Source organism: Podarcis erhardii (genome assembly GCF_964252035.2).
Source record: "Podarcis erhardii genome assembly, chromosome: 6".
In the NCBI taxonomy this organism is placed as follows: Eukaryota; Metazoa; Chordata; class Lepidosauria; order Squamata; family Lacertidae; genus Podarcis; species Podarcis erhardii.
The window spans coordinates 91,637,087-91,709,175 of NC_138510.1; the positions used below are offsets into that span (position 1 = coordinate 91,637,087).

Genomic DNA, 72,089 nt, shown 5'->3' on the forward strand with positions numbered 1-72,089 from the left:
GAATCCCTGTGACAGGGTGAGCTCCCATTGCTCTGTCCCAGCTCCTGCCAACCTAGCAGTTCAAAAGCACATCAGTGCAAGTAGATAAATAGGTACCGCTCTCGCGGGAAGGCAGATGGCGTTTCTGGGCGCGGTTCTGGTTTCTCCAGAAGCAGTTTAGTCATGCTGGCCACATGACCCGGAAAACTGTGGACAAACGTTGGTTCCCTCGGCCAGTAAAATGAGATGAGCGCCGCAACTGCAGAGTCATTTGCGACTGGAATTAACTGTCAGTGGTCCTTTATCTTTTTATGCTGATCCCTAATTTCATAGCAGTTGCTGTTGTGGCTGTTCTCATGAGTGATTTGAAAGAGCATCGTCAAAGTGTCTCAGTAGCCTTCAGTCAAAGCTTTGTGACCAGGCGGTTTGGCTGCCTGATGAACCAGATCCCAGTCTGGTGCCTCAGTAAGAGCTGTTTCCTGGTATGCGGTTAGAGGTGTTTTGAATGGCAATATCTACGGAATGTACAAAGAGTATATACAGGGCGCACAACTTTTTCATTTCTTAAAAGACTATGTTGGCCCAAACCATCATTCCTCATTCTACAATGTGGTTTTCTCCATGTGCAACCTCTGAGCACATTTTAAAATCAATTCAGTTTTATAAGTCTTTAAAAAATATAAGAAGCTCCTCCCGAGAGGCTGTATTCAAACCCCAAGTTGGAAAATCTTCACTTTGGGATGAATTTAATTCCCGCCCCATCTCTAAGAATCATAAACTGCCACAGTACTAGAAATAGTAGCTGTTGTTTATTAAAAATTCATCTGCCATGTCTTTGCTGATGATTGATGCACAAGACTGAGGGTGTTAAGGAAAGAGAATGTGTCTTCTTACCTGTTTCTTAAAACAATGTTAGTGTTGGAAGGAATAATAAATAATAATAATTTTAAGGTTAAAGAAGGTGCTATGCTAGGTGTCACCTTTTTCTTTTTGTATCTTCACGTCCTAGACATGTGCACTTAAAATAACAGAGGACTGTAGGCAGAAACCAATTTATACGAAGCGTTTAATGACCTGTTGAAGGAAACCAGTTGCCAGTTGAGTAATACTATTTACCATTGCAGTTTTTTTTTTAAAAAATGCTCCCATTAAGTGGCATGTGGAACATATCGTGGTTTTGGTAAAGTCAATCAATCAATTAATTGTATTTAGTAGCTACCTCATAATTTAGATTCTCTAGTTGATGTGCAATAAGTTTAATGACGACAACTTTTAAGATATGACGGGAATACAAATTCACACTAAAAGCCAAACCAGCATGAAAAAATAAAACTGTGAAAGAAAGCGTTGAGTCCTAGTTGCAGGTACCTGGATCCCTGGATGTTTGTGTGGGATGCCTGATTATCGACTTCAAAAGCAACTACTCTATTCCGAACTTAAAAATGGAAAACGTAATGCTGGTGGTCAGCAAAAGAGGTTTAAGGACTCTCTCAAGGCAAATCTTAAAAAATGAAGTATAAACACTGACAACTGGGAAACACTGGTCTGCGAGTGCCCCAATTGGAGAACAGCCTTTACCAAAGGTGTCATGGGCTCTGAAGACGCTTGAACTTAGGACAAAAGGGAGAAACGTGCTAGGAGGAAGGCACGCTTGGCAAACCCCCACCGTGATCAACTCCCACCTGGAAACCAATGTCCCCACTGTGGAAAGATGTGTGGATCCAGAATTGGCCTCCACAGTCACTTACAGACTCATTGTTAAAACTGTGTTTTTGGAAGACAACCTTACTTGGCTATGAGTGATCACAGAAGAAGAAGAAGCAAACCCAGCTATCCTTCAAAATTTGCACTTAACTGAATTTTCCAACGCAATTTTCCAGCCAACCAATGTTTACAAAAATAAATATATTTGGGGAAAGCTTGTATAAAAATTAATACATCCATGAAAATAATGCATGCAAATGCATTATACAGTGGTACCTCGGGTTACAGACGCTTCAACTTACAGGCGCTTCAGGTTACAGACTCCACTAACCCAGAAATAGTACCTTGGGTTACGAACTTTGCTTCAGGATGAGAACAGAAATCGTGTGGTGGCGGCGCAGCGGGAGGCCCCATTAGCTAAAGTGGTACCTCAGTGTAAGCACAATTTCAGGTTAAGAACAGACTTCCAGAACAAATTAAGTTCGTAACCCGAGGTACCACTGTACCACACTTTGAATACTCGCTGACCTGAGGAACTGGCCTGTCTGCCCATGCTGGATGTGTTCCGCAGGTGCCTCAAGCCTTGTGTGATGGTTAGACTGGCAGCAGATACCATCACCTCGCCAACATCTGGAAAGGTCAGCTGTCTGGCCCTTGCTCTGCTGCTATGTCCACAAGCCAGGTAAATGTTCTCCCCCATACCTGAGGGAACCATTACTGTCTTACAATGACTAAGAAAGGAGTGTATCCAGTGGCATAGTGTGGGGGGTGCAGGGGGGCCCAGCCGCACCGGGCACAACATCTGGGGGTTAGAGTTGGGGGGCGCAAATCCACGGGTTAGGGGGCTCAAATCCATGGATTAGGGGGCGCAAATTACTTGCCTTGCCCCGGGTGCTGACAACCCACGCTACGCCACTGAGTGTATCTGCAGTTTGGGGGACTTACGCAAACTTTATTGCCCTCCTGACTGGTTCTGATTAAAATAATAAACATGCAATGAAACAATAAATAAGTGACAACCATACCAACTCCTTAATAACACCAAAGAAGGCAAAACAACAACAACCCATGTCCACCCCCAGACATTCTGCACATGAAAAAAATTCCTTCCCAGCTCTATAAAAGTACAGCCAGCAGATGCCTGTGGTAAACCTGACATTGAAGGAAGAAGGGTTGGGTGTTTGACATGCTGGCCCATATCAAGGCCAAGAAATGTGGGGAGAGGCCTTTATAGTCTTATACCCAAGGCTTGCCCGGAAATCTTGCAGTGCAAAAGGCTGCAATCATGGCCCTCCTGAGATCCCCCTCTTGTCTCGCAATGATGAGGCACTCCTGGCCACTGCAATACTAGTCTCAGAAAAGCCACAGTGTGTGGCATCAGGTCATAGAATCCGAGAATCATAGAATCATAGAGTTGGAAGAGACCACAAGGGCCATCGAGTCCAACCCCCTGCCAAGCAGGAAACACCATCAGAGCACTCCTGACATATGGTTGTCAAGCCTCTGCTTAAAGACCTCCAAAGAAGGAGACTCCACCACACTCCTTGGCAGCAAATTCCACTGTCGAACAGCCCTTACTGTCAGGAAGTTCTTCCTAATGTTTAGGTGGAATATTTTCTTGTAGTTTGGAACCATTGCTCCGTGTCCGCTTCTCTGGAGCAGCAGAAAACAACCTTTCTCCCTCCTCTATGTGACATCCTTTTATATATTTGAACAGCTATCATATCACCCCTTAACCTCCTCTTCTCCAGGCTAAACATGCCCAGCTCCCTTAGCCGTTCTTCATAAGGCATTGTTTCCAAGCCTTTGACCATTTTGGTTGCCCTCCTCTGGACATGTTCCAGTTTGTCAGTGTCCTTCTTGAACTGTGGTGCCCAGAACTGGACACAGTACTCCAGGTGAGGTCTGACCAGAGCAGAATACAGTGGCACTATTACTTCCCTTGATCTAGATGCAATACTCCTATTGATGCAGCCCAGAATTGCATTGGCTTTTTTAGCTGCCGCGTCACACTGTTGGCTCATGTCCATCTTTCTCAGCTACTGCCTGTGGGATGTAAGAATCAGGTGCAGTCAAATGCAACATAAAAAGAGTAGACATGAAGGTTGTCACAGTCCTCCCGCCAGAACTTCCTGCTTTCCGGGACTGAGACGAAACTTCCTATGTGTAACTTGAGATGGGTGTGGCCTCTCCTGAAGTAGAAAGGACCAGAACCACAGGCTGGTGACCATCTTCTCTCTCTTGTCTCTAGCAATGCCATCTTAACAACAGCACTACTAAGATGCACACTTGGCTCCAGGCCAAGAGAAGAAAAGGGGGGCTTTCTCTCATAAGGAGATAGTCACCACATTTAAACTATGTGGCATTGTGGGTTAAACCACAGAGCCTAGGACTTGCCGATCAGAAGGTCGGCGGTTCAAATCCCCGTGACAGGGTGAGCTCCTGTTGCTCAGTCTCAGCTTCTGCCAACCTAGCAGTTTGAAAGCATGTCAAAGTGCAAGTAGATAAATAGGTACCGCTCTGGCGGGAAGGTAAACAGCGTTTCCGTGAGCTGCTCTGGTTCGCCAGAAGCAGCTTAGTCATGCTGGCCACATGACCGGGAAGCTGTACGCCGGCTCCCTCGGCCAATAAAGCGAGATGAGCGCCGCAACCCCAGAGTCGGTCATGACTGGGCCTAATGGTCAGGGGTCCCTTTACCTTTACCTTATAATCTTTTAAGTCTGCCTTCTGGGAACCTTTGTGTGAACAGATGATTACTTGTGAGTAAACGTTTTATACTTTACAGAAGACTGTGTAGCGTCTTATTTAAGGAGGGATTAAACAGGAAAATACCAGGAAATATTTACAGAGACTCTAACGAGTCTGAGCAAGCTACCTGCTGTGCGTGTGTTTAAAAAGGGGAATGATAACTCTGCTGATTTTGTTGAGATAAGTTGGGATAGGATATCTTAGACAATACATCCTCCTCCGCATCCCTACACATTCCCACACTGCCTACTTTCTTCCTGATGGTAAATGGCGTGGTTTGGGGAGTCAATTTCTTGATCCTTTCCAAGTGGGACAGATACAGAGATCTCCCTGAGGCACACACCTTTCCCACCTTTCTAGACTCACAGAATTATAGAATTGGTGTGGGAGATCTGCAGTCAAAACATAACTAGCAAGCACAATGTTAGCTGATATATGAAATAGGTTAAGACTATAGAGTTGTATTTCTGAACGGCTGATTCAGACCATAGAAATGTAAATGGTAAAGTAGGCATTGTTAGGTCATCCTCCTAAGAGTTTATCTCCTTCCTCACTCTCTTCTGTTTGAACCATGTAGCTGATCACATGTGTGAGACTGGTGCTCTGAGCTCAGACTCTATGTTTGAGGATCACAGAATCACAGAATCATAGATTTGGAAGAGACCACAAGGGCCATCGAGTCCAACCCCCTGCCAAGCAGGAAACACCATCAGAGCACTCCTGACATATGGTTGTCAAGCCTCTGCTTAAAGACCTCCAAAGAAGGAGACTCCACCACACTCCTTGGCAGCAAATTCCACTGTCGAACAGCTCTTACTGTCAGGAAGTTCTTCCTAATGTTTAGGTGGAATCTTTTTTCTTGTAGTTTGGAACCATTGCTCCGTGTCCGCTTCTCTGGAGCAGCAGAAAACAACCTTTCTCCCTCCTCTATGTGACAGAAGGATACTTCTCTGTATTTTGTACTCAAGAATAAAAGCAAGCCTCATATTTCCCTGAGAGAGGGATGTCTGTCAGTCTGATGGTGATACACTTGCCAAAGCCCTTGGTGCCCATAAGCGATAATGAGCAGGAACTGTGAAGGTAAGAGGAGCTCAGATGCCAGATTCTTGAACTTGGGGGGGGGGAACACCCCATGCAATGGAAATGGAAAACCAGGAGGGTGTTGTATGTCACAGGATTGTGCCTTGACTTCAAGGGGAACGCTGGGGAGATGGGTTTTGCTGCCAACCTAGCAGTTTGAAAGCACAAAGTGCAAGTAGATAAATAGGTACCGCTCCGGCGGGAAGGTAAACGGCATTTCCGTGTGCTGCTCTGGTTCACCAGAAGTGGCTTAGTCATGCTGGCCACATAACCCGGAAGCTGTACGCTGGCTCCCTGGGTCAATAAAGCGAGATGAGCGCCGCAACCCCAGAGTCGTCCGCAGCTGGACCTAATGGTCAGGGGTCCCTTTACCTTTACCTTATGTGTTTGCCTTGTACATTTATGAACACAGGGTGTTGAGAAGTGGCTGTCTGGACAAGGAGGGCTTTAGAGAACTCAGCATAAAGAGCAATGAGGCAACTGTGACTTTGGATCCCAGCACCAAAAGGGGGAAACTGGCAAATCTGAACCCAGGTCTCTCCTAGGAAAGTGAAGGACATGAAGCAGCATGAATAATTGAAGACTACTGTAGATCCACTATCCATAAAGTTCCAATTTTGAATTTGCTTTTGTGATAAGAATTTTAAAGTCTTAGATATATAATAAATGTTCATAAATGTACCAACCAAGCACGTACATAAATCAGCACAGGAAGACCGACCTGAAACCATTTTTGATTCCCAAACTGGCCAAATGTTTTCTCTGCAAGGTCAAAGGAAAATGGAAAAGCCTCCCCATTGTCTTTTCCTTCACAAATCCTGTCTTAAGGGTATGTCTGTCTGTGTTTGAATAGGGTGAGCCTGTGACCTGGCTCAGGAACTATTTATCATTACAAAAGACTGGCCAGGCTCCCCAGGGTATCCAGTCAAGTGAGCATTAACAGGTAACCTGTCAGACGAGATAAACAACGCACTCAGATTTCTGCTGTAGACCGCCTTTTCTGTGATGTAGGTATGATGTATCTGGGGGTGGGGGTCTTGAGTTACACCCTTACTGTGATGTATGTATGATGTATGGAGGGGTGGTCTGGAGTTCCAGGGCAGGGGATTTAAAATTTCTATATAAGGGCAGGCACACCTTTGTTCTGGGTTCCTCCTCCTTTCCTTCGTGTGAGAGGAGCACCCTGTTGCAACAGATCAATAAAGATCAGGCTTACTAGATGCTTTGCTTCTCAATATTCTCTGGTTGGCCTCTGTTATTTTCTCCTACCAATAGGGAACCTACGTAAGGACTCTATATGGGCTCTTGGATACCCAATAAGGGGGGAAAGGGCAGATTTTTGTTTACAACACTTTATTCTTGCAGGACCAGGCATCTGACTTTCCTTACCCCAACCCAAATAAGAAGATACCAATGAGATTGGTTATGGGTCCAAACAGGCCACAACTTTATTGAATACAGATGAAAGAGGTTTGGCTTGGGCATGGGGCAATCAAAATACTTCTGGCCCACCGCCGGAAGTGACGTGTGGCCAATCCAGGCGGGGGTTCCTAAGACTTACACCCAATAGGGTGACTCCCGCAGAGACCACCGTCTGGGGGAGTGCCTTCGGCCCTGGCCCTCCAGGGCACGTGGACATGGCCACTCCCCTCGGATTCCTTTAATGGGATTCCCCAGAGTTTGGAGGGGCAGGTGGAGACCACAACCTCTCCTCCATCCAAAACAAAGGATTGCCCCAATGCCCAACCAGTTGTGACGATTGCTATGAGGTAGGCAAAACCACCAGGTCAGTGCCAATAAGCCCAGTGAGCTTGAAGGACGGCGACCACTGCAGCCACAGCAAAGTCATTGACTATCAGCTTAAACCAGACTCCCTCAACCTCAGCCCTCCAGATGTTTTGAGACTACAATTCCCATCATCCCTGACCACTGGTCCTACTAGCTAGGGATCATGGGAGTTGTAGGCCAAAAACATCTGGAGGGCCGAGGTTGAGGAAGCCTGGCTTAAACCGAGGGTGGGTTGCCTGGGAAACCTGGCGCAGGAACAAACAGGCCGAGCTGCTTAAATAGGCAAGGGGGGGATACGAGGGAAGCCCACCGTCTGCTCCAGACAAGAGGGGCACAGTCAGTTTGTATTCCCCTATTGGGGCCCCAGTGAAGCCTCCTCTGTCCTGCAATGCCACCACACGAAAAGGGTGAGCTGGCTTGGCCAATGAATCCTGACCTGCCTGCTCTCACTGATCCATACAATGTTGGATTAGATTCAGACTAAGTCCTTCGACACAACATCACCAAGAGAAAGCTTTGCTATGGAAATGGGAAAACGCTTCCACTACACATTTTCACATCAAAGGTGTTTTGCAATGTTTTATTCCTGTGGTATTTGAGCAACACGGCATTTCCATCCAATCTCAGAGGGAAACAAATGCCCAAATTACTGGCATTTCCTCACAGGACGAAAATATTTCCCCACCCGCTGGGATTCTGGCCTTTAGCGGAGCTATGGATCCTTTTGTCCATGAGTCACTTGGAGACTTGGTGACTCACGGCGGCTGGAGCAGCCACAGGAATGTGCACCCGGCTTTGCAGAACAAATGCCAGAGAGTCGGTCTGAAACGGAGATGTGCTCAAAATCACAGGGGTGCTCACCAAATGCAGGGCTGCAGGGGAAAGGAGAGGAAGAGGAAAGTCTTGCATGACCACTGATGTCACAAAGGAAAAGGGTCACCTTATAATCCCACGGTGTCAGCCCATTAGTCCTCATGTTTGTCTCAGAGACTTTGTCAGAGATGAGGATGGGTCATGGTGGAATGACTATGGATGGCACAGATAGCAGTCAGGGGAAGTTCCTGAAGGGATTCCTCTCCCTATATCTATGAACCTTCTTGGTATCATTGTTTGCTCAGATGCTCTGCACTGAGGGATGTCTGGTGGGCACCCTAATTGTCCTATCAAATGCTAATGTTCTGTGTAAACTGTGTCTGGAACTAAGTGAAACATGCTAAATCCTCAGGAATATCACACCTCGGCCTGCCTGAGACACGGTAACCCCACCTTATGTGTGATGTAATTTCTGGCGGTTTGTAAAGGGGATGCAAACCCTTCAAAGAGATGTTTCTTCTTGGTTCTGGGTCTCTCTTGCCTGCTTGCAAGGAGGGAAGGGAACTCTGCTGCAACAGAAAAACAAAGATCTGCCTTGCTTTCACTGCATCCTGTCTCCATCCATTCATCTCTGACCGAGTGTGGTGTAGTGGTTAAGAGCGGTGGACTCGCGATCTAGTGAACCGGGTTCGATTCCCCGCTCCTCCACCTGCAGCTGCTGGGTGACCTTGGGCCAGTCACACTTCTCTGAAGTCTCTCAGCCCCACTCACCTCACAGAGTGTTTGTTGTGGGGGAGGAAAGGAAAAGGAGATTGTTAGCCGCTTTGAGACTCCTTAGGGTAGTGATAAAGCGGGATATCAAATCCAAACTACTACTCCTCCTCCTCCTCTCCTCCTCCTCCTCCTCCTCCTCCTCCTCCTCCTCTTCTTCTTCTTCTTCTTCTTCAGGGACTCAGTCCCTTGGGGAGCTGGGAAGCAAAAGCCAAACACCCCTATTTCTCTATAGTACCCTTTATGTGGTCCATTTAAGGGGGAAAGGAACATTTAGGAGGCTTGCTCCAAGGTAAAAGGTTGCAGGTTCCCTAAACGCAGCATGTCACCCTCTCTCTCAGCATGCAGATTATTGCACCTTTTCTGTTCTGTCTAAGATGGTTCAGAAGGAGGCAGGCAAGCAAGACAGACCTGGAATCATAGAATTGTATAGCTGGAAGGCACCCTGAGGGTCATGTAGACTAACCCCCTGCAATGCATGAATCTCAACCAAAGCAGCCATCTTGCAAATACGTGGGTTCAAACTTGTGAAGTGCAAAGTACAAGTACGGCATATCAGATGCAAAGAGCGCATGCTTGTAGAACATCAGTGCTTCGTTATAAGAATTTCTAGGTCTCAAATATAGAATAAGTCTTCATAAATGCACACATATCTAAATATATGAACCATGTGTCTGAAATAGTATGGGAGAGCCATCCGGAAGCCATTTTGACTCTCCCAATGACCTCAGATATTCCTCTGCGGTAAGGGAGGAAAATGGGGAAAGCCTTCCCATTGTCTTTTCTCTTACAAATCCTGTCTTAAGGATGTATTTGTGTATGAATAGGGTGAGCCTGTGACCTGGATTCAGCAACTAAGGTATTAACCATCACCAAAGAATGGCCAGGCTGCCCAGGTAATGCAATCAGTGACCATTATCAGGTATCCTGGAAGACAGGATTTTTGCTGTAGACCGCCTCCTTCTGTGATGTATGTACGATATGTTTTTTGTGTGGGGTGGTGGTCTTGGACTACAGGGTGGGCAATTTCAAGAATCCATATCAGGGGTTGTCAACCTGGCCCCCACTAGTGGGCGTTTCAGGATTCTAGGTGGGCAGTAGGGGGTTCTACAGCACAAGCTGAATCCTCCTTCCATTGAGCACCGGTGGGCAGTAAGGAAATTTTACCATCAAGAAAGATGCATTAGTGGGCGGTAGGTATAAAAAGCTTGACTACCCCTGGTCTATATAAAGGCTTGTGCATCATTGTTTGGGGTTCTCTCCTCCCGCCTGCGTGTGGGGAGTGGGGACCCTGTTGCAACAGCTCCTTGAATAAAGATCAGGCTTACTGAGAGCCAGTGTGGTGTAGTGGTTAAGAGCGGTAGACTCGTAATCTGGTGAACCGGGTTCGCTTCCCCGCTCCTCCACATGCAGCTGCTGGGTGACCTTGGGCTAGTCACACTTCTCTGAAGTCTCTCAGCCCCACTCACCTCACAGAGTGTTTGTTGTGGGGGAGGAAGGGAAAGGAGAATGTTAGCCGTTTTGAGACTCCTTCGGGTAGTGAAAAAGTGGGATATCAAATCCAAATTCTTCTTCTTCTTCTTACTAGCCTCTTTGCTTCTCAATATACTCTGGTTAGCCTCTGTTATTTTCTCCTACCAATAGGAAACCCACTTAAGGACTCTATACAGGGTCCGGAATACCCCATAAGGGAAAGGGAACAGTTTTTCTTATAACAGTTTCTTATGATGTATTTGGTTTGTGATTGGCGCATGGAATATCTGTGGCCTGGGCAAGAGCACTCCCTTCTGACTTTGAAGAGCCAGGACTCCATCTGGGACATAATCTGCCGCTGAGATCAGACAAGCCTTTCCTGGTCTGGCACACTGAAAGTGCACATTAATACCTTATTGACTGCCTATCTTTTATGTTTCATTAACTTGCAAAGGATTACAGTGCTGTTCACTGTCCCGCCCCTCCCCTTGAAAATCTTTGTATAATGAGACAGCTGTTGTGCATTATATTCCTTTTTAGTAAATTGTGTGGTTATAATGGGAAATTAAGCTACAAACCCTTGCAAGTTTATGACCTGCAACTGAATGCAGTCCCCTTTCATATTTTATAATATGCAACTTTCTTTTGTCAGACCTCGGAGGGGACAAAAATACTTGCTTGGGTCCCCACCACATGAAGGATCCCGAAACAAGTCAAATTAATTAAAAAAAATTTCCCTTACTTTTTCTGGCCATATGTAAACACCCCAGTAACATTACAAATTTAGTCATAAATCTGAACTACAGTTATCACTGTAAACCAATAACAACTGTGCAGATACTTACTATAGTGCTCTAAGTTAACAGTGATAATAAATCTGTCATAATCCCCATGGCAACCCACTTAGCTGCGCTGTAGGAGTCGCACGATGTTATTGATAAAATCTGCCGAACTCTGCTCTAGCTGACTCACCACACAGAATACTATTTCCATTTTATTATAACAACTCTACTTAAATGGTGATTTTATGTGGCAAGCCATATTTATTTTCCACAGCAGCTTTATTTTGTTTCTGTAACTTGCATGAGGCCCCGCGTCTAATACGGACAGGCCCTGGGCCCTGTGTAAGTTAAGAGAAAGCTGCAATCCTGTGCCCATGTCCTTAGGAGCAAACCCTGTTGAACATGCAATAAACATGCGCAGGCGTGGGCTGTGAGGTGATTTTATTTTGAGCCAGGTAGAGTAACAGAGGACTCACACACGATTCCTTTCAACTGGGGAAAACCTGTGGTTTAGCGCTGAATTGGAACAAACATAGGGCTACCATATGTCCAGATTTCCCTGGACATTACTGGGATTTCAAAGGTGGAAGCGACGCCCAGGGGGGAATTTTCAGAAGGCAGCATCGCATTTGTTTGGTGTTTTTGTGGGAAAAAAGGTCAACAACTCTGGGGTTTGTCAAATTTTGGGGGTATCCTGTGTTTTTTTTAAACTTTTTGAAATATGTTAACCCTATTACAATTCTTTTTAAGCTCCTGTGAGAATTCATTGGCTGGGATTTCATCCTGCGCTGTATTCTTGTTTTGCTGTTGTTGAGAAGTTTTGCAATGTCTGTGTTTTTGCACTCTTCCATAAGCCAGCATGGGAAATTCCATTTGGCCTTTGACTGGCAGTGATAGGTTCAGGGCAGATGTAATGAAGTATTTCTATAAACTTGTTCTCAGTGGTATTTGGCCAGACGTTGCTGGAAACAGAAAGCTGGGGCTAGATGGATCTTTAGTCAAATGCAGCAAGGCAATTGGTATGTTAAAGTTTGACACACCCTCTAAATAGCTCAGATTTACCATTCAACCTGGACTAAATACGCAATCACATGGTGTGTATTGACGTGCGCCCTTTACAGACGTTCCTTCATTTCGCCTCTGTGAAAGCTTAAAAGGAAAACCTGGAAAATCTGCTTTTCAAGTTTCCCCCTGCCAGGACTGCTACTAGCACTGCTGTTAGGCTGGAGGAGGAGGAGAAACAGCAGAAAAAACAGACACAGTCCCCCTCCAGATTCAACCATTACATGTGTGGGCCAGGCTTCAGCTACGAGTCTTGAACATAGCTTTCAACTGTCCCTTATTTGGCGGGAAACTCCCTTATCCCAGCGCCGTGTCCCGCTGCTGTCCTGGATTGATGATGTCCCTTAAATTTCCCAGGTTTCATGCTCGCCCGGCTCGGGAGGGAAGCAGTAGTTTGGGGTCCTCCGCTGCGAGAGAGAGCGCGTGCACAAGCTGCCACATCTCCGTCTCTCCCTTTTCCCCCTCAGGGGACGGGTGGTGGTGGGTGGGCAGGCAGCCCCTCTCTTGCGAGACTTCCATCGCACTGCCAGGGGAAGCCGGATGTGGTGGCGGCAGCTGAGGAGGCGTCCTGAGGGAGGAGGAAGAGGAGGGAATGGGGAGGGACGCAGAAGGGCGGCGCTTCAGCGGCCACTGCGGCGCTGCAACCGCCTCATGCCGGGCTTGCGGGCCAGAGTCTCTCTTCCTCCCTTCCTCTCTCGGGCGGGAAAGGGCTGATAGAACTCCTCGCACCAGGACGACAGCAGCCCCGATGTGCATAAGCTAAGCAAAATCCCTTATTTTGGCTGCTGATCCCTTATTTTCAAATCTGTAAATTGACAGCTATGGTCTTGAATAAGAAATCAGGTGATGTACATACATACAGGAAGAGGACCAGTTCTAAGGCTGCACACCTTAAAAGCACTTTCTTATTAGTATTCATGGTTACTGGAAGATTCTAGGCTGTCTAGTTTTTTTTTTTAATTTATGATTTTCAATTTTATAGATTTCAATAATTTTATAATCATTTCAACGTTTCAAAACTTGACTTCCTTTCTCCTCTTTCTGTGGTTCCTTAAATTTATTTTTAATATTTTCTGCATATCCAAATTAACTTAATTTGCTCATTTATTCATCTACTTTATACTCTTATAAAACTGCAGGCTATTACAGTAATCCCAATAATCCTGACATGTCTCTCAGTGTATGGTGCCCTCCAGTATGATGCTTCAGGCTGCTGAGAGTAGGTGGGTTATGAGCTCCTTATAGTGTTGGACATAACATTATGATGGCTGACTGGGAAAAGTTATGGACCACAGGTATGAAGTTTACGGCATGTAATGCCTTAAGAGAGAATATAATGAAAATGATTTACAGGTGGTACTTGACACCAGTCAAGCTTGCAAAAATGTATCATTTGCCCGATAATAAATGTTGGAAATGTAAAGAGATTGAAGGTACATTCTTTCACCTTTGGTGGACATGCCCAAAGATTAAGACCTTCTGGGAGATGATCTATAATGAAATGAAAAAGGTATTTAAATATTCCTTCCAGAAGAAACCAGAGGCCTTTCTCTTGGGCATGGTCGGCCAAGTGGTGCGAAAGGAGGATAGAACTTTTTTTATGTACGCCACAACAGCAGCAAGAATACTCATTGCAAAGTATTGGAAAACACAAGATCTACCCACCCGGGAAGAATGGCAGATGAAGGTGATGGAATACATGGAACTGGCTGAGATGACTGGCAGAATCCGGGACCAAGGAGAAGAGTCGGTGGAAGAAGATTGGAGAAAATTTAAAGTTTATCTTCAAAAATATTGTAAAATTAAGGATTGTTAGAAAGATGTTGGAAAAAGAAAATTATGTGGTTTAGGCAGAAATGACATAAAGGATTAAGTAAAAATGAATTGGTGAAAGAGAGAATGTAAAATTATAGTATATTAAGACAAATTATTAAGATAAAAACAAGGTTGGAAGGATTTGCTGAAACAATAATTTGAATTAGAATACAAAAATGGGAGGTGTGAGGAGGTCAAGGAAATAAGTAAAGGAAAGAAAGCTATGTAAAGGTTCGATTTGTTCTTTTTTTTTAACTGATTGTATTTTTTCTGTCTTTTTTTCCTTTCTTTTTTCTTTTTTTTCTTTTTCTTTTTGTAACCTTTAAAATTTGAATAAAGCTGCTTATAGTGTGAGTGTGCATTATTCTCTTGGAAAATATTCAGTAGGGCCAGTTCTGAGGTGGGTTCCATTACCTGTTTGGTTATTTTGCATATTTCTTGTAAGATTTCTGTCCAGAAGGATTGGATTTGGGGGCACTCCCACCACATGTGGAGGTATGCGCCTGTGGAAGTGCAGCCTCTCCAGCATTTTGGTGAGGTTCTGGGATGTATCAGTGCCAGTTTCTGTGGTGTTAGGTACCATCTGTAGGTAAATTTCAAGGTGAGTTCCTTTCTTTTGGCTGAGATGGGTAGGGTTTATTTTGTAGCCTATGTCGTGCTCCCATTGTTCTTTGATTGCGTTGAGGGGGTTTGTGAGATTTTGGAGCAGTATTTTATATATTGTGGATATCATTCCCTTACTGTGTCCCTCTGCTGTTAGGAGGAGGTTTTCAAAGGTAATCAAGGGCCTAGTGGCTGCTACTTTTACTGCTGGATTGTTTAAGAAGGCGTGTAGTTGGTGGTGTGTTAGTCAGGGTATTTGTGTGTCCCCTAGTTTGTCTTGTATTCCTTGTGTTGATATGGGTTTGTTATTTTTGTAGAAGTCTGCTACAGTCTGCTTGGCTTTATTTGGAAGTTCTGTGCCACACAATGGAATAGTGGGTGGTGAGTCAAAGGGATGGCGTTGGGGACAGTTTATCTACTTTTTCTTGGATTGTGTGAACCTGTTTAATGTTGTGGAGATTTCCCTTTGTTTGTTTTGGAGGAATGGGTATGCTGCGGTGGGAGTATTTTCAATTGTCACTCTCTCCAAGTGTACCCATTGTGTCTTCTCATCTTCTAGAATGCATGGGATTATGTGGTGCACTTGGTTGGTGATGTACCGTATTTTTCGCCCTATAGGACACACTTTTTCCCCTCCAAAAATGAAGGGGAAATCTGTGTGCGTCCTATGGGGCGAATGCAGGCTTTCGCTGAAGCTTGGAGAGCGAGAGGGGTCGGTGCGCACCGACCCCTCTCGCTCTCCAGGCTTCAGGAAGCTATCAGCAAGCCTGGGGAGCCCGTGGGAGTTCCCACAGGGCTCCCTAGGCTGCGGATAGCAGCCTGCTGCCTGGAGCGCTGAGCGGCTGGGGGGGGGGAATAATTTTTTTTCTTTATTCCCCCCCCAAAACTAGGTGCGTCCTATGGGTCGGTGCGTCCTACAGGGCGAAAAATACGGTACTATAATTCTGTGTTGGAGATTCCCCATCTTCCTTCTGGGGCAGGGAGTTGTAGGTATTTGGGGCTTATTTTTGGCTTTTTGTGTGAGAAAATAAATGAGTGTCATTTTTCCCCTGCCATTTATGGAGCTGGGTTGAGAGAATCCAGATTGGGAGGGTTTGGAATACGTAGGTTAATTTTGGGAGGGTGATCATTTTGACCATGGTTATTTTGTTTGAGAGGGTAAAGTTGATGTCGTTCCATTTCCTCAAGTCTCTGTTGATTTGCACCCCTAGGTATCTGAATTTGGTGTGGCAGAGTTTCATATTTGGGGTGTTGGTGAATTCCTTTTGGGTGTGTGTGTGTGTGTGTGTGTGTGTGTGTGTGTGTTGAAGCACATAACCTCAGATTTAGCAAAGCTCACCTGTAGGCCTCACACCGTATCAGATATGTTGAGTTCTTTGATTAGGATGATTGCTGTGTTTATAAGATTTGGTGTCATGACAAAGAGCCCTAGTTTATAGGTTTTACCTTTCATTTCCATTCCCTTGATATCAGGGGCAGCTCGGAGTCGGATTGCTAGGGGTTCCCGGGCTAGGATGAATAGGAAGGGAGCCAGTGGGCATCCTTGTTTTGTGCCCCTTTGGATTGCTATGGTATTGGAGCCCATACGATTAAGTCTGCATTTTGCTGAGGTAAATTTGTTTCCTAATTTGGAGAAAGCTGGGGTCAAATTACATGTTGGTAAATACTGCTATTAGGTATTTCCATTCCAAAAAATAAAGGCTTTGAGGATGTCCAACAACATAATCGTCAGTGGGAGTTTGGTTGTTTTGCTGTGTTTGATCAGATTCAGTAATTTCTTAACGGGATCTGTTATATTGCGGCCAGGGATGAAGCCAATCTGGTCTGGGGCTATTAATTGGCGTAGGAAAAAATTTAGGCAGCTGGCCAAGGTTGATGTGACTATTTCGAAGTCTTGATTTATCAATGAAATTGGGTGGTATGATTCTACTTTGAAACTATCCTTGAGTGGTTTTGGGATAGAGACTATTTTAGAAGAGGTCTAAGTTTTTATGATGTCATTAAATAGGCGTGTCATGTAGGGCATCAAGATTTCTTTGAATTACATGTAGAATTCTGCTGTAAAGCCATCCGGGCTTGGAGCTTTGTGTGGTTTCAGGTTTTTGAGGACTGTTTCCATTTCCTCTGGGGTGATAGGACCGTCCATGAATTCTTGTTCCTCTGCAGTTGAGGTCAGCATAGTCAGCCCTGCTAGGAAATTTCTGATATCCTGCTCAGATGGGTTGTGGGAGGTGTGGAGTAAAATTCAGTTTTCTTCACAGCGTGGGTTTCTCACTATAAGACAAAATTATAGGGTCAGAATGCTCACAGCACAGCAACTTGATTAGCAGACACTCCCGTGGGGCTTCATAATCAAATATTTGTTCACTGAAATGGAATCAAAGCAAAGGGTTTGTGAAGTAAGTCCCACAGCGCACAATACTGAAATAACAGATGGAAATTTAACAGAATTGAAACATTCTTTCTGTGCCGAGGCCTCTTTGAAGTGTGCAATTGAGCTCAGCCAAGAATGAGGGGGAAATGGACAATGTCAGCAAAGCAGAGCATTGGCTCTTCCCAGAAGATGCGTATCCCAGCATGCACTGCTAGTGACCACTGGTTTTTCTGGTGCTTTCCCCGGGGTCCAGATCCCGGCACGCACTGTTGCTGAGCATGCCCAGAAAAGATTTCTCAGAGGGAATGCCGTGACCACACTCATGATTTAGATTGGCTGGAGTTCTATCATTCGGACGGGGTTTTCAATGCAGCATTGCAATTTTGTTTTTAGCAGAAAGGGTTTGGCACCATTTTGCCCCAAGAGATGTGAAACTGAAGAATTTAATATTTTAGCAAACCAATCTGCCGTTCTAGGAATTTGCCATTTAAAAGAGGGGGCGGGAGAGAGAGAGAGCCAGAGAACGAAGAATTCCAAAATCACCTAATTGATTCAGAGAAAGAACAGAAACTATACCAAAATATGGGGCGCCACCCATTCAGAGTTATAACACTATTTAGTTCCCATTATGTCAATGAGATAATTAAGCAAGTCCCTCTTCCCTATTTAAATCAGCTGGATTTAAAAGTGCTTAACTTTGGCAATCAGTTGGGTGTTGTCAGTTCATGGTCTTAAAGCACAAGACCAGAACGTTCTTCTGTCCAAGACAGAACAAATAGTTTTTAAGAAGTCATTTGTTCTAAGAAAGACATCTCTTCCCATGATGTACATATGTCCCCCCCCCCAATTGTTGCCAATAATCATACAAGTTTTGTAGGTTTTTGAAATAATAATAATATAACTTGCTAAGCCTTCATGTGCAATAATTCTTGGCAACTGCCTTCGGTTCCCTGAAAAAAACTCATTAGCCTAAAAAAACAAACAAAATCTTCCTCTACAAACCCAAATTTTGCAGAAGCAAGAGCCCCAAGTCTTTAAGTTTCTGCTTTGGGGGTATGCAATGAAATCTTACTATTGGCAAATAGATAGGCTATGCAGTTATGCACTTCTATGCATGTTTAAAATCCACACACACATCAATAGAGATGTGCAGTTGAAGCCTTGCTGTGGTGCTCTGTCAGTGTGAGGTCCACTCAAGTCTAAACTACAAAGTCGTGGGGTCATGGTTTCAACAAAAACCTGACGTCGTCCGATTCACTCGAAAGTGGTGCCAAACACCTGAAAATGCCCCCCTGCAACGTTTGGTGGTAGAAACCCCACATTTCATGGTAGGCCATAAAATGAGCCCTTGGTGCTCTAACCCGCACAAAATCCATTGTCTGATTCACTTAAAAGCGGTGCAAAACACTTGAAAATGGCCCCTGCAACATTTGGTGGTTCAGACCCCACGTTTCACAGTAGGCCATAAAATGAGCCCTCAGCGCTCTAACCCACGGGGTCACGATTTCGCCAATAACCCAACGTCGTCCGATTCACTTGAAAGGAACACTAAACACTAACAAACGGCCTCCTGCAATGTTTGATCCCATGATTTCCCATGATCCCAAGAATGGATCATTGGAGATCTATGACTGGATCTCTAGACATTTTTGGGGGAAGCTCCAGTTATTATTGGAGCTGTGACTGAATAACGCAGATCGAATCCAGAGGGGAAATCTGTTGGAATTCTGCCTCGGTCAGAGGAATGTGCCACTCTTCAGGCACCGGCTGAATTCCTTACTGACCTCCCTCCTGCGACTCCCGGCAGGGAAAACAGACGAGGTCTGTAATTGGCGATTTTTCCCAGACGTGAGAAAAACACACCACTGCTTCTCCCTCTCCCTGCTATCCCCAGGGAGGGGAAACAGACAGACAGAAATGTATCTACATGCTTTTATTTCTGTCTTTTGCAGTCATACAGATAAACATGTCTGCTCACTCTTTACAACAGCAGAGAGAGTAAAACTCCACCCATGTACATCCTGTACAGGTCAGATGACACACACTGAGCTAACATCCGGTGCTCAGTACGGTGAATGGACTGCCCCTTTCTTGCCATGGTAACAGTCACAAACATCAACATCCTGTCTGGCTTTCCAGCCACCTGCAGCTGACAAAGCTGCCGCTTGCTGCTGCATTGCTTCTTTATGGTAACATCCTCCCCCTAAAGAATCAATGCGTGCTGCGAGCAATGCGTGATCCAGAGAAGAAAACAAACAGTTGTTATACATATAACATTCCCCTGTTGTTTCAGTTCCACCCTTGGAACTACCCGCCACTGGTTTTACCAATGTACCTCTCTGGTTGTTTGACTTCCAAGGAATGAGTGCTTCTGCATTACCTTGGTTAGCAACTCTCTGTTGTGCCTTTGTCTCTGACTCATACACAGCTTCAATCTGACCTTGGTTGTTTACAACAGCAACACATGCAATAGCTAGGTTGGCAAACTCTTTTGAATACCTCTTGGGTGGTACACCCTTTGTTGCTCTCTCAGACCTACGTAAGAGGTGCTATTCTTCTTTGCTTTCTGGTTCAGCCTCTGAACTCTCTGGAGAACCAGTACTAAGCGTAATTAGTGATTCGTCCTCCTCCTCTGAGGGTCTAGCCATTATGTGAGATTTCCTCTCAATGACTGTGACAGCTGAGCTGTCTGAGCTATCACTGTCATCATCAGTACTACTGAAATCAATAAAATCAACATCATCATCATCATCAGAATCATCTCCTGTGGGAAATGTGTGAACAATCGCTCTCTCCTGTTCAGGAGCACTCTCTAGAAATTTTGTGAGAATCACCTGACCAGATTCAGACAAAATTACTCTGTAGAGACCCTTTTCATAACCCACAAAAATGCCTCTGGCATTCTTTACTCCCCCCGGAGCTTCTGTCCTCACATGAGACCCAAAAACCTTGAAATGGGCAACAGAAGGTTTTCTATGGAACAGTTTCTCAAAAGGAGAACTTCCTAACTCTTTTGAAAACTTTCTCAACCATGTATAAGTATACGACATTAGCGACTCAGCCCAGTACTCATTTGGCAGATGTGAACTAAGCAATTGCGCCTCCATTCCCTTTTGCAATTCTTTGTTCACCCTAACACAGACACATCTCTTCCATGCTTCTTCGGAAGCAGCAACCCTGTGTCTTATCCCTTTCTTCTGCAGGAACCTCTGGAAATCCTGTAAAAGAAAAATTGGCTTCTCATCTGTGCAAAGACAATCTATGTCAGCATCATGCATATTTTTAACCTTGTCACAAAACTCTTTAAACCTTTCTAAGGCTTCTTTTGGTCTCTCCAAAAGATAAATCCAGACAAAACCTGTGAAAGAATCCACACATATTAGGTAATACTTTGCATTGCCTCTAGATGGTGCTAGAGGACCAATCACATCAGCATACACCTGCTGAAATGCCTTGTCGACCCTCGAGGTGACCTGCTTGGCATTCTTCTTGGCTACACCTGCAAAAGAGATCATGTTAGAATTACATTTCATGTAATCACATTGATCAAAAGTCAACAAATACAGTCCATCTTTCTCTTTGGCAGAAAGATACAACTCTCCATCTTTGTAGATCTCGCAGCTCTCATCATCATAGGACAGTTTTAGTCCCTTCTTAGCAATCTGCGAAACGCTGAGCAGATTGTACTTCAACTCTGGAACCAAATAAACATTGTTTATAGTCAAGTTCAGACTTTCAAGATACACAGTCCCAATTCCGGTGGCTTCCAGCTCCTGACCGTTGGCCTGTTGTACAGCGAAGCTTTGCTTCTTAAACGTCGAAAATAGCTGTCTGTTTGGGGACATATGAACCGTCGCTCCTGTGTCTAGAACGAAAGAATTCCCCACTTCTGGTGTGGCTTTTAGCGACATCAAAGCCTTTGCAGGCTTCGCCTGTGACTTGGTATGACTTTTGCCTGATGCCTCAGATTTCGTAGAGCTTCCCTTGGTTCCTTTGTGCTGACGTGGCTTCTTACAGTTCCGCTGAAGATGCCCAGTCTGTCCACAATTGTAACATCGGACAACGTTCAAAGCTACAGCATTTTCTCCAGTAGCAGTAGCAGTGGGGGTGTTAGAACTCCGTTCTTCTCTCCCCCTGTCCTTGACCTGCAGTGCAGCAAGTCTGTCCTGTTCGTTCAGCACCACGGCAAACACCCTCTCCGAGGTCAAATCCTGCGCCGGAAGGGACCCAAGCTGACTGGCAACGGTTTTGTAAGTCCGATTCAGGCTGTTGATCACCATAAAGCAAAACACTTCCTCCTGCAGACGGAAATTGCGTTCCACCATCTGTTGCCGCAGATATTTCATTTCCGTCAGGTGCGCTTGAACATATCCATCAGGCGCAAGCCTCAGATTGGTCAGCTTTTCAAAATACAGCAACGCTGAAGAACCTGTATCTCTCTGATGTGTCCTTCGCAATGTGTCCCAAACCTCTCGTGCGTACTCTAAATCCTGTATATGCACAAGCTGAGAGTCTGACACACACAGAATTATAGCCGTCCTGGCCTTCACATTCTGTGACTCCCAAGCACGCGTTGGTGCTGCAGGGATGGGGTTATCAATCACCCCAAACAATCTCTGATTCTGCAGCAGGGCCTTCATCTTAATAGACCAAGATGAATAATTGTCATTAGTCAGGAGGGGTGGATATGGCAAGCCTCCCCCCTTCTTGGCATCCATTTTGAGTCCTTGCATTTAACTCTCAAGCACCAGCCTGCTAAAAACCCAATAGCTGGTTTGTTTACGCTCTTGGGCACCTTGGCAGCTCTAACGCTGGCTGCGTTGGAAATTCCCTTCCAAGAGCTTGTGAGACTCTAGCCAAAACAAACGTTGTTTTTCTCCTTTCTCAGGCATAGCCTGATAGTCCAGGCCTTCTCAGTAGCTTTCCACCACACTGTCGGGAGTTGCTAAGCAACTGTGCATTCCTTTCTTGTGCAGGAAACCTTATCAACCACAAGAATTTCTGGAATGCAGAGCCTGTCTCTCGGAGCTGTTTTTCCCAAACGCTGCTCCCGTGAACCAGAGAATGAATCAATCTGCGTTCACACTTTTAAGCCCGAAATTCTCATACCTTGGGCTCCGTGGCTTGGCTGTCAGCTTCGTCTGTTCAGCGCCTGGCTGTAGACAGACGTTATCTTCTTTCCGTAGGATCAACCTCTCATTGCAGACTTCCATGGAGCGAAGAAAACAGCAGCTCTGCTACTATTGTTGCAGACTTCCATGGATCGATGAAACCATCGGCTCTGCTACCACTGTTGGAATTCTGCCTCGGTCAGAGGAATGTGCCACTCTTCAGGCACCGGCTGAATTCCTTACTGACCTCCCTCCTGCGACTCCCGGCAGGGAAAACAGACGAGGTCTGTAATCGGCGATTTTTCCCAGACGTGAGAAAAACACACCACTGCTTCTCCCTCTCCCTGCTATCCCCAGGGAGGGGAAACAGACAGACAGAAATGTATCTACATGCTTTTATTTCTGTCTTTTGCAGCCATACAGATAAACATGTCTGCTCACTCTTTACAACAGCAGAGAGAGTAAAACTCCACCCATGTACATCCTGTACAGGTCAGATGACACACACTGAGCTAACATCCGGTGCTCAGTACGGTGAATGGATTGCCCCTTTCTTGCCATGGTAACAGTCACAAACATCAACATCCTGTCTGGCTTTCCAGCCACCTGCAGCTGACAAAGCTGCCGCTTGCTGCTGCATTGCTTCTTTATGGTAACAAAATCCTGGTAAATGTTTTCCAAATAAGGTGAACTAAGTAGTATACAATAACACACACACATTTAACTTGTGCACATTCAGCTTAATGTGCTTTGCATTTTTTTCTTTAATTTTTTTAAAAGGGGTATGTGTCCAGGAAAAAAGACTTTGGTGATGCCATTGAGCATTGCTCCCAATGTGTTTTGACTATATGCGATTTTGGCTATACAGTGGTACCTCAGGTTACATACGCTTCAGGTTACATATGCTTCAGGTTACAGACTCCGCTAACCCAGAAATAGTGCTTCAGGTCAAGAACTTTGCTTCAGGATGAAAACGGAAATCGTGCTCCGGTGGCGCGGCAGCAGCAGCAGGTCCCATTAGCTAAAGTAGTGCTTCAGGTTAAGAACAGTTTCAGGTTAAGTACAGACCTCCGGAACGAATTAAGTACTTAACCCGAGGTACCACTGTAGGCGCAATCCATGGGACATAACCCTCGTATAAGTTGAGGGCTTACTTTACATCAGAAAGAAATGGGGGGGGGGGAGAGACTTTGCCATTTGTACCTTGTTGAGAGCAGAGAGACATTCACACACAAAACCTCCCTCACAGCCTATCAGAGCATGTGCTACCTCAGCAAAGATCATGCTATGTTTATGGGTTGCTATGCAGTGGGTGGCGCTGTGGTCTAAACCACTGAGCCTCTTGGGCTTGCCGATTGGAAGGTCAGTGGTTCAAATCCCTGTGACAGGGTAAGCTCCTGCCCAACTTAGCAGTTGAAATCCCAGCTCCTGCTAACCTAGCAGTTTGAAAGCATGCCAGTGCAAGTAGAGAAACAGGTTCCGCTGTGGCGGGAAAATAAATGGCGTTTTCGTACGCTGTGGTATCCATCACAGTGTCCTGTTGTGCCAGAAGTGGCTTAGCCCTGCTGGCCACATGATGTCTGTGGACAAATGCTGGCTCCCTTGGCCTGAAAGTGAGATGAGTGCCGCAACCCTATAATCACCTTTGATTGGACTTAACCACAGAGCCTAGGGCTTGCCAATCGGAAGGTCGGCGGTTCGAATCCCCGCAAAGGGGTGAGCTCCCATTGCTGGGTCCCTGTTCCTGCCAACCTAGCAGTTCGAAAGCACATCAAAGTGCAAGTAGATAAATAGGTACCGCTCCGGCGGGAAGGTAAACGGCGTTTCCGTGCACTGCTCTGGTTCGCCAGAAGCGGCTTAGTCATGCTGGCCACATGACCCGGAAGCTGTGCTCTGGCTCCCTTGGTCAATAAAGCGAGATGAGCACCGCAACCCCAGAGTCGTCCGTGACTGGACCTAATGGTCAGGGGTCCCTTTACCCTTTACCTTTACCTAACCATCCAGGGGTCTTGTACCTTTTTTTTTTTTTTTTGCTATGCAACACCTCCACATCCCCTATATGCCTAGGTGATAGTGACAACAACATCAACCTTTAAGTTTTAATTCTGTAAAAGTTTTTAAATTATTTTTTATTTCTATGCTTTTAGTGGTTCTTATCTTCTTATGTTTATATGCAAGCCTCCTTGAGGCCCATAATGGGAAAGGTAGGATATAAATAAAGATATCATCACCAGCACATTTGTCCTGATTTTTAGTTTTGAGAATATGGCAACCCTAGTTCCTGGTTGAGGATCAAGTTTTCTCTTTGCGCTGTTTTCCTGATTTAAATCCCCTCTGAAGCTGCCTGCTATTGGGTGGGAGGAACATGAGGTACCTATATTATACCAGTCTCCCCTTTGCCACTGCACCCCTTCCAGCTTTCACGACGTATGCCAGCTTAGGGGTGTGAGGGATTTACATGTGGGGAAATGGCACAAAGTGGTGTGTTTTCGAACTGCTAGGTTGGCAGGAGCTGGGACAGAGCAACGGGAGCTCACCCCGTCGCAGGGATTCGAACTGCCGACCTTCTGATCGGCAAGCCCTAGGCTCTGTGGTTTAGACCACAGCACCACCCGCTATGGTATCTGCAAATTATGTCTGCAAATTAATTTGCAGCATGCTCTCAGTGGCACATGAGGGAGCATGAAATACTTCCGTAACCTCTTTAAAGATAAGGCAAACACAGAGAGCACTCTATTGGAAACATGGGGTGTCAGAATATTGACAAATATTAGCAATAATCGCGCCTCGGATTAACCTCATTGGCTACGATACTGCCACTGCGCAAAGCCAAGGCACGTAAGAGATTTAACATGGAAGCCTACTGGCCTAAATATTGGGAAATAATTGAAAAAATTGGAGACAATTGGAGGCTGCTGAGCTTGGAAAAATTGAAAAACAAGGTGCGAGATTGGTTGCATTATGCTCAAATCCAGGAGGTTTTTAAAGTGGATAAAAAGGTTGGATTCCAGGTGGAAAAATCGAAACTAGAGACAGAACTGTTAGAGCCAAAAAATAAATTACTTTCGAGAATGTATAATTTGCTGCTTAAATGGAATACACAGGACGAGACAGTCAAATCCGCCATGATAAAATGGGCACAGGACTTGGGGCACAACATTATGTTTGAAGACTGGGAAAGGTTATGGAACACCGGAATGAAATTTACGGCATGTAGTGCCTTGAAGGAAAATATTATGAAAATGATATACCGGTGGTACATGACCCCAGTCAAACTTGCTAAGATATATCACCTGTCTGATAACAAATGTTGGAAATGTAAAGAGGCGGAAGGGACATTCTTTCACCTCTGGTGGACTTGCCCGAAAGTGAAGGCCTTTTGGGAGATGATTCATAATGAACTAAAAAAGGTACTTAGATATACCTTACCTAAGAAACCAGAGGCCTTTCTTCTGGGCATTGTGGACCAGAGAGTACTTAAGAAAGATAGAACTTTTTTTATGTATGCTACCACAGCAGCAAGGATCCTGATTGCTAAGCATTGGAAGACACAAGATTTACCCACGCTGGAGGAATGGCAGACGCAGTTGATGGACTATATGGAACTGGCTGAAATGACTGGCAGAATCCGAGACTTGGGAGAAGAAACAATCGAGGAGGACTGGGAAAAATTTAAAGACTATTTGAAAAATTTGAAAAATTTAAAGACTATTTGAAAAAACATTACAAGTTGTATGAATGTTAAAAAATGCTCTTTTTAGAAATTCTTGCTTCAGCATTGGTAAATTAATGAAACGGAAATTAAGGTACAAGAAGTCAAAGGTGGAATAATGAAATAACTTTATTATGTTTAAGTTAAAACATATAAGATTTGGGTTACAATAGTTTTGAAATTAGGCAACATGATAAAATGAAAGATACAATAAGCTTGGAAATAAGTTAACAAATTGCTGATATTTTGTATTACAGAGAATGCAGGGTTTGGAGGATGTGGGGAAGTCCAATAGATGTGTTGGAAAAAAGAATTATGGAAATTTGTAATTTCTCTACTGTATTTTTCTATCTATGTCTTTATTTCTTTTTTCTGTATTTCATAAACTTAATAAAAATATTATAAAAAAAGAATATTGACAAATAACTGAAAATAAAAAGAAAGAACTGAAAATAAAAAGAAAGAAAGAAAGAAAGAAAGAAAGAAAGAAAGAAAGAAAGAAGGAAGGAAGGAAGAAAGGAAGGAAGGAAGGAAGGAAGGACCACTTAAACTTAGACTGCAACATTTAACTTATTACTTGGTCAGAGCTTTTTGTAATTAATTGACTAAAAGAGTCCCCTGATAAACTGGGCAATGGGATTTTTTGTTTGTTATTTTATATGAAGTGCGAAAAGCAAGATCCATCTTAAAATAGGTATTTCCCCCTTTCTCTCATAGGACGAATACCACTTCTAAAATGCAAGCCTTGGTATTAATACTATGCAGGTATCATCGAAAAAGGAAACATGTTATCAGTGCAAAGTGCTTTTAGCTTTAATCCTGGAGTTGTTAATGCTTTGCTTATGGGTAACACTACTCTCAGACAATTGCCATAGGTTTGGTGCTGGACCATTTTGCGCAGAATCTCTCTGGGCTCCATGTGGAAGGATTTGCCTGGTATATATGTTTCGGTCGCTTGGTTAAAGGAGAGTATCTTTTAGCTGGTTTTTGAGGGGATACTGGCGTGCTTCATTGGTCTGATTTGCCCAATTTTTTTTTTTGCGGGCAGGAATCTGAGCACCACCACTTTTTCTTCTGTGAAATGGGCATTTTGTACTGCCCACAATAGCTTCCCAAATGCTCCCCTGGGCACAAAATGTTGGAAATCTCGGCCTCAGTCAAATGCTGCATGACTTAACTGATGGAAACTCATACCATTAGTCAACTGGGACTTCTTTGATCAGAGGGCAGCCCCAATTTAATGCAAGAGCAACCATTTTCCACGTAGAAGTGAACCGTAGAAGAAGAAGAAGAGTTTGGATTTGATATCCCACTTTATCACTACCCGAAGGAGTCTCAAAGCGGCCAACAATCTCCTTTTCCCTTCCTCCCCCACAGCAAACACTCTGTGAGGTGAGTGGGGCTGAGAGACTTCAGAGAAGTGTGACTGGCCCAAGGTCACCCAGCAGCTGCATGTAGAGGAGCAGGGAATCGAACCCGGTTCCCCAGATTACGAGACTACCGCTCTTAACCACTACACCACACTGGCTCTCTTCACACATGCATCTTGATTCCTCAGCATCTGAGGAGTCACAAGTGAATGGGAGGATTACCGCATGCTGCAATGTGGAATACATGGGTGTCGCTGCTCGGAGGGACCCAAAAGGTGGAACAAGTTTAGAAGACGGGGCAGATGTCAGGGACTGGGCAGAGGAGGAACGGTAGAGACCACCTCCCCACCCTGACCCTTCCAGAGAAGAGGAAGACAGTTCAGAATTAGAACAGGGGGTTGAGGCAGATAGGGGGGAAAGTTGAGAAATACAGTGGTACCTCAGGTTACAGACGCTTCAGGTTACAGACTCCGCTAACCCAGAAATAGTACCTCGGATTAAGAACTTTGCTTCAGGATGAGAACAGAAATTGTGTGGCGGCAGGCAGAGGCCCCATTAGCTAAAGTGGTACCTCAGGTTAAGAAGAGTTTCAGGTTAAGAACGGACCTCCAGAACGAATTAGGTACTTAACCCGAGGTACCACTGTAAGGGGAGAGGAGGAGGAAACACCAGAAAGGCGACAGCTGACAGACTCAGTGTCTTTAGAAAGCATCCCAGACCCTCCATCTCCCAGAACCTGGCGAGCCTTGAAAGGAGGACGAGGAGGAGGAGGAGGAGGAGGAGGAGGAGGAGGAGGAGAAGAAGAAGAGGAGGAGGAGGAGGAGGAGGAGGAGGAGGAGGAGGAGGAGGAGGAGGAGTTTGGACTTGATATCCCACCTTTCACTCCCCTTAAGGAGTCTCAAAGCGGCTAACATTCTCCTTTCCCTTCCTCCCCCACAACAAACACTCTGTGAAGTGAGTGAAACTGGGAGACTTCAAAGAAGTGTGACCAGCCCAAGGTCACCCAGCAGCTGCATGTGGAAGAGCGGAGACGTGAACCCGGTTCACCAGATTACGAGTCCACCCCTCCTAGCCACTCCACCACACTAGTAAAACATTGACATCAATGGCAAATGACAGATGCAAGCCAGCTCTCCGGTTTCTAGTGGCAATATCCCTAGTCATGGCGGTGCCCCTGCAACCTGTTTACAATTTCCAGGATTACAGCTTTCATTTTGTACCCGCGGTGTGGCACCATGGGCTTCATTTCTACCACGACTTCTCCGTTCACAGCACTTGCAGCTGCAATAGACTGTGGGAAAATATTTCGTTTCCCCAAGAGATAGCATTAGGCATGAGCGGGATTCACGTGATTGGCCCCAGTCCACACATATGTCTCCAGCATTCAGATGCTTCTTAGTATGGAATCCCCTCAGGTCTTAAGACTGGCTGGAAGCAGGTAACTTTACCAGGGCTCCGAGAAAGTCTGAGCTGTAAACCTATTGCCACAAGGATATATTTGAAGCTGAATTAGACATCACGAGGCAGGACGTATATTTCTAGCTATGCAGCGTGTCCCTATCTTCTGAGATTTGCTGGAGTCTAATCTCCAGATGTATGGGTGTGATGTATGGAAGTGTGAGCAGGACCATAAAGAAGGTTGATCACCGAAGAATTGATGCTTTTGAATTATGGTGCTGGAGGAGACTCTTGAGAGTCCCATGGACTGCAAGAAGATCAAACCTATCCATTCTGAAGGAAATCAGCTTTGAGTGCTCACTGGAAGGACAGATCTTGAAGCTGAGGCTCCAATACTTTGGCCACCTCACGGGAAGAGAAGACTCCCTGGAAAAGACCCTGATGCTGGGAAGAATGGCAGATGAAGGTGATGGACTACATGGAACTGGCGGAAATGACTGGCAGAATCCGAGACCAGGGAGAAGAGTCAGTGGAAGAAGATTGGAAGAAATTTAAAGTTTATCTACAGAAATATTGTAAAATTAAGGAATGTTAGAAGGATGTTGGAATGAAGTTATGTGGTTTTAGCAGAAATGTTATAAAGGACTAAGTAAAAATGGATTTTTAATTAGCGAAAGAAGAGAATGTAAAATTATAGTCTATCAAGATAAATTATTAGGATAAAAACAAAGATGGAAAGGATTTGCTGAAATATCTAATTGAACTAGAATACAAAAAAGGGAGGTGTGAGGAGGTCAAGGAAATAAGCAAAGGGAAGATAAGTTATGGAAAGGTTTGATTTGCTTTTTTAATTGTCTGTATTTTTTTGTTTGTTTGTTGTTGTTTGTTTTTATGCATTGTCTTGTTTTTTTTTTGTTTAACTCGGTGTTCCTTCTCTTTTTCTTTTTGTAACCTTTAAACCTTAATAAATATCTATTAAAAAGAAAAGAAAAGACCCTGGTGTTGGGAAAGATGGAGGGCACCAGGAGAAGGGGATGACAGAGGACGAGATGGTTGGACAGTGTTCTCAAAGCTACAAACATGAGTTTGACCAAATTGTGGGAGGCAGTGGAAGACAGAAGTGCCTGGCGTGCTCTGGTCCATGGGGTTACGAAGAGTCGGACATGACTAAATGACTAAACAACAACAACAATCTCCAGGTCTCACAGCAGCACCGTAGTTCGTGCAGGGGCTGATGAGAGCTGTGAGCCCTAAACATCTGGAGGGCACTAAGCTGGGAAAGGCTGTTCTGCTCTGACAGCCAGCAAGTCTGCACAGCCAGCTTCAGGCAGAGGCCTTCTTAAACATATGGCAAGTTGGTTGGTGTATTTCATTACTATGGCCACTGACCACAGCAACCACTGAGGCATGGGGCGCAGGTAAACGACTGAGACTCTTGGGCTTGCCAATCAGAAGGTTGGCCAGTCTGGTGTAGTGGTTAAGAGCAGTGGACTCGTAATCTGGTGAACCGGGTTTGATTCCCCGCTGGTGACCTTGTGCTACTCACACTTCTCTGAAGTCTCTCAGCCTCACTCACCTCACAGAGTGCTTCTTGTGGGGGAGGAAGGGAAAGGAGAATGTTAGCCGCTTTGAGACTCCTTAGGGTAGTGATAAAGTGGGGTATCAAATCCAAACTCTTCTTCTTCTTTTCTTGGCAGTTCAAATCTGCACCACGGGGTGAGCTCCTGTTGCTCGGTCCCTGCTCCTGCCAACCTAGCAGTTCGAAAGCACACTAGTGCAAGTAGATAAATAGGTATTGCTGCAGCGGGAAGGTAAACGGCGTTTCTGTGCACACTGGTTTCTGGCACGGTGTCCTGTTGCTCCAGAAGCGGTTTAGTCCTGCTGCCCACATGACCTTGAAAGCTGTCTGTGGACAAACACCGGCTCCCTTGGCCTGAAAGCGAGATGAGCACCGCAACCCCATGGTCAGCTTTGACTGGACTTAACTATCCAGGGGTCTTTTACCTTTTCTTACCTTTTACCTTGATCCTCTAGTCAATGCTCAGAACTAGATCCTGAGGGTCTTTAGTCACTAGGAAATCCCCACAGTGTCCCAGTTACACAGCCCTGACTCATCTTTCCACACGGAGAATTGCAGGCCTATTCCTAACACTCTAGTATGATCATTTTGATCACGACCAAAACAGAAATCACATTTTTAATAGTAGAAAGGAGCCCTTGCATCTTGTTAACATCTGCAGTTCAATCACATTTCTGGGCTAAAAGCTGCGGAATGCCTCAGCAGGACATAAATCTCCCTGCTTGCCGAAGTTGCCATACATGGGATCCAGATGTGACTGGGAGAATTAACATTCACTTGTGACACATAAGGGTGTCGGCAGCTTTGAGCAAACCCTAATAAGAAAGGATGCTGAACTAATGCAGCATAACCGCCCCTTAAAGCCTGGGCTGAGGCATCAAATCATAAAGCTAGTAGCCCTGTCTCGGGCATTAGCAAGAAGCATAAGGTGTTTTGAATTTTCCTCATAACACGGTACTTCCCATGCACTGCTTACTTGCCTTGGTGTCTGCCAGGGACCTCTGCCGTTTTCTGTAAACGTAAAGCAGAAGCTCTTCTCTTGAGTGATGCACACAATTTAATGCTAAGTCTCTCTCTCTTTCTTTTTTTTTTATAGAATATTTATTAACATTTCAGAAATAATACAAAAACAAGAAAAAACAAAAAAATAACAAAAATACAAAAATACAAAACTAAAAAACAATTAAAAACACATAGAATTTCAATTACTTATTTTCTTTTAACTTATTTCCCAGACCTCCTCACACCTCCCCTTTTTGTATTCCAATTCAAATTATTAGCTCAGCAAATCCTCACCATTAGTTATTACTTATTTCTCAACCTTTCCCCCCCCCCCATGTTCTCTTAAACATTACAGCCGGAAACCACTTAATTTCTGTCCAACATCATTCTAACATTCATTAATTTTGCAATATTTCTGTAGATAGTCCTTAAATTTCTTCCAGTCTTCTTCCGCCGACTCTTTTCCCTGGTCTCGGATTCTGCCGGTCATTTCTGCCAGTCCCATATAGTCTATCACCTTCATCTGCCATTCTTCCAGAGTGGGTAGATCTTGTGTCTTCCAGTACTTCGCAATGAGTATTCTTGCTGCTGTTGTTGCATACATAAAAAAAGTTCTATCCTTCTTTGGCACCAATTGGCCGACCATGCCCAGGAAAAAGGCCTCTGGTTTCTTCAGAAAGGTATATTTAAATACCTTTTTCATTTCAGATCATTTCCCAGAAAGCCTTAATCCTTGGGCACGTCCACCAAAGGTGAAAGAATGTTCCTTCAGTTTCTTTACATTTCCAACATTTGTTATCGGGCAAATGATAAATTTTTGCAAGCTTGACTGGGTAAGTCTCTTCCGTGACAAAGATATGACAGAGACTGATGAGAACTCCCAGCCCATTTGCCTTCCGCAGCTGCTTCCAAAATATTTACCCATGTACCGGTCATTTCCCACTGTGGCTACCGCCAGCCCGTCTTATCCATTGAGGCTAGTGGCATGGGGCGCCGGGGCGCCACGTTCTGGAGGGTGCCAGGCGAGAGTCTGGGGAACACTGAACGAGCACACTGAGTGAGCGATGGGGAGCCAGAAGGCTAAAAGGGAAAAAACCCAAGCCAACACTTGGCAGGAGCGGCGCACGCGCCCTTGCTCGCTCGGTGCAGGCCCACTTGCTCGGTGTGCTGCCTGCCGTGGCCACCGCGGCACAAAGCGGCCAGCTGAGCCAGGAGGTGCCCCGTCCAGCCTCCGCCTCTTCCCTGCCGGAGGAGCTGCCCTCCAGCCGTTGGCCGCCTCCTCCAGCTCTAAAAAAAGGTCAACTCTGGGAAAGGGGGGTGCAAGAGGCATCTTTGCACCATGGTGCCAGATATGTTTAAGATATGGCCCTGGCTACCACAACCCTTTTCTGAGTGGTATTTTCTTCTGCCATATCTCCGGAGTCAGTTCAGGATACTTCTGCTAAAACCTGTTCTCCTTGGCATCAATAGAATCATCTCACCTACGTGGTGTAGTGGTTAAGAGCGGTGGACTCATAATCTGGTGAACCGGGTTCGCGTCTCTGCTCCTCCACATGCAGCTGCTGGGTGACCTTGGGCTAGTCACACTTCTCTGAAGTCTCTCAGCCTCACTCACCTCACAGAGTGTTTGTTGTGAGGGAGGAAGGGAAAAGGAGATTGTTAGCCGCTTTGAGACTCCTTCAGGTAGTGATAAAGCGGGATATCAAATCCAAACTCTTCTTCTCTTGAAGGCAGGGATACACAATTTGTGAGTTACCAACCAACCAATGCAAGCCACCAGTTATGTCTGGCAGCTGGTAGGATAGTGCTTAGCTTGCAATGGTCCTGGCATTGCCTAGTTGTCTGTCACCCAGCACTGAGCTAGCTATTCTTTCCATACCCATTCAATCTCATGCTCCCCCTGCTGTTGGATCCCTTTCACATTCCTGGATATCATCCGCAGTTTTGCACTGCACGCTTTAAATTTGCAAAATCGCCTTGGGCTCAGCTTTCAGAGTTACCCCCCACAACCTATCCTTCACTTCTTTCTGGGGGGTATTCATTGCATTCATTGCATTTTCTAATAATTTAAGTGCAATACTTAAAACTGCAGAAAATGTGAGTTATCCCCTCAGCTAGTGCTGTCGTTGCTGCACAAAATGTGGCGGCACAAGTGTGATGGGCTTCAAGTCGATATAGACATGACTGGTGCATCTTCAGAAGAGCTGCCAAGCCAGAGAAATCTCAGCCTACCTCCTCCAGGTCTTGTCCTGACCTGAAAGATTTTATATGACCTGGTGTGAGGCTTCATGACCTGGTGTGAGGCTTCATGACCTGGTGTGAGGCTTCGCACCAGGCAAAACCTGGCAAAACTTTTGGAATCGGTGGGCATACAAAAGACAGCCTGCTGGTGTGGTGGGTATCCTACTGATTTTAGCAAAACTAACGGTTACTGCAAAGTCCAGTGGTACCTCGTTCTGGAGGTCCATTCTTTTTTTTTTTTTTTTAAGAATAATATTTATTCAGGTTTTAAAACATTACAAAAAAAAGAAGAAAACACAATACAGAAAAACACGACATTTCCAAGAAAAAATGCAAAAAATAAAAAAGGAAAAAAGGAAAAACAGATAAAAAGGAAAAAAATAATTAGAAAATACATACAATCAAAACAGAAAAAAAAACCAAGTTAAACCTTTACATAATTTTCTTTCTATGACTTATTTCCTTGACCTCCTCACACCTCTCCTCTTTGTTTTCTAGTTCAAATAGATATTTCAGCAAATCCTTCATCTTTATTTTTATCCTAATAATTTATCTTAATATACTGTAATTTTCCATTCTCTCTTTCACCAATTAGCCATCCACTTTTACTTTATTTAATCTTTTTTCTCATTAAAACTGATATATTTAAACCTATTCTCTTAAGATATTTCCCCTAGGGTCATAAAAATTCCATTCCACGATTTCTCCATCTCTCATTAAAAGCAATTAAAAAAAATAAATAAATCTCAATATATACACTTTAAATTCCCAATTTTCTTTCACCGTCTCCCCTCCCCGGTCTCGGCCCCTAATGGAGGTCCATTCTTAACCTGAAACTCTTCTTAACCTGAGGTACCACTTTAGCTAATGGGGCCTCCCGCTGCCGCCGTGCCGCCGGAGCACGATTTCTCTTCTCCTCAAGAAGCAAAGTTCTTAACCTGAGGTACTACGTCCGGGTTAGCGGAGTCTGTAACCTGAAGCGTCTGTAACCTGAAGCGTCTGTAACCTGAGATACCACTGTACAGAGAATTTGAGGTTTCCTTAAAAAAAAAAAAAAAAAAGCAAGTTCCTATAACCTCCCTGGTTCTGAGCACATCTGGGCAGCTGATATGTAGAGATCAGAGGTGTTTTTCATGATGGGACATGAACAGTATAGCTCCTTCACGTCCCCAATCCATTTATATAGCCCTCCTTTTTCTCAAAGGGGCAGATATGGTTTTCTGTCTCTCTCCTTGATGACAGCCCTGTGAGGCAGATTTGGCTGAGAGTCAGTGATTGGTCCAAGGTCACCCAGTGAGCTTCATGGCCGAGTGCAGATTTAAACCCTGGTATCCCAGGTCCACTCTAACCACTATGCCACTGTCAGGGAACTGCCATCGGATCCAAGAGCAGAGGTAAGGCTCCCCAGCGATGCTAGAGAAGGGCCCAGCAGAGGGAGAGAGAGAGAGAGAGAGCACTTCCTCTGGGGAAGGAAATCAGCGTGACATCAGGAAGGAAGGGGAGCATGAGAGGGCTTCGGAGGGAGGGCTCCGAGACTCTTCCACCGAGACCAGCGGGGAGAGCGCAGGACCTCCGCTAGGCACGCCCACTCTGCGCAGAAAGCTTCCGCGCAGGGAAGCCAGGCGGAGACTTGGTGTCAAAGAGCTTTTATGTTGGAAGAAGTTCAGGAAACGCCCACTGACGGATTCTGCCAGCGACTGACACAGCCACGGAGTAAGGGCTGTGCAGCCAGGGAAAGTTTAGCCGGACAACGCTGTCTGGAGCAGTTGCCACTTACGCACAAGCAAACATAATTCCCATTACAGCCACACCATAGATACATTATATATACTGCTCCTATATACATTACTCGGTGCATCCCTTTCTGCTACCCCCCCCTTCATTTTAAAAAACAACAGAACCAGGGTTGGTGTGTAGAGATGGAGCTAAGCTTGGCAAACTGAGGTATTTTTCACAAACTTGCGAAATATACATTTTCTCTTAATTCTGAAATTCAGAAAGCATCACGCTCCCGGAACCTGCATCACTCCGCACCTGTTCCAACTTACCTGGTGTTAATGGTGCCAGCAGCAATAGTTTAAGAGTAATGAAATTGCAGTTAAGAAGCTCAAATCATATATATATGACCGACACTCTTCTTTGGAAATTAAACCAATGTTCAGATTTTGACATTCAAAAACTTGACTTGCAGAAACTTATAGGTGAATTAAAACATAATATTTACAGTCACATGCCTATCCAAGCATGGGCTTATGGTCTCTTTGTCTAACTTTCAAACAACTATATTTTCCTCCCTCTCCAGAGCTCAGCACTCAAGACTTCTGTATCTCAGTTAGGCCATTCCTTGCAGCTCCTATGAGAGATTTCCACTTGATTTTCTCTCAAGTAGAGAAGAAACACTCCAACACTCTATTTGACTTAGCAGTGTTCACAGTGGATTCCAAAATGCAGTCATTGCTTTACATAATGCATCTTGCTTTACCTAAAATGGAGCCTTTCCTTCACTCGATAGCTCCCAAGTGATCAATGTTAGCCAATCACATGAGTGCTACTAGAATTCAGTTACCAACCAATCAAGTTTAAACACATAGTAACACATTCAAGCATTTACAATTTCAGTGAACTAAATTGCTATACTTGCCTTGCCTCCAATGTCCCAACTACTAGAGAACTTGGGAAATATGATGGATAATGGATGTTCAATAGCGTAGGAGACAGAATGCACACTTGTGGGATCCCACACCCAAAAGGCCATGGACCCAAGCAATGATCTCTTAGTGACCCTACAGGTAGGAGCACAACCACTGTAATACTGAACCTCCACTGACCACCTTCTGGTAGCTACAGAAGAATCCTGGAGTCAGTGGTGTCAAAAGCCATTGAGAAGTAATAATGAAGCAATAGGGTTGCACTCCCATTGGAGGTCTTCAATTGGGGTGAACAAAGCTGTTTCGGTGCCAAAACTGGGCTAGAAACCAGACTGCAGTGGTTCTATCTAGATGGTCTTCTTCTTGCCAAACCATGAGGCTGACTGATCACCTTTTTGATCACGTTGCCCTGGAAGGGAATAGTAGAGACTGAGGAGATTTCACCCCTCCCATATCCAAGAATCTCCTGACGAGTCTGCTGATTCTCCAGAGAGGAGGAGCAGTGTTCTGCCTTCTACTTATTCAGCTCCAGCACCAAGTCAGTCAGTCAGTCAGTCAGTCAGTCAGTGTGTCAGTGTGTCAGAGAGAGAGAGAGAGAGAGACTGAGTGTTAGAGATCGTGTGTAGAGATAAGGTTGCTGCTAAGAGCAGCTGCAGACACTCAGTGCAGCATTCATTTATGCTTAGACCTATTTAGCTCTGTATATAGTTTTGTATTATAGTTGTAGTTATAGAATAAAAGAAGATATTCTACAGAGCTGCTCTCCGAGTCGTGTATACACTGCTAGACTCTGCTATACTCTGCTGTGCGACGACTGTCTTTTGTGGAAGTGAATCCGGTGCTCACAACTCTAAGCTGTGAGTCCACAGCACTTTGACCTGTTCCTGTCTAGAAGGTGGTCTCTGGAAGTGCTACCCAGCTCGCCTAGCCCAGTCGGGGTTGAAGTGCATGAGTCCAGTTGGTGACACTGGCTCAAGGGCGATGCTGACATCTGGGTGGTAGTTTCCTAAAACTACTGGATGTAGGAAGCACCTGTTCAAGAGGGGCCACACCACTACCTCTTTCAAGGAGATATGCATACCTCCCTCAGTCCGCCCCCCTATTGGATTTTATCAGCTGTGATGGACAGGGATTGAGAGAGCACATAGCTGGTCTCCCTGCTGCAGACATCCTGTCTACGTCACATCCTTGTACCTGCCCTGTCCTTGCGTAAAGCAGGGAGGTCCACCAAAAAGGGGTGTGGGTGTGTGCATGTGCAAAGTCAGAGAAGGCCTCCTGCTGCCCTTTTCCCATCCATGCTCCACTGCTTCAAGCACTTTCTTTATATATACAGTGATACCTTGGTTTACAACCATAATCCGTTCTGGAGGGCTGTTTGTAAACCAAAACAGGTTGTAACCCAAGGCGTGCTTTCGCCAATGGGGCCTCCAAAAAAATTTGTTTATAATCCAAAAAAAAAATGGATTGTAATCCAAAAAATGTTGCAAACTGGGACATGCACTTCCAGGTTTGACATGTTTGTAATCCAAAATGTATGCAAACCAAGACGTATGCAAACCAAGGTACCACTGTATATATATAATTTTTTATTAAATTTTCTTATTTACCTTCCAAAATGTTCATTTAAACAACCTTAAATCAATGACTTCCCTCTTCTCTTTCCATGGTTCATTTTGCATGCCATACATCCCTGCGTATTTTACATGAACGAAACCATTCAGTAATCCATTGTTACATCTGTCAAAACTTGTTTACACTGTTGAATTTATCTTAATGCTACCAGTGTTTTTCACCTCAGATCGTGTAAATCTTTCGCCTTTTGCTACCAGTGTTTTTAAATGAACACAATTTTCACCCATATATTCAGTAAACATTTTCCAGTCTTCTTTAAACGTACACTCTTCTTGTTCTCTTATTCTATATGTTAAATCTGCAAGCTGTGCATATTCCATCAGTTTAAGTTGCCATTCTTCTTTGGTTGGGACCTCTCTTGTTTTCCATTTTGGGGCTAACAAAACACAGTCCGCGTACATAAATAGTCTTTTTTAACACCTGGGAATTTCCCTCTGAATTATCCCCAACAAAAAGGACTCTGGGGTGTTTTTTTTTGAAAGGTACTTTTAAACATTTTTTTCAATTCATTATAAATTATTTCCCAATACTCTTTTACCTTTTTAAAAGTCCACCACATGTGATAAAACGTACCCTCAACCTTATTACATCTCCAGCACTTATCTGATTCGGACTTATACATTTTAGCAAGTCTCCTCGGAGTTAAATACCATCTACAGTCATACCTCGGGTTGCGTTAGGTTCATTTTGCATCTTTTTGGCTTGCGAACGCGGCAAACCTGGAAGTGTATACTTCCAAGTTTTGCCATGCAGGCACACATAGAAGTGTTCTGCGTGCATTGCACATGCACAGAAGCGCTCTATTGCGCTCCACGCTTGCACAGAAGCGCCGCTCTGGTTGCAGACTTTTCGGGGTTTGAACGGCACCCCGGAACGGATCGTGTCCACAACTAGAGGTACCACCGTATAAATCATTTTCAGGTAGTTCTCCTTCAAAAAAATAACATGCTGTGAACTTCAGATCGCTCTTCCAAAGTTTTCTGCAGAGGCCCAAATCTATATTATGTCCTATAACTATTGCCCAGTGTGTCATAGAAATTTTAACAAGCACTTTCGTCTCTGGCTTGGGTCATTTTCAGCACTGAAACTGTGTTGGGGAAAAAGGAGCCGAAAGTTGCAGAGCATGGGAAGCCAAGATGCAGGTAGGTTCTTCCCCCAGTTCCTTTCACCTACACATCCTTTTTGCTGTACAAAAAGTGTTGTTGTTTAGTTATTTAGTCGTGTCCGACTCTTCGTGACCCCCTGGACCAGAGCACACCAGGCACTTCTGTCTTCCACTGCCTCCTGCGGTTTAGTCAAACTCATGCTGGTAGCTTCGAGAACACTATCCAACCATCTCGTCCTCTGTCGTCCCCTTCTCCTTGTGCCCTCACTCTTTCCCAACATCAGGGTCTTTTCCAGGGAGTCTTCTCTTCTCATGTGGTGGCCAAAGTATTGGAGCCTCAGCTTCAGGATCTGTCCTTCCAGTGAGCACTCAGGGCTGGTTTCCTTCAGAATGGATAGGTTTGATCTTCTTGCAGTCCATGGGACTCTCAAGAGTTTCCTCCAACACCATAATTCCAAAGCATCAATTCTTCGGTGATCAACCTTCTTTATGGTCCAGCCTTCTTTATGGTCCAGCTCTCACTTCCATACACCACTACTGGGAAAACCATAGCTTTAACTATACTGTGCAGACTATATATATGTGTGTGTGAGAGAGAGTGTGTGTGTATGTATATATGTGTGTATATATTTAACTATATTGTGTAGACACACACAAACACACACTATCTATACATCTATAATACACTATCTTGGACAAAAAGGGGGGGCTTACTACCCCTATTCCTAGCTGATTTTTGTCCATCTTACCATTTGCTCTTTCTCTAACGAAGATTGCCAGTGGCAAGAGAATTCACAGAAATCCCTTCTTAATTGGAAACAGCAAGCTTGTGTATTTTTCAGTTGTCTATTTTTGATTCTTGTAAAATTAAAGTTAAATAGCTGCAACACAGCAGTTTCCAAATTCCCACAGCCCCGTCCATTAAAGAGGAAATAGATCCCAGATTACTGAGGGGGTGGGGGTGGGGTTTAATTATTAATACACTAGAACTTAGCATTAGAACAAAGCACCATCGGCTTTATGGGATACATCTGGCGACGGCTGTTGTCTGTCTGTACAACTAGGTTCTCACAAACCCTTTCCCCCAGACTGATTTGTGGGGACTGTTTCTTGCTGGGGGAAACGGGGTCTTTTGTGAACAGTCGGAACAAGAGAGAAGCAGTTTTGGTGAACGCTGGCAGGGATCTGAAAGGCAAAGCAGTTGCCCTCCTGAGGGTCCCTCTATGCCAGGGGTCAGCAAACTTACCACGCCTCGGGCCGGTGTCTCCAGCAGGCACATGCCCATACACGTGCGCACACACTATTTCCGGAGCACTTCCGGGTCGGAGGAGCACCAGAAATAGCTTTTGCGCATGGGCATGGGCCTCCTCCGACCCGGATGTGCACCGGAAATAATGCTTGCGCATGTGCAAATAACGCTTGCGCATGCGCGCAAGCTATTTCTGGTGCTCCACCAACCTGGAAGCGGGAAGCTGTGCAGCACAGTGCCGGTAAGAGCGGGCGGCGGCAGCGGGTGACGGGGGGCGCCGTAGGCCGGATAAACGAGTCCCTCAGGTCTTATCCGGCCCGCGGGCCTTAGTTTGGGGACCCCTAATCTATGCCAATTGTTTCGAGATGGAATTCCCACTCTTTGCCCTGTGAAAAGTGATTGAAAGCTGGCATGACAGGAGTTCGGGAAATGGCTCTGCTGAAGTGTGGGAAATTAGGTGGCTTGTGGCGGGAGAACATTGAGTGGCAGTGCTACAAACCCCCATTTATTTAAAGATAATTGTGAGAAATGTTGGGCAGAAGTGAAAAAAGACTTAGAAATATGGTCAAATTTGAAGCTTTCCTTGTTGGGTCGAATTGCAGCTATAAAGATGAATGTACTGCCAAAAATGTTGTTTTTGTTTCAATCACTGCAAATTTTGGACAAGATGGACTGTTTCAAGAAGTGGCAAAAAGATATCTCTAGATTTGTCTGGCAGGGCAAGAAGCCTAGAATAAAATTTAAAATATTAACTGACACAAAGGAAAGAGGCAGATTTGCCCTGCCAGACCTTAAACTTTACTATGAATCAGCAGCATTTTGCTGGCTGAAAGACTGGCTGCTTCTTGAGAACACAGACATTTTGGATTTAGAAGGTTTCAATAATGCTTTTGGGTGGCATGCATATTTGTGGTACGACAAGGTTAAAGCACATAAAGCATTTAAAAACCATATTGTCAGGAAAGCATTGTTTAATGTCTGGATAAGATATAAAGACTTATTGGAAAATAAAACCCCAAGGTGGTTGTCACCAATGGAAGCAAAGGCTTTTAAAAGACTCAATATGGAGGCCAAATGGCCGAAGTATTGGGAAATATTGGAACAAGAAGGAGACAAATTGAAATTGCAGAGCTTCGAGAAATTAAAAGATAAAGTGCGAGATTGGCTTCATTATTTTCAAATAAGAGAAACCTACAATCTGGACAAAAAAATTGGCTTCCAGGTGGAAAAATCAAAATTGGAAACAGAATTATTAGAACCCAAAACTAAGATACTATCAAGAATGTATAACTTGCTGTTAAAATGGAATACGCAGGATGAAACGGTTAAATCAGCTATGATTAAATGGGCACAAGATATTGGTCATAATATTATGTTTGCGGACTGGGAACAGTTGTGGACCACCGGTATGAAATTTACGGCTTGTAATGCCCTAAGAGAGAATATTATGAAAATGATGTACAGGTGGTACATGACCCCAGTCAAGCTTGCAAAAATTTATCATTTGCCCGATATTAAATGTTGGAAATGTAAAGAGATTGAGGGTACATTCTTTCACCTTTGGTGGACGTGCCCAAAGATTAAGGTTTTCTGGGAAATGATCTATAATGAAATGAAAAAGGTGTTTAAGTACACCTTTCTGAAGAAACCAGAGGCCTTTCTCCTGGGCATGGTCGGCCAATTGGTGTTAAAGAAGGACAAAACATTTTTTATGTATGCTACAGCAGCAGCAAGAATCCTTATCGCAAAGTATTGGAAGACATAAGATTTACCCACCCTGGAAGAATGGCAGATGAAAGTGATGGACTATATGGAGTTGGCGGAGATGACTGGCAGAATCCGAGACCTGGGAGAGGAGCTGGTGGAAGAGGACTGGAAGAAATTTAAAGACTATCTACAGAAACAGTGTAAAATTTATGAATGCTAAAATGATGTTGGATTAAAAATTAAGTGGCATTAGTGATAAAGTTAGAAAGTGTATGCAAAAATGAATTGATGGATGAAGATATTTGAGTTGTGATATGTTAAGACACAAAGTTAAAGATGATAAATTGAAAGAGGGCAAGGATTTGCTGATTTGATTATGTAAATGGGAATACAAAAAGGGGAGATGTGAGGAGGTCAAGGAAACAAAGTAATGAGCTTTAAAGTTAAAAAGGGAAAGATGGACTTTTTCTTTTTTCCTTTTCTTTTTTATCTATTTTTTGTTTTTTGTATCTTGTATTTTTCTGTTTTCTGTTTTCTCTTTTTTTGCTGTATTTTGTTATGATTTTGTAAAATCTCAATAAATAATATTTTTTTAAAAAAAACCCCATTGAGGGGACCCTGTGTCATGTGACCTGTCCTGCCAGAGGTGGAGCTAGCTGCTCTGGCACCCGAATTGGCACACATGCTGTCCACTCAGGGGCGGGGCTAGCTGCCCATGGGGGCGGGGCAAGCATCTCATGGGGCGCCGCCCGCGTCAAGCGTTGAGCGTCCCAGGGGGGCGCTGCCTGCAGCAAGCATCCCGGGGGTGGTGCAGTGATGTCACCCCCCTCAGGGATGACATCCGGGGCGGTCTGCTCCCATCGCACCCCCCTTCTCCGCCAGTGTATCCCATCCCCACCTGGCAGACCAGCGCTGGTCCGGTGGCGGCAGGGGGCACAGAGGGGCTTCAGTATCACCAATTAAATGATGTTTTTAAGGTTGACAAAAAGAAGGGTTTTGATACAATGAGATCGAGGTTTGAAATAGATCTGCTGGAAAATAATGTGAAAGTGTTATCAAAGATGTACAAAATTACTTTTAGAATGGCACACCAAATGGTTATGATTCACTGGGCCAAAGATTTTGGGTATAATATACAGCTGAATGATTGGGTGAAATTATGGAAGGAAGGCTTAAAATTTACTGCATGCAATGCTCTAAAAGAAAATGTGATGAAAATGATGTATAGATGGTATATTACACCTGTTAAGTTAGCAAAAATGTATAAAGTCAGTAATAAATGTTGGAAATGTAAAGAAAAAGAGGGAACATTTTATCACATGTGGTGGGAATGTAAAAAGGTGAAATGCTTCTGGGAGATGATATATAATGAGTTGGAAAAAATGTTAAAATATACATTTATAGAGAAACCAGAAGCATTTCTATTGGGCATTGTGGGGAGTGACATAAATAGAAAGGAATGTAAGCTCTTTTTATATGCAACTACAGCAGAAAGAATATTATTGGCCCAAAAATGGAAGCAAGAAGAGTTACCGTCGATTGAAGAATGGAGGATGAAGTTAATGGACTATGCAGAATTAGATAAACTAACAGGAAGGATTCGAAACCGGCAAGACCAGAAATTCATGGAAGACTGGAGTAAATTTACGGACTATTTGAAAAGTAATTGTGAAGAACAGACGATGTTTGTAGGGTTGCAAGAAGTTTTGTGAGGAGTATTATTAGAAGTATTGTAAAAATGGACAAGGGGGAGGATGATTTGTTAAGAGATGTAAAGGCAATATAAAGTTAAGAAATGCATAAGAAGTGGTTAAAACGGTGGATCATCAGAGGTGCTGATGGAAGACTAAAAAGATTGTATAAGTGAAAAGTTTTGTGGTACATTTTATAATTTATATGTTAAAATTAATAAAAATATTTTTTTAAAAAAATAGAATGGCATACCAAAGACGAAGAAGTTAAGACATTGGGCTAGAGATTTTGGGTATAATATCCAACTTTCGTCTTGGGAAAAGTTATGGAAAGAAGAAATAAAATTTACTGCATGCTGTTTGTTGAAAGAAAATTATATGAAAATGATGTATCGTTGGTATCTACGTAACACCGAGCAAAATTGCTAAAATGTACAAAACAAATTTTTAGATGTGTTGGAAATGTAAAGAGAAAGAGGGCACTTTCTACCATATGTGGTGGACATGCACATTGGTAAAGGCTTTCTGGGAAATGATATATAATGAGTTAAAGAAAATATTTAAAAATACATTTGTCAAAAAACCAGAAGCCTTTTTACTAGGTATAACAGGTGAAGACTTTCCAAGAGAAGATAAAAAACTTTTAATGTATGCAATGACGGCAGCGAGAATGCTACTAGCCCAGAGATGGAAAGAGGGAGAAGTACCAACAAAAGAAGAATGGCAGGCGAAACTGATGGAGTATGAGGAGATGGAGAAACTGATGGGGAAGATCCGAAGTAAAGACACTTGTAATGTGAATTTTTTAATGGTAATTATGGTTATATAATAGATAGATAAGGGTAAAAGATGCAATAAATTTAATCTTAAAGATGGAACCATGGAGGGAGGGAAGGAGGTCTAAGGGTTTGAAATAACTCTGTATTTTAATGTTTGAAATGGCTTTTTTAATATATGTAATTTTTCAAAAACTTAATAAAATATCATCGTATATATATATATATATATATATATATATATATATATGTATATATATATATCAAATCACCCACAGGAAAAAAAGAAAGAAAGATAGTTTTTTGGGCTAACCAGGGCAAACTTTTCAGATTCCAACGCAGGTGTGGTAAAATGACTTTGGTGTTTGGGAAAAGATTCTTAGCAAGATTTAGAGGTTTACTACTCTTGGATGTACTCAACTTTACATTGGAAAAAGGGCAAGTTTTTCTGCATTGCAGAAAGAGGAATGCCCTTTGCAAAATGCATGTACCTATTGTCATTATTGTTGATTTATTCATATCCTGTTTTTCTTAGAAATATTCAAAGTGCGTTAAAGAAAGACACAACATAAAAACAAAATAGAGAAAAAGCTAAATGTAGCAGAAGTAAAAAAAACACGAAACAGACAAACGAACTTCAAAAAAAGTACCAGTCACAAAACTGGCTAAAAGTGGCTGATAAAAAAACTTGTTGAAATAAAAAGTTCTCTGGGGTTGTGGCGCTCATCTCGCTTTATAGGCTGAGGGATCCGGCATTTGTCCGCTTCCACAAATAGTTTTTCCAGGTCATGTGGCCAGCATGACTAAGCCGCTTCTGGCAAACCAGAGCAGTGCATGGAAACGCCATTTACTTTCCCGCTGGAGCGGTACCTATTTATCTACTTGCACTGCGTGCTTTCGAACTGCTAGGCTGGCAGGAGATGGGACCGAGCAACGGGAGCTCACCCTGTCGCGGGGATTTGAACTGCTTTTTTTTTTAAATATAATATTTATTCAAATTTTGGAGATTACAAAAAGGAACAATAAAAAATAAAAATAAAAAAGACATAAGAAATACAAACAAACAATTAAAAAAAAAACCAGATCAGACCTTTACATAGCTTTCTTTCCTTTACTTATTTCCTTGACCTCCTCACACCTCCCTTTTTTGTATTCTAGTTCAGTTAGATGTTTCAGCAAATCCTTTCCATGTTTGTTTTTATCCTAATAATTTATCTTAATATACTGTAATTCTCGTCTTTCACTAATTAATAAATCAAGTTTAACCTAATCCTTTATATCATTTCTACTAAAACCACATTACTTCATTCCAACAACCTTCTAACATTCCTTTATTTTGCAATGTTTCTGTAAATAAACTTTAAATTTTTTCCAATCTTCTTCCACCGACTCTTCACCTTGGTCTCGGATTCTGCCAGTCATTTCCGACAGTTCCATATAGTCCATCACTTTCATCTGCCATTCTTCCCGGGTGGGTAACGGGGATTTGAACTGCTGACCTTGCGATCGGCAAGCCCAAACAGCACAGTGGTTTAACCCACAGCGCCACTCACGTCCCTTCTTAAGAACCCTTCTAAGAACCCTTCTTCTGGGGTTCTTAAGAAACCCCCAAACCAGAAGAGACTGAGATGGCCCTGCCTCATGGAACCACCTGACCTATAATCGTAGATCGTAGAGTTGGGAGGAGCCGCGAAAGTCATCAAGCCCAATCTCCTGTAATGCAGGAATCTCACCTTAAACATCAAATGATGGTACTGAGATAACAGCCTTTTCTAGCCTTGATCTTGAAGTTCATCCAGGTTAGTACTCGAGAAAGCAGATACTTTTGTTTGTTTGTTATATCTCTTGTTATGATAAGTAGCAAACAGGTCAGGTCATGCTTAAGCAAATCATTTGTGGTTTTGGGATGCATATTTTGTTTATAATGCCACTGAATAATCATTCAGTGTGTTCAACCACACTGATCCTGAGGTGTTTTTTTAATGTGCAGTTTAAAACATGGGAAGGATTCTCTCTGCTATAATATTTTGATTTCCATGATATTCACTGCACAATTTGATATTCATATTCTGAAAAATTTGCTTCTTACTTCTCGTTAACTACTCAGTTCAGACATCCCCAAACTCGGCCTTCCAGGTGTTTTGGGACTACAACTCCCATCACCCCTAGCTAACGGGACCAGTGGTCAGGGATGATGGGAATTGTAGTCCCAAAACATCTGGAGGGCCGAGTTTGAGGGTGCCTGACTCCATTTGTAGAGTGTAAAATCATTTGCACAATTCATTCCCATTAAAAAAATGACTTTATTTCACAGTGTTAAGTGCACTTTAGCTAGGAATTCCGGACTCCACCTGGTGACAAGCAGTCCTTTGGATAGCAAGTATGTTTCTTGACACCCCACCGAGCACATTAATGTAGAAATAATGCAATTAAAGCCTAATTATTCTAACTTACTTGTAACTCAAACCCGCTGTGGAGTATAGATGTTGGAAGAAAGTGTAAATACCTCATGTACCAAAGTGAAAGGCTTGCTGTGAGCCTGTTGGAAAGTAAAGAATAATGGTTCTAATACAAAATTGGTCCAGACAATTTGAGACTTTGTTTTTAAAACCAAGCAAGTTTCTGGCCCTCATGGTCTTGTGGAAACTTTGAAAGCAACTGGGCATTTGCTACCTACGGCTTGAAAAACTACAAGTGAACTAAGTAATAGTGATCATAAAATAAGAAACAGGACATTTGCTTGTATATAATTTTTTATTAGTTTTTTTAACACATCATTTTCAACTGTAATTAAACATACTTTTACATCATATTCAAATTTTTGACTTCCATCAATCCTGTCTGAAAATTTTCCAGTCTAATCTCTCTGTATGCATTTCTTATCTTCCCTATCACATTTCAAACTCATAACCAATATCTCTATCTTTTTCTACTTTGTAACACTTCGTACATTTCTCCTTACAAAACTTATTGTAGTCCTAATAGCGTAATTTGTTGATTACAGTTGCTCTTCAAATAATTCATATACTTCTTCCAATCTTCTGTAAATCTCTGATCCCGCATGTTTCGAATCCTTCCTGTCATTTTGTCCAGTTCTGCATAGTCCATTAATTTCGTCTGCCATTCATCTTTCGTCGGAATTTCTTCTTGTTTCCATTTCTGGGCTAACAACACTCTTGCCGCAGTTGTTGCATATAAAAAAAATTTAACATCTTGCCTATTAATGTCCTGACCTATAATACTAAGTAAAAATGCTTCTGGTTTTTTTTTTAAAAAAATTCATTAAAAATTCTTCAAAATTCATTTTTTTAAAAACCATTTTTAAGAAACAGGACATTTGCACTCCATACTTTTCTGGTCCCAATCCTTGGTCCACAGGTACTCCAGCACTTCTGTGTCCCACCTTTCCTTCTCTGCAGTAGACAAACTGGAACACAGAAATCCAAAACAAACACAACATTTTGACTAACCCACCTAATTTGCCTAATACATTCATATTGGGAAATGTGGGTTTGGAGCCGTGCTTTATACTTGAGCTTGGAATCTAGACCCTGTTAAGTGATTGGCAGTCATAGAATCATAGAATCATAGAGTTGGAAGAGACCACAAGGGCCATCGAGTCCAACCCCCTGCCAAGCAGGAAACACCATCAGAGCACTCCTGACATATGGTTGTCAAGTCTCTGCTTAAAGACCTCCAAAGAAGGAGACTCCAACACACTCCTTGGCAGCAAATTCCACTGTCGAACAGCTCTTACTGTCAGGAAGTTCTTCCTAATGTTTAGGTAGAATATTTTCTTGTAGTTTGGAACCATTGCTCCGTGTCCGCTTCTCTGGAGCAGCAGAAAACAACCTTTCTCCCTCCTCTATGTGACATCCTTTTATATATTTGAACATGGCTATCATATCACCCCTTGGCCTCCTCTTCTCCAGGCTAAACATGCCCAGCTCCCTGAGCCGTTCCTCATAAGGCATCGTTTCCAGGCCTTTGACCATTTTGGTTGCCCTCCTCTGGACACGTTCAGAGACACAGTCTCTCTGCCTTGTAAGAATTTAAGCTCTAATTGATAACTGCACATATTTTCAGAGGCAGAGCCAAGCCACGATTAAGCTTGCTCAAATACTAAATTATTCTGTACAACCCACCTCCTCTTGCAGCAGATGGGATTACACTGCAGCCAAGAGAGCCTGCTCTTTATTTCATAGCGCAGCTAGATTTTATCAGTCCTTTATCTCCCTCTCTCTCTTCAGATTTGATCCAGGCAGAAAGGCAAGCCACGTGGCAATAATTGTGCTAAGAAAACAAACTAACCTCTGAAGAGAGGAAGAGAAAAGGCAGCTGAGAGGCAATTTACACTGCAGAAGCAAATATACAAATATAAAGGGAGAGTCAAAGCAGATTATGTCACAGCTGAGGCATAATCTTCAATATCTAGGTAAGCCAAAAACGTATGCCCCAGGGTTGGGTGCATAAACACAATTAAGTGGACCCAAATTCTGAAGTGAACCTAAATTCTGTAACCTTGCATAAATTAGTGACCTCATCAAAGTTCACAATTCCTTTGTTGGGAATGCAAAACCTCGAATCATAGAAATCTAGAGTTGGAAGGATCCTTGAGGGCCATCTAACTTAACCCCTCGCAAGGTAAGAATCTCAGCTGAAGCATCCAAATGCAGAGCTATTCTCTTGTGCTACTCAGCTGTATTTCAAACAGAGTGTCATTTCCCAGAGAGGGAAATTTAGCTCAGAATGCTGAATAAGACTGTGAACATGGACAGTGAGCATTCAGCAGAACAAGCGCCTGAAGTCATATACAAAAGTTGCTTAACGTTAAACTATCGGCTCGGAGTCTGCTTCCAGATAAGTGGGATCCTAGCACAAGCCAGTCACTGCTCTTCCACTCTAAGCAATGAGGGGAAGATAAGAGTAACTGAATTTCCACCCCACTGGAAGTATTTCACTTTTTCTATATACCGTATTTTTCGCTCCATAAGGCGCACCTGACCATAAGGTGCACCTAGTTTTTAGAGGGGGAAATCAAGAAAAAATATATTAGCCTTTCCGCTTCTCCCAAAGCTTCTCAGGGCTGCCGGGGGAAGCCCAGGTTCCCCCCCCCCCCAGCCCCAAAGAGCAAAGCCAGCAGGATCCTGCTCACTGTCCTGGCTTCCTCTTTAGTCGCGCGCAGCCTCTCTGGCCAGGAGAAGCTGCATGCAGCTTTGGCAATTCCCCCACCTCCTGCAAAAGCCCACAGGAGCTTTTCCTGCCTGCCTCCCCCCTGCATTCTCTCCATAAGACGCACAAACATTTCCCCTTACTTTTTAGGAGGGGGAAAGTGTGTCTTATGGAACGAAAAATACGGTTTGTGCCTCCAAGTAAGTTCTGTCTGTACTGGTTCTTTTTCATCTTTGGCGATCCCTCATAGCCGAGTAAGACTGTCTTCCATGAACATGATTTTAACAGTGAGTCAGTGTGGTGTAGTGGTTAAGAGCGGTAGACTCGTAATCTGGTGAATTGGGTTCGCGTCTCCACTCCTCCACATGCAGCTGCTGGGTGACCTTGGGCTAGTCACACTTCTTTGAAGTCTCTCAGCCCCACTCACCTCACAGAATGTTTGTTGTGGGGGAGGAAGGGAAAGGAGAATGTTAGCCGCTTTGAGACTCCTTCGGGTAGTGATAAAGTGGGATATCAAATCCAAACTCTTCTTCTTCTTTTTCCGTAAGTGACTGTGGAGGCCAATTCTGGATCCACACGTCCTTCCACAGTGGGGACATAGGTTTCTGGGCAGGAGTTGATCACGGTGAGGGTTTGCCAAGTGTGCATTAGCACGTTACTCCTTTGTGTCCTGAGTTCGAGTGTCTTCAAAGCCTATGATACCTTTGGTAAAGGCTGTTCTCCAGTTGGAGCACTTGCAGGCCAGTGTTTCCCAGTTGTCAGTGTTTCTACTTTTTTTCCCTTGAGAGAGTCTTTAAACCTCTTTTGTTGACCACCAGCATTACACTTTCTATTTTTAAGTTCGGAATAGAGTAGTTGCTTTGGAAGATGATAATCAGGCATCTGAACAATGTGACCAGTCTAATGAAGTTTATGTTGAAGAATCATTGTTTCAACACTGGTGACCTTTGCTTCTCCCAGTACACTGGCATGAGTTCGCCTGTCTTCCCAAGTGATGTGTAGAAATTTTTGGAGACACCATTGATGGCATCTTTCGAGGAGTTGGAGATGGCGTTTATAAGTGGTCCACATTTCACAACCATACAGTAAGGTTGGTAGTACAATAGCTTTGTAAACAAGCATTTTGGTTTCCCTGTGAATGTCCCAGTCCACAAACACTCTGCACTTCAATCGGGAGACAGCTGCACTTGCAGAGCTAAGGTGATGCTGGATTTTGGTATCAGTGTTGAAAAATAACTGCCCAGGTAGGAGAAGTGACCAACATTTTCCAGCGTTACACCATTGGGTTGGATTTGTGGCACTGCAGAGGGTTTGTTTTGTGCTTGTTGGTGCAGCACTTTGGCTTTTTTTGGAAGTTGACTGATAGGCCAAGCTTTCATAGGCTTCTGCAAAGATATTTAGGATGGTTTGGAGGTCATCCTCTGAGCGTTCACACACTACATTGTCATCAGCATACTGAAGCTCTAAGACGGAAGTTACGGTAACCTTACTCTTTGCTTTCAGCCTGCTCAGATTAAAGAGCTTTCCATCTGTTTGATATATGATATCTGCTCCAGAGGGGAGTTTCCCTTTGACAAAGTGTAGGATCATGGCGATGAAAATAATGAATAGAGTTGGGGCGATAATGCAGCCCTGTTTAACACCTGATCCCACTGTGAGAGCCATTGTTACTTGCGATTGTTGCTGTCATATTATCATGGAGGAGCCGAATGATGTTCACAAATTTATCTGGGCAGCCAATTTTCTGGACAGTCCACAGGGCATTACTTACCTACAGACACACAGGACTCAGCTACATTAGTAAAAAAAAAAAGAGTGATTTGAATGTGTTATAAACATGCAACACCAGATGGCGCCAGACAGATCAAAACCTTTCTATTGAGTTTTTACATAGGGTTTTTTTTTCTTTTGTTATAACAATTTTATTTCTGACTTATTTATAACGGTTTTTTCCTGTGCGTAGATCCACCCACACATATAATTTTATTGTAATGAAGGGTTTGTATTTTCCCCCTTTTAATATATGCATATCCACAGACAAGAGATACATATAAAAGATTACATACTGATTCTTGCAATAAAAACATCACAGCACCAGCCCTAATAGAGAAGAAAGTTCCAAGGGGTTGATTGTGGCAAGCTGCTGATTCCATAGGTTCACCCTCTCTTTACTTAAAAACGACCATAAAACAGAAAGAATTAAATTCAGGGCCGTCTTTAGCATATGCGCCACCTGGGTACAAAGACCTGCTCAGTACCAACAAATGTTTGTTTTTTTTTAAATGATATTTTATTAATTTTTTAACAAGAAAAAAGTTACAAGACGATAAACAAAAAACACAAGAAAAATACAAAAACCAAAATTTAACATAGAAATAAAAATAAAAAAATAAAAATAAAAATCCCTCTTTTTAATTTCTTACCATTCATTTACTTATTTTCCTGACTTCCTCACACCTCCCTTTTTTGTATTCCATTTAAAAATTTGTTCAGCAAATTCATACCCTCTTAATTTACCCTTAATTATTTATCCTCACATATTATAGCTTCAAATTTTTGTCTAATATCAATCCATTCTTGCATATTCTTATTTTACCTTATTACTAGAACCACTTCATTTCATTTCAACGTCATTAACATTCAAAAAATTTTACAGTGTTTCTGTAGATAGATTTTAAATTTCTTCCAATCTTCTTCCACCAACTCTTCTCCCTGGTCTCGGATTCTGCCAGTCATTTCCGCCATTTCCATATAGTCCATTCAGCACCAACAAATTTAGTTTAGCCGCCCCAAATTTTTTTAGGAGGGGGGTGAACCCAAGGTTGTTGAGTTTGGGGGGAGGAGAATCGCTCACCTGTAACAACGACGCAGCAAAAATAGCTGCTTTTGTTTTTTTTGTTTACTTTTTGTTTACTGACCGGTATACAGTAGATGCCCCCCAGAATATATTTGGTGCCCCCTAGAATTTGGCACCTGGGTGCCCTGCACCCCTGGCTAAAGACGGCCCTGATTAAATTACAAGATAATAAAATAATTATAATCACAATAATAGAAAGCTTAAGAAGAACAAATGGTGTAAAATATATTATATTCCATCGTGCAATACAAGGTGCATATTTTTACCAAATCTTCATGAATGTTGCCAAATAAACTCCTTTTTAGTAGGAATGTGCCAGTCGTGAGATTGTTCAGTCATATTAGTGGGGTGGGAGAGCTGAAAAAAAATTCACATCTGGCAACCAATGTTCAGTTTTGGTTTCAGATAGCACATGGGTAGACATGTCTAAAAAGCCCAGGACACAAATTTTCATGGCCCTCTATCGGCTATGGTGGCTCATTTACCAGAAGTAATGTATTTAGCATTAACTTTGCAAGTGTATACTCAATTCTGACCAAATTAAGACTTCTAGAGCAAAATATACATCAGGATTACCCTACCCCCTGTCGGAATGTTCAGGGAGGCAGGAGAGGATATATTGTTTATTGATATCCTTCCTAACTTGTGCTAGCAAGTTCTATAACTTAGCAGAGTTTTATATTCCCCTTTTAAAAGCACAGCTGAAAGCTGGATGCAGGCTTGTTTAAACCTCTTACTATTAGATTCCTGGTAAGTCCCCTTATATCCCTCTTAAAAGAATGAACATGCCACAATCTTGTTTAAAGTACAGTCATACCTCGGGATAAATGTGCTTCAAGTTAAGTATTTTCAGGTTGCGCTCTGTGGTGACCCGGAAGTTACGGAATGCGTTACTTCGGGGTTTCGCCGCACGTGCATGCGCAGACAGTCAAAATGACGTCATGCGCACACGCTGAAGCGGAGAAACGTGATCCGCGGACGCAGGTTGTGTTCGCTTCAGGATGCGAACGGGCTTCCAGAACGGATCCCCTTTGCATCCCAAGGTACCACTGTATATAAAAGAAGTTTACAGTGGTACCTCAGGTTAAGTACTTAATTTGTTCCGGAGGTCCATACTTAACCTGAAACTATTCTTAACCTGAAACACCACTTTAGCTAATGTGGCCTCCTGCTGCTGCTGCTGCCGCGCCGCCAGAGCACGATAATATTTTTGGGTTAGCGGAGTCTGTAACCTGAAGCATATGTAACCTAAGGTGCCACTGTACTTACATCATCAGTTCACAGTTGGATCCCTAAAGGCAGACTTAGTTGCAAAGTATATACATGTGGGTCTATCCCATATGGAGATAATCCCTTTGTCCTCTTTTGGCTGAAAGCCTCTCTAGCTAAAAAGCTGCTGGTCCAACAATGGAGGAAGTCAAAGAGAGAGGGAGGAGGGCTGCATGCCTTGAGCTTTTGTTACCTGCACAGGTAAGGTCATGCCCACCTTTAGTCACATGCAAAAGGAAGTATGTCCCAGCCATAGCTGTCAACTTTTCCCTTTTCTTGCAAGGAATCCTATTCGGAAAAGGAAAAAGTTGACAGCTATGGTCCCAGCCCAGGAGGAAACAGGAAGTTCCGACTGGCTGGACCAAGCATCCCCTTGCATGTCCACTCTAGGAAAACAAGGAATGTTGTACTTGACTGCTATCTATGTACTTGACTGCTATCCACCCCTCACCCCAAATCGAAGAACCATAGAATCATATGACTTGTAGAGTTTTGCTGGATGGCAGGTGTGCAAGGATGCATGTGCTTTATTTTAAAAAGAAAAGAAAGATGAATTATACCTTTTGCAGAAAAGTGTTGTGCTTGGTAGTGTCAAGAGGAGTTTGGACTGGACAGTTAGGAAAGGAAGAGCGCTGTTAATTGTGCTCTCTCTCTATTTTTTGTGCCTGAATGACATACTGTACACAGTATGCACCCATTCAGTTTTTAAGGTATGAACTCCGATTCCGAATTTGCTGGATTCGATCCAAATAAAATATTATCACTGTTGCCTGATTACACAAAGTTCCTTTCCTCCTTTTCAAGAAGTGGATTGTGCCAGTGAACTAGGCCAGGAAGCATTACTATTCTGCCTGGTGTTTATCTTATTCCAGAACATCTTCAAAACTCCCTTTGAAACAGATATTATGAAATGCTCTTTAAAAGCATGCGTGTAGCTTGCTTGCAAAGAATTGATTGCAGCGTTCCCTGTAGTTAATTAACAGCTCGGCTCAATGATGACAAGCTCTTGATGATGTCGCGTGTTACAACGGGCATGCTTCGTGCTGATATAATGAATGTTGTAAAACAGTTTCCATTATAACCGCCATTTTCACAAGCCCATAACTTTTTGAAACATTTGCTTTGCATGCTTGGCCCCTGCCCAATGTTCATCAGGGGAGAAGGGAATTTGACCCCTTTCGCCCCGTTTTGAATTATGAGAAAGTAAAAGGGACAAAAAGAAACACTTTTGCATAATGATATCATAAAACCTCAAGTACTCTGAGCGTAACAGGAACATTTCCTGCCTCTTGCAGCTTGGAACATGACACAGCTGCAGTCTTTTGGGGAAAGGGTTCGTAGTTCGACTCCCATTATTCTGAGGCAGGGATGGGCAATCTGTTTCTGTTGAGAGACAACCTCTTTCTCTTGGAAGTCGTGGGTTGAGGGCCACATAGGGCAGGAATCCAAAGTGATTTGAATCCTTCCCTTCCCTTCCCTTCCACATTGTAGTCCTTTGGAACCATGAGCTGGTCTGGATTCCATGTGAGAGTCAGTACAGTTTAGGTAGCCCTTATAGGACACAGGTAATAGGCAGAGGCAGATTTAGGGGAGTGAAACTGCTCTGGTCCCAAAAATTATATGAAAATGATGTATATAACACCAGTACAGAGAGCAAAAATGTATAAAACCGGCTCTAACATTTGTTGGAAATGTAAAGAAAAAGAAGGGACTTTTTATCATATGTTGTGGGAATGTAAATAAATTTTTGGGAAATGATATATAATGAATTGAAGAAAATGTTTAAAATGACATTTGTAAAAAAAACCAGAAGCATTTTTGCTAGGGATTGTAGGACAAGACCTGCCAAGGAAAATAAGGAACTTATTTATGTATGCTACAACAGCGGCAAGAGTCTTGATAGCACATGGATGGAAGAACAGTGGCAAGAGAAATTGATGAACTATGCAGAACTGGTTACAGATAGGTAGCCGTGTTGGTCTGCCATAGTCAAAACAAAAAATTCCTTCCAGTAGCACCTTAAAGACCAACTAAGTTAGTTCTAGGTATGAGCTTTCGTGTGCATGCACACTTCTTCAGATACACTGAAACAGAAGTCACCAGACCCTTCTATATAGTGAGAAGGTGGGTAGGGGTATTACTCAGAAGGGTGGTGGGAATGGGTGATTGGCAGATAGCTGTGATGAGCCTGTTGACGACTCTTAACGACTGCAATAGGTCTTACAGGAAAAAGCAAGGGGTGAGAAGGTGAAAAATGGCTTTGTCATGTATAATGAGATAAGAATCCAATGTCTTTGTTCAGACCAGGTCTCTCCATGGTTTTAAGTTTGGTAATAAGTTGCAATTCAGCAGCTTCTCTTTCCAGTCTATTTCTGAAATTCCTTTGTAATAGAACAGCTACTTTGAGATCTTGTATAGAATGTCCTGGGAGATTGAAGTGTTCTCCTACTGGTTTCTCTGTCTTGTGATTCCTGATGTCAGATTTATGTCCGTTTATCCTTTGGCGTAAGGTTTGGCCTATTTGTCCAATATAGAGAGCTGAAGGACACTGTTGGCATTTGATGGCATACACAATGTTAGACGATGAGCAATTAAATAGTCTATATAATAATGCAGAACTGGCTAAATTGACATACAAACTGCGAGACAAGAACAACTGTGATTTCAGGGGGGAATGGGAACTTTATACAAATGATTTAAAAACACAACAAAATGAACTGGACTCCTTGGCAGGTTTTGAATAAACATACACAAATTTATTGATTGATAACATGATGGACAGATATGCAAGGATATATACAATTTTATAAGATGCAGAGAAAATATGTGCAGCGAAATCAGGGAGAGGAGCTGAGGGAAGTCCTTGGTGGGGAGGAGGGTGGGGGAATAAAAAAGGGGGGAATTATGTAGGTGATTATATGGTTTGATAATTTATGTGGAAATTGAGCAAACATTTATTATTATTTTTTAAAAAGAAACTGCTCTGGTCCCATGGATGCTGAGCCTCGGGGGCACCTCAGGGGATGTTAGATTTAGAATGAAGCACGATAAATGGGGGGGGGGAACACACAGATTTTTCGTGCTGCACAGGGGCCGCTGAAATTTGAGACCCTCAGGCATGGGCGTAGCCAGGATTTTTGTTGGGGGGGGGTCAAGCCTTTGGTTAGGAGGACCAGAACCTCAGTTAGCGATGTGTTTTTATTGATTTTTATTGATTGGGGGGCAGCTGCCCCTCCCTGCCCCCTGGCTACGCCCATGCCCCCAGGTCTTTCACTGTACAGGGCAAGTGTGCAAACACTTTTCTGCCCAATCGTTTTGTGAAAAACAAGCCCACTGCCACCTTTCAGTGTTGTTAGCTAGTGAATGAAGTCATAAGCGTGACTGACATTTGGTGGAGTAGCCTAAGGTTCACTTTGGATCTTTTTCTTTTAGTCTTCCCTGGTGGAAAGTGGTTGCTGCCTACAGAAAACGATTTAGAAATCCCAGAGCTTTATTTTTCTACTTATTTTTTAATATGTTTTATTATGCTTAAGCACCAACAAAAAAAAACCCATACGTTTACATCATTTGTTACAAAAGATATTGTCAGGGGTTCAGGAGCAGAGGCACAGGGAAGAGAGGAGATGGAGAGCGAGGGGGAGGAATCCGAGGGGAGCGTAGGAGATGACAGTGGTCCGAGGGATTCCATGAGCCTCTCCAGCGAATCGGAAGATTCACAGAAGGGGGCGCCAGTGGCCAGGGGTAGGGGGTTCCCAAGGGGAACGCCCCAGGAGCAAGGCAGCAGCAGGGACCCCCAGAGTAGTAGCTGGAAATCAGGACCAGCTTCCCCACCAGAGCGGAGTGGGGGGGAAGAGTCCCAAGCATCGGGGCCAGTACATTCCCCCACCAGGGAGAGAAGATGAGACAGGGCTGACCACGCCTCCATCGGAGAGTCAGACAACGGGGGGGAGGTCAGATCCGGCCAGTGTCCCGGAAGGGGGAAGCAGTGACACAAGTAGTGTAACGGTTAGGAGAAAGGTCACTGGGTTGGCGCGAGAGGCAAGTTCAAATGTACAGGAGCGCGGGACAGCAGAGGATGAGGATTGGGAACCGGGTCCTAAAGCCCGCCGGAGGCAGGGGGAGGAGCTAAGCGACTCAGCGTCGGAAGAGTCCAGAAAGGGCAATGCCCCAGCGGGCAGGAGGACCCAGAGGAGGAGAGAGCAGCGGAAAAGGTGGAGCAGGGCTAGGATCTTAAACTGGTGTCAGAGGGGAGGAGACTCAGACGGGACTTCGCCGATCTAGAGTTCAAGACGTAGTGCTGCACGCTGTGGCTTTGAAATGGAAATTGGACTTTAATAAAGACTTTTGTACATTACCACAGCCTAGCGTTGGTCCTCTGTGAGCTGGGACCTAGAGGCAGCGCTGACAGATATGAAGTTAACAAAAAAAATAAACTCATATGTTCCGACAATAAATCTTCTTAAAGTACATCTAACTTCCCGCTGTCTCTATACAGTGGTGCCCCACAAGACGAATGCCTCACAAGACGAAAAACCCACTAGACGAAAGGGTTTTCCATTTTGGAGGTGCTTCGCAAAACGAATTTCCTATGGGCCTGCTTCGCAAGACGAAAATGTCTTGTGAGTTTTTCCAACTTTCCCCCCCTCCCCCCCTTTTTCTAAGCCGCTAAGCCGCTTATCTGCTTATCCGCTAAGCTGATAAGCCGCTAAAAGCCGCTAATAGCGCTAATCCGCTAAGCCGTCAATGGGCTTGCTTCGCAAGATGAAAAAACCGCTAGACGAAGAGAATCGCGGAATGGATTCTTTTCGTCTTGCGAGGCACCACTGTACTTCATTTAGTATTTACTAATTTATTGCAAAAACCTATCCATTCATTTTATAATAAAGTATTATTTTTCCTGTGTCCTTGTTTCCTACTTAGTACAGCTACAGAAGTTATTTGAAGGCAGCAACCGAGATCATGCTACAACAAATGTTCTTAAGATATGTTTTGAAACCTTCCCATTTTGCAGTAAATACTTGTTTTGAATTATCTTTCATTTTTTCGGTTAATCTGGCTAGCTCTGCACATTCAACTAATTTTTGTAACCATTCTGACCTGGAAGGGATTTTATCAAACTCGGAGCTTTCATGTACAGTTTCATCCTATGAGAGCTCACTTGAAATGTCATTTTCTAGAGACAATATGCATAAAGAATTTAAGCGCTCTTCAGCGGAACAGCCAATTTACTGAGACGATCTACCTTTACAGCATCTGTACTACTGACTCTCAAACTTTGGGAATGTTGAAATATAGACAACAACAACAATCACTTGAGCCATGCGACTCAAATTGGGTCTACTAACCCAATTTTGATAAGTAAAGGTAAAGGGACCCCTGACCATTAGGTCCAGTTGTGGCCGACTCTGGGATTGCAGCGCTCATCTCGCTTTATTGGCCAAGGGAGCCAGCGTACAGCTTCCAGGACTAAGCCGCTTCTGGCGAACCAGAGCAGCGCACAGAAATGCCATTTACCTTCCCGCTGGAGCGGTACCTATTTATCTACTTGCACTTTGACTGTGGTTTAACCCACAGCGCCACCCGCGTCCCCATTTTGATAAGTAATGAGGACTAAAATCACTTCTGGGGCTCTCCAGGATTAGGGGCTGTGAAGCTTAAGCTTCATTAGTTTGACAGTATTATTATTATTATTATTATTATTATTATTATCATTATTATTATTATTATTTCTTTATTGAATTATACCCAGAGGTCTCAAGGAAGTTCACAGAACAAGATCAACATAAAAACCACAATATATATAATCAAAATGAAAACAACAACCCAGTAACACCCCCCCAAAAAAACACCCACATTTTATATGGGTATAGGATGTCAATCAGATCAACCAAAGGCCTGGTTTAAAAGGAATGTTTTTGCCTGGTGCCTAAAGGTGAGAGCATTCCACAGATGGGGAGCCACTGCAGAGAAGGCCCCGTTCTCATGTTGCCACCCTCTGGACCTCTTGAGGAGGAGGAACACAAAGGAGGGCCGCCGAAGATGATCTCAGGGTCCGGGTAGGTTCATATGGAAAGAGGCGGTCCTTGAGGTATTGTAGACCTGTCCCAGAACAAGACAGACCTTTGGTCTGATCCAGCAGACCTCCTCTTAGGTTGAGCTGGTTTGGGAAGAAGAAGAAGAAGAAGAAGAAGAAGAAGAAGAAGAAGAAGAAGAAGAAGAGGAGGAGGAGTAGGAGGAGGAGTTGTTGTTGTTTGGATTTGATATCCTGCTTTATCACTACCTGAAGGAGTCTCAAAGCGGCTAACATTCTCCTTTCCCTTCCTCCCCCACCACAAACACTCTGTGAGGTGAGTGGGGCTGAGAGACTTCAGAGAAGTGTGACTGGCCCAAGGTCACCCAGCAGCTGCATGTGGAGGAGCGGAGATGCGAACCCGATTCCCCAGATTATGAGTCCACCGCTCTTAACCACTACACCACACTGGCACTAAGGAGCATCCCTCCTACCTTTTGCATTGCTTTCACAGGTCCTTGTGCAGCAGAAGTCTTAGAGACTGCACAAAAACACTCACCAGTGCAAAGTTTGGAGCAGATAGTGGAATCCGCTCCACCATTTGACAGATTGGAATGGAACAGACTGGTTCTTCTCAAGCCTACCTTTCCTGACTTTCCTTTATCGTTCCCCCCAGACTTTCTCACTCCGCACACACTCCTCGTTATTTGTCTTCCCACTCCGTTCTTTTCGTTGTGTTCCCTCAGCTTTATAGCCATCTTTTAAATCAGTCCTTCAGGTTGCCTCATCTCTTCCCAAGAGACCATTTCGCCACAACCCCCAAATCACATCCCCCCCCCCAAACCCATTTCTTCTTCTTTTGGCCTCACAGCTTTTCCTTTTTTTACAAAAAACAAAAACAAAACTCATTTCTTCTTTCGTTCAATCTCTTCCTTAATCTTTATTTGGCCAGTGGCTATGGTCCAGGAAGCCCATTTGCACATCGACAGGAGGAGAGTGAGTGTGCACAGCTGGAATCTCTGTCTCTCTTTCAGCACAGTCACTCCCTCCTCACCCCACGGCGCTGTGAACCGTACCTGAACCCCAAAGTTTCAGTAGTGACTTGCAAGCTACACCTGCTGAAACCCCCTCTTCTGCACAACCATCCGAGGGGCAGGTGCCCTGTCCTCTTTTGTTTTTTATATATATATATAATTTTTATTAAATTTTCTGTTTTGCAATTTAAAATACTCATTTAAACATCCTTGAGATATCCGTGGCTCCCCTTCTTCTCTTTCCATGGTTCATTTTACATATCATAAATCCCTGCATATTTTACAAAAACTATACCATTCCATATTCCATTATTGCATCCATCAAAACTTGTTTACACTGTTGAATTTAACTTAAGACATCTTAAGGCAGCCCTGTTCAGGGAAGTTTTTAATGTATGACATATTAGTGTATTTTTGGTCTTTGTGGAAGCCGCCCAAGTGGCTGGGGAAACCCAGCCAGATGAGTGGGGTACAAATAATAAATTATTATTATTATTAATTCTGCCAGCGTTTTCAGCTGTACACAGTTATTTCCCATATAGTCAATAAACGTTTTCCAATCTTATTTAAACGTACGTTCTTCTTGTTCTCTTATTCTATATGTTAAGTCTGCAAGTTGTACATATTCTGTCAAGTTTCCATTCTTCTTTAGTTGGGACCTCACTCGTTTTCCATTTTGGGGCTAGCAAAACATGGGTCACAGTAGTAGCATACACCTGGGAATTTCAGTCTGAATTTCCCTCAACAGAAAGGACTCTGGTTTTGGGGGGAAAGTACAGTGGTGCCTCGCAAGACGAAAAGAATCCGTTCCGCAAGTCTCTTCGTCTAGCGGTTTTTTCGTCTTGCGAAGCAAGCCCATTGACGGCTTAGCGGATTAGTGCTATTAGCGGTTTAGCGGCTTTTAGCGGCTTATCGGATAAGCGGATAAGCGACTTAGGAAAAGGGGGGGGGGAGAAACCCGCAGGAACTCACAAGACATTTTCGTCTTGCGAAGCAAGCCCATGGGAAAATCGTTTTGCGAAGCACCTCCAAAACGGAAAACTCTTTCGTCTAGCGAGTTTTCCGTCTTGCAAGGCATTCGTCTTGCAGGGCACCACTGTACTTTTAAACATTTTTTCCAATTCATTATGAATCATTTCCCAATACTCTTTTACCCTTTTACAAGTCCACCACATATGAAAGAACGTTTCCTCTCTGTCCTTTTCTGCATCTGGCCTTCCGAGGGGAGGGGCTGTAAGCCTCATAGCTTTCAGACTGTTTTTGTGAACCAATCGAACCTACTAGCCAGAGTCTCTCTGTTACCCCCACCCAAAGGGTGGGAAGGCCAATAATAACCTCCTCCCCACAGTGCTGCGACGACAGTACTGCTACAACTTCACTGTCCCTCCATTGCATGAGCCCTAGACAACTTAACACTTCAGGATACGGGGCGACAACACTTTGACAACTTTGCAGGATCATCATACAATACTCTCTTGTCAGTCCCGCTCCCAACAATACGGGTATTAACAACACAGGGCTACTCTGAGGGCTGATGTGACCCACATTTTATTGGCCAGAGTGCTAACCCCGCCACTCACACAAAGATGGAGCTGTGGTCTGAACCACTGAGTTTCTTGGGCTTGCTGATCAGAAGGTTGGCGGTTCGAATCCCCGTGATGGGGTGAGCTCCCGTTGCTCGATCCCAGCTCCTGCCAACCTAGCAGTTCAAAGCACACCAGTGCAAGTAGATAAATAGGTACTGTTGTGGTGGGAAGGTAAATGGCGTTTCCATGTGCTCTGGTTTCCATCCTGCTGTCCTGTTGCACCAGAAGCGGTTTAGTCATGCTGGCCACATGACCCGGAAAGCTGTCTGTGGACAAACGCCGGCTCCCTCGGCCTGAAAGCGAGGTGAGCGCCACACCCCATAGTCGCCTTTGATTGGCCTTAACCGTCCAGGGGTCCTTTACCTTTTTACCTTTATGAGTATAATAATATTTTCCTGCTAGAGTAAATTGTTAAGTGCTTATTTAAACAGAAGAGGGACCATTTTGCCCCAGCATGCAAAGAAGACATGAGTTTTTATTTTAAAAAAACATGAATCTAGTTTTGTTACTGTTTTGGATATCGGACACAGCACACTCACAGCTAGGTGAAAGTGGTTTAGTCCTGCTGGCCACATCACCTGGAAAGTTGTCTGTGGACAAACGCCGGCTCCCTCGGCCTGAAAGCAAGATGAGCACCACAGCCCCATAGTCGCCTTTGACAGGACTTAACCATCCAGGGGTCCTTTGCCTGTGCATGCATTACAAATTTTGTGATTCCTTGCATTGGAGAAATGGTTATTTCTTTAATATATGCAATTGTTGCTTAGCACAGACCCTTTGAATCATTTTGCAATGCTATAAGGTAAAGGTGAAGGGGCCCCTGACCATCAGGTCCAGTCATGACCGACTCTGGGGTTGCGGCGCTCATCTCGCTTTATTGGCCGAGGGAGCCGGCGTACACCTTCCAGGACATGTGGCCAGCATGACTAAGCCGCTTCTGGTGAACCAGAGCAGCGCATGGAAACACCGTTTACCTTCCCGCTAGAGCGGTACCTATTTATCTACTTGCACTTTGATGTGCTTTCGAACTGCTAGGTTGGAAGGAGCTGGGACCGAGCAACAGGAGCTCACCCCGTCGCGCGGATTCAAACCGCCGACCTTCTGATCGGCAAGCCCTAGGCTCTGTGGTTTAACTCACAGTGCCACCAGCGTCCCTACAAAGCCATAGCGCTAAACAAAAAACACAAAATAAATGAGAACACTTCTGCATATCCTTGAGACTAAACTCTCTGCTTTAGTGGCGTTCCTTTGAGAGGAAAAGCACAGGCATGGCACTGGGCTCTCTTCCTAAGGATCTTTCCCTCTTTGGATTCATTTCCCCCATCACACATTCTCTGCACAAGCTCCTTTTGTTCGCTGCTCTGAGCCAATCTCCATGTTGTAGCAGCTGCCCAGATGTTCCCTATCAAACTCCGAGCCATGCCAGCAAACTTTGGCACACATGAAAGTACACTGAGTAATGGGCCTCCACAAATACCGGTTTCCCCTTCTGATTTCTGCAAGTATTTTAAAATGCTAATGGGTTCCACTCAGCTGCAATCTAAAGGAGGCTGTAGGGCTGGGCTGTGTGAGTGTCCAGCAAATTAACAGTTAAAAGTCTATGAGGCGCCTCGGTGCTGCACTGCCCTGAGGGTCTCGTCTGGAGTTCTCTAACCTTGAACCGCTGTCACTTGCTTTCCTGCTAATAGCTTTCCAGCAGTGGAGCCAAAATCTGGGCATTTTTGTTTTCCAAAATGAAACTGAGCTCAGCTTGCAGAGCAAACTCCATGTCCCCCCCCCTCCGCAGAGGCTGCAGAGGATGCTGTTGACATGGTCTCAGAGCTGCCTCAGTTCCTTCGACATATTGCATGCCACCCTTTAAAGGTAAAGGGACCCCTGACCATTAGGTCCAGTTGTGGCCGACTCTGGGGTTGCGGCGCTCTTGAGCTTTAAAGCCCTAAATGGCCTCGGTCCTGTATACCTGAAGGAGCGTCTCCACCCCCATCGTTCAGCCCGGACACTGAGATCCAGCGCCGAGGGCCTTCTGGCGGTTCCCTCATTGCGAGAAGTGAGGTTACAGGGAACCAGATAGAGGGCCTTCTTGGTGGTGGCACCCACCCTGTGGAACACCCTCCCTTCAGATGTGAAGGAAATAAGCAGCTATCTTCTTTTTAAAAGACATCTGAAGGCAGCCCTTTAGGGAAATTTTTAATATTTAATGCTGTATTGTTTTTAACACTTGACTGGAAGTTGCTCAGAGTGGCTGGGGAAACTCAGCCAGATGGGCAGGGTATTAATAATAATAATAATAATAATAATAATAATAATATCTCATTTTATTGGCCGAGGGAGCCGGCATACAGCTTCCGGGTCATGTGGCCAGCATGACTAAGCCGCTTCTGGCGAACCAAAGCAGTGCACGGAAATGCCATTTACCTTCCCGCTGGAGCGGTACCTATTGATATACCTGCACTGGTGTGCTTTTGAACTGCTAGGTTGGCAGGAGCTGAGACTGAGCAACGGGAGCTCACCCCGTCGCAGGGATTCCTATTTGTGGGGCATAGGAATTTGGTCATATTTTTTCCCCAAAATATAGTCTGGCCCCTCACAAGGTCTGAGGGACAGTGGACTGGCCCCCTGCTGAAAAAGTTTGCTGACCCCTGTTTTAAACCAACCTCTTTGGCTTTTCTACAGTCTTTCTTTTACTTTATAGTGAGCCTCAGTTAAACACAATGAGAAGTTTAATATTTGTTTTATATAGTCATACCTCGGGTTGAAGTAGCTTTGGGATAAGTATTTTCGGGTTGCGCGCTGCGGCGACCCGGAAGTAACTGAGTGCGTTGCTTCCGGGTTTCACCGCTCGCGCATGCTCAGACGATCAAAATGACGTCACATGTATGTGCAGAAGCGGCGAATCGCGACCCGCAGACGTGGGTTGCGTTCGCTTCTGGATGCGAATGGGGCTCCGGAACGGATCCAGAGCTACCACTGTATTTAAATGATCTAACATTGGTGGTGGCAGTGATTTGCACTTCCCAGTTTCCCACTGTCCTGGGATTCACTGGCTGTGTGTGTACTTTTGAATCCATGAGGGGACTGCAAGCTACAAACTGGGAAACTAGGGGTCAACTACTTCAGCCAGCTTGGTGCACCAATGTCTCGTAATCCCTGCCAGCCTGTGCCGCAGATCAGCAACTGCTTTTATGATAACATGGCATAATCCTCATATTTGAAGTTCAAAGCCAGCTTGAGATCTGCATCCATTTCACACTGCAAAACTTTTGGGACAAGCACAGTGCAGCAGCGCTTCGTTCTCCGGAAAGGGGGAGGGCAACATGAGAATGGGGCCATTTGTGGTGGCTACCCATTTGCGTAATGCTCCCCCCAGGAAGGCTCGCCTGGTGCCCTCATTACATATCTTTAGGCACTGCACAACAATGTCCCTTTTTAACCAGGCATTTGGCTGATTAAACAATCTATAGCTGATTAAAACAATCTATAGGGACCCGGGTGGTGCTATGGTCTAAACCATTGACCCTAGGGCTTGCCGACCAGAAGGTCGGCAGTTCAAATCCTCGTGACAGAGTGAGCTCCCGTTGCTCAGTCCCAGCTCCTGCCAACCTAGCAGTTCGGAAGCATGTCAAAGTGCAAGTAGATAAATAGGTACCACTCCGGTGGGAAGGTAAACGCCGTTTCCGTGTGCTGCTCTGGTTTCATCAGAAGTAGCTTAGTCATGCTGGCCACATGACCCAGGGAAACGGTCTGTGGACAAACGTCGGCTCCCTTGACCAGTAAAGCGAGATTAGCGCTGCAACCCCAGAGTAATTCACGACTGGACTTAACTGTCAGGGGTCCTTTACCTTTTTAGCCTTTTAAATGTGTCTGGGTGTGTGTGTGCTACTGTTTTGCTTGTTTTCGTTTTGTTGCGTATTTTGGGTTTTTATACTGCAAACCACCCTGTGATCTTTGGATGAAAGGTGGTCTATAAATTTAATAAATTATTGTCATCAGACCCAGCAACATTGGATTCATGGGAGGAAGGGTGCAAATGGAATGTTTCAGCTGACAGGGCTTTAAGGAGGATGGCCCCCTGCCTCACATTGCCCTGGCCTTGCAAGCCACCTGAGGTTAGGATGAAGCCCTAGAGGACACAGCCAATAGAGGACACTGGGAATATTCCCATATGAGATAATTCCACATGTGTATAACTAAGTCTGCCTTCAAGGATCCAACTGTGAACTGATGATGTTGTGAGTAAACTTCTTTTATTGACTTTAAATAAGATTGTTGTTTGTTTATTCTTTTGAGAGGGATAAAAAGGGGACTTACCAGGAACATACAATACAATAATCAATTGTATGATAGTGAGCTATTCTTAAGGAAATCAGCCCTGAGTGGACAGATCCTGAAGCTGAGACTCCAATACCTTGGCCACCTCATGAGACTCCCTGGAAAAGACCCTGATATTGGGAAAGATGGAGGGCACAAGGAGAAGTGGATGACAGAGGACGAGATGGTTGGACAGTGTTCTCAAAGCTACCAGCATGAGTTTGACCAAACTGCGGGTGGCAGTGGAAGACAGGAGTGCCTGGCGTACTCTGGTCCATGGGGTCACGAAGAGTTGGACACGGCTAAACGACTAAACAATAACAACAGTGATAGTGAGAGGCTTAAATAAGCCTGCAAACAGCTAGCCGCTGTGCGTTAAAAGGGGAATGCACTCTGCTAAGTAAAGGGACTTGCTAAGGCAAGTTAGGGAGGATATTAATAAATAATATATCTTCTCCTGCTTCCCTGAACATTCCCACAAAAACAAAGTTCACCACAGCCAATCACAAACAAACAACCGCACCTGAGGCCAACCCCAACCTCTCTCACCATGAAAGGAACACAAGCAAATAGTAAAGAGAACCCACATGAGCGACGCTGACACAAAACCCCACACATACATTAAGCAGAATACAGTGGTGCCCCGCAAGACGAATGCCTCGCAAGACGAAAAAACCGCTAGACGAAAGGGTTTTTCGAGGCGCTTCGCAAGACGAATTTCCCTATGGGCTTGCTTCGCAAGACGAAAACGTCTTGCGAGTCTTGCAAGTTTTTTCACTCCCCCCCTTTTTCTAAGCTGCTAAGCCGCTAATAGCCGCTTAGCCGCTTAGCCGCTAAGCCACTAAGCTGCTAAGCCGCTAATAGCGCTAATCCGCTAAGCCGCTAATAGGGGTGCTTCGCAAGACGAAAAAACCGCAAGACGAAGAGACTCGCAGAACGGATTCTTTTCGTCTTGCGAGGCACCACTGTAGAAGCATTGCCACCCGACCCCACTCCCACTCACCATGCCCCCCTCCACCTCTTCCCCCCTTTTCTTCCTAATACAGTGGGCCCTCTGGATATGAATGGAATTCATTCTGGGGGTCTGTATGCACCTCAAAAATTCCATAAGCAGAGGTGCTGCTTCTGCACATGCGCACGGCGCAATAGAGTGTTTCTTCACATGTGTGTGCAGTGAAACCCAAAAGATTACACTTCTGGGTTTGCCACGTTCATGACCCGAAAGTTACGTCTCCAGAAGTTAACATAACCCAAGTGTCCACTGTGTAACACTAATGTCTCAACAAATGAAACTGATCTGTAGAAAATGTCACTTGAAATAAGAGACATCGCACAAACTTTTGTAAACGAAGAAATCTTTAATAAAAATATGTTGTTGTTTTTTAAAAAGGGTAAAAGTTAAAAGACTGCAGCTCTAAAACATAAGCTGCCTTCTTCACGCTGCTCAGCTATTGGATAGTAGTACAACTTGGATATTTCAGTAAAGCAAGACATATATCAGCCTTCAACGTTCCGTGAGCAATTGGTTCCCACTCTGAACCCAAAACAATGCCTTCAAAGCTATTCCAGATGGAAAGATCAAATGAGTGCAGGGCACATGATGACATATTGGTGGGTAGACTTGGGCTTGCACATGATGTTGGGTAGTCTTATTGGCTAATAACATCAATGTCTTCCCACAATTACACAGTGCATATCCTAGGCGGAGCCCTCACTGAGCGAGTAAATTTTCAACAGGTGGGGACACATAGGGATGAATGCTCTTCCAGACAATGAAGTTGCTTGAAGATAAAAAAACCGGCATGCTGAGAAGGCAAGGATCTCTACAAGCCAGGAATTCTTATGTATGAAATACTATTCATACATGCATTTACTCACCTGTAGTTTAAAGTGGTACAAGTCAAGTCAGACAGGTCTACTTCTGTGTTCTTAACATCTTCCAGAGTCTGATGACTGCATAAGTGGGGGGCGGGTGGAGGGAAAAGATAAAAATGTCAAAAGGTTGTAAAGGATTTTATTTCTTAAAAGCCAAACACATTTCAGCCTATGTACATTTTAGGCCTTCCTCATGGGCTATAAAAAGGAGAGAAAGGTTTGCGTGTTCACTCGAACATTAAATTCAACTTGATCTTTGCTGCTTCCCTGTCTCAGATTTTGCACAAGGAGCTTCCGACTTTCCCTTTAGCCGTGGCGCATTTGGAGAAAGCCTCACATTGTCGCATGACTGATGGGTTGAACATTGACTCTCGGTAGGCACAAATATGGCCAATTGGCTTGAGTGAAAAAAATTGACGTGTCGAGATACATGCAGCCAAAGGGAAATCAAAACCATTTAAATTCTACAACACTTGGCAGCTGTTTCTTGACTTTATGTGACAAGAGGACTGTACTCACAGAACTCAATATGTTGCTATTACATAAATTGAAAACCAATTATATATATATATATATATATATATATATATATATATATATATATATATGAGAATGAGAGAGAGGACAAAGCGCAGAGATATCAGAGATATCTCCTGTTTGTTTCAACTTTGCTTTTTGAGTATGTAAGGACATAAAATTGTTGTTTTTAAGCTCGGGGGCAGGAGGCTGACAGACCCTTATAAAGGCTTAAAATTCACAGAGGCTGAAATGCATTGGGTTTGTTTATAAATAAAATCCAGTGGTTTTCCCCCTTTCCTTTCTTGGTCTAGTGCAGATGCTCCCTGTTTCTAGCGCTATTCCCTATATTACAGTGGTACCTCGGGTTACGTACTTAGGTCCGTACTTAACCTGAAACTGTTCTTAACCTGAAGCACCACTTTAGCTAATGGGGCCTCCCGCTGCCGCTGCACTGCCGGAGCACGATTTCTGTTCTCATCCTGAAGCAAAGTTCTTAACCTGAAGCACTATTTCTGGGTTAGCGGAATCTGTAACCTGAAGCGTCTGTAACCTGAGGTACCACTGTATTGAGATGGGAAAGGTGATTGCTTTTGAATGGGCCGTTTCAAAGAGTAGATCAATGCTCAAAATCCTTGGCTGGCTTTGAATAAACATTCACAAACTTTTTATTGATAATAATCAGCTAAATAGTTTGAGGATCTATACAACTGTGTAACATACAGAAAACAGCATTTTTAGAGAAAGCAAAGAATGGAACTGAGGGAAGTCAGGGGGCGGGGTGGGTGGGTTCTGTGGGGAGGGAGGAAAATGGGGGCGAATAAGGATGATATGTTTCTGGGTACTATGTTTTGTTTTAATTTTGAATAAAAAAGATATTTTTAAAAATGCTCAAAATCAATCTGGTTTTGATATCTCAAAGACAGTTTGCTTATGCTTAGTTGCCTTGTGCTGCTACTGTATGGGGTTGAAATCTGGGGGTGGAATTTAAAAACACTACAACGGCTCGAGATTCTACAAAACTCCTTTGCACGAAAGGTACTGGGTCTCCCCAAGGGCTCGGTTGCTGCACAGTTAAGAACAGAACTGGGCCTCCCCTCCATTGTTGCGAGAGCCCACATTAGAATTATTAGTTTTTATTGTAAATTAATCAAAGCCCCAGGTTCCCTTTTAGCTAGGCAAGCCTTTTTAACTTGTTCTCACAGCAATAAATGGTCCAAGGCCATGGAGACTATTACTGCACGCTACTCCCTCCCAGATCTGGACACGCTGTCAGTTTGGGATCAACATAAAATCCGGGCCAGGATTCTTACTAGAGACGAGGCCATGGACCGGGCACAGTCCACCACAGCTCGCCTCTTCATGTGGCTCCCTAAAGTGAAAGTGGTAAGATCACTTGCCAACTACTTGATAGACCTGACGGAGCCCAATTTGAGAAGAGCGTTTACCATGGCCCGTTTCCATTCTATACCCATGGCCTTCCTGCAGGGGATTTACTCTAAGACCCCTATTACTCAGCGTCTATGTCCATGCACAATGAATGAAGTAGAGGACTTCATACATTTCTTTTTCTACTGCCCTATTTATGAGCTAATAAGAACTAAGCTCCTCCTCTTGATCCCGTTCACCATCACATCTAAGGAAGACTGTTTGAAATCGCTTCTTGTGGACGCAAATCCCCAAGTTACACGTGGGGTGGCAATCTTTATAGTGCAGGCCTTGAAACTCAGGGCTACTCTGACGGGGTAGTGTGTCCTAGACCTGGACCTGTCTTAATTCTTTTATTACCTTTTTAACCTAATGTCCCAAGCCTACTTTGGGGCCATTATATGCTTTATATACATTCGCAGTAATATCGCTTTGAATTTTGTTTGGTTGTTTGTCTCTAGCATTTTTATTTTTATTTTTTATTTTATTTTTTTTATCCTGCTATGGCTGTATGCTAATGCAATAAAGGTTTGATTGATTGATTGATTGATTGATTGATTGGTTTTAAGGTAAGCTTGTGGTTTTCTTCTTGATTTTCTTGATTTATCTTTTTGCAAACTGCTTTGAGGTTTTGTTTTGTTTTACAATCAAGTGATGAAAATAAATTAATAAATGAGGTGGAGGTTCTAAAACTATTGGTAGGGGGAAGTGTATGGGGCTGTAAAGACCTTGAGACATGTGTTTTCCCGGTGAGAAGTGCTATAGGATATCCAGTGCAGTCACCGTATGAAAAATCAGTCTTTAGAATACAGCATATATGTAGCTCTGCTCTGATAACCTTGGTGGGATATCATCTCTAGGTCCATCAACTGTGTCTCCGAAAAATTATACACATCACTTGGGAAGACAGGTGAACTAATGCCATTGTACTGGAAGAAGCAAAGGTCACCAGTGTCAAAGCAATGATTCTTCAACACTGACTTTGTTGGACTGGTCATGTTGTGAGGATGCCTGGTTATTGTCTTCCAAAACAACTACTTCTATTCCCAACATAAAAATGGAAAGCGTAATGCTGGTGGTCAACAAAAGAGGTTTGAAGACAAATCTAAAAAACTGTAGTATGAACACCGACGACTGGGAAACACTGGCCTGCAAGTGCTCCAATTGGAGAACAGCCTTTACCAAAGGTGTCGTGGGCTTTGAAGATACTCGAACTCAGGACGAAAGGGAGAAACATGCTAGGAGGAAGGCACGCTTGGCAAACACTCACTGTGATCAATTCCCACTTGGAAACCAATGTTCCCACTGTGGAAGAACATGTGGATCCAGAATTGGCCCTCACAGTCACTTACGGACTCACTGTTAAAACCGTGTTCTTGGAAGACAATCTTACTGCCCACCTAGCAATTCGAAAGCACGCCAGTGCAAGTAGATAAATAGGTACCGCTCCAGCGGGAAGGTAAACTTCATTTCTGTGCACTGCTCTGGTTCGCCAGAAGCAGCTTAGTCATGCTGGCCACATGACCCGGAAGCTGTCTGCGGACAAACGCTGGCTCCCTTGGCCTATAGAGCGAGATGAGCGCCACAACCCCAGAGTCGTCCACGACTGGACCTAATGGTTGGGGTACCTTTACCTTTTTTACCCTATCTCCTCTGAGTCTCCTCTTCTCCATGCTAAACATACCCGGTTCCTTCAACCTTTCCTCATAAGGCTTGGTTTCCAGACCCTTAATGATTTTGGTCCCCCTCCTCTGCACATTCCAGCTTGCCAATATCCTCCTTGAATTGTGGTGCTTTGGTGTTTGAAAATAAAATGGGTTG

At 43.9% G+C, this 72,089-nt stretch overlaps 1 long non-coding RNA gene across 1 annotated transcript; it reads left to right on the forward strand.

Annotated features, from left to right (window-relative positions):
- The first annotated feature begins 5,441 nt into the window (after positions 1-5,441).
- On the forward strand, positions 5,442-55,430 carry LOC309344040. Its single transcript, XR_014157570.1, has 4 exons — positions 5,442-5,511; positions 38,765-38,827; positions 48,464-48,648; positions 55,337-55,430. It is a non-coding gene; the product is annotated as an uncharacterized lncRNA (long non-coding RNA).
- Positions 55,431-72,089: the final 16,659 nt, after the last annotated feature.